This window comes from Humulus lupulus, chromosome 8 (assembly GCF_963169125.1).
Source record: "Humulus lupulus chromosome 8, drHumLupu1.1, whole genome shotgun sequence".
Lineage (NCBI taxonomy): Eukaryota > Viridiplantae > Streptophyta > Magnoliopsida > Rosales > Cannabaceae > Humulus > Humulus lupulus.
The window spans coordinates 42,618,742-42,690,830 of NC_084800.1; the positions used below are offsets into that span (position 1 = coordinate 42,618,742).

General features: G+C 34.4%; 3 protein-coding genes across 3 annotated transcripts; 2 read left to right on the forward strand and 1 right to left on the reverse strand.

Moving 5' to 3' along the window:
* The first annotated feature begins 5,594 nt into the window (after positions 1–5,594).
* Positions 5,595–7,613, forward strand: LOC133796973 (DELLA protein SLR1-like). Its single transcript, XM_062234694.1, has 2 exons — positions 5,595–7,412; positions 7,512–7,613. Exon 1 carries the CDS (start codon positions 5,781–5,783, stop codon positions 7,386–7,388), a length of 1,608 nt encoding a protein of 535 aa, XP_062090678.1. The 5' UTR covers positions 5,595–5,780; the 3' UTR covers positions 7,389–7,412; positions 7,512–7,613.
* A 22,162-nt stretch (positions 7,614–29,775) lies between these two features.
* Positions 29,776–33,745, forward strand: LOC133796974 (uncharacterized). Its single transcript, XM_062234695.1, has 9 exons — positions 29,776–29,993; positions 30,380–30,478; positions 30,576–31,024; positions 31,862–31,919; positions 32,026–32,079; positions 32,410–32,478; positions 32,609–32,674; positions 32,772–32,840; positions 33,343–33,745. Exons 1-9 carry the CDS (start codon positions 29,883–29,885, stop codon positions 33,406–33,408), a joined length of 1,041 nt encoding a protein of 346 aa, XP_062090679.1. The 5' UTR covers positions 29,776–29,882; the 3' UTR covers positions 33,409–33,745.
* Positions 33,746–37,574: 3,829 nt separating this feature from the next.
* LOC133796975 (myb family transcription factor EFM) lies at positions 37,575–40,639 on the reverse strand. Its single transcript, XM_062234696.1, has 4 exons — positions 39,962–40,639; positions 38,804–39,559; positions 38,581–38,657; positions 37,575–38,367 (listed from the first exon to the last, which is right to left on the reverse strand). The coding sequence occupies exons 1-4, from the start codon at positions 40,212–40,214 to the stop codon at positions 37,882–37,884; spliced, it is 1,572 nt and encodes a 523-aa protein (XP_062090680.1). The 5' UTR covers positions 40,215–40,639; the 3' UTR covers positions 37,575–37,881.
* Between the last annotated feature and the right edge of the window lie 31,450 nt (positions 40,640–72,089).

The window sequence follows — 72,089 nt, forward strand, 5'->3', positions numbered from 1 at the left end:
TTTTGACGAATTTCAATTCTCATACAAATTTTGTCAAAATTAAGAAAATTTTTTTCTTTTCTAAATGAGTATTTTGTGAGAATTTTTTTTTAAAATATCAGTACTTTTGCTAAATAATAATAAAAAAAAATTATTTACAAAATAATATTTTTGATAACACCAAACTCTTATCAAGCAAATGTTAAATAGGTATATATGTTGTAATAAATCTTAAAACTACATATTTTGCGAAAAAAAATGAAATTAAGGAAATTTTCAAAAATAATACTAAAAATTGAAAAATATCTTTTATACGAACAAAATTAACTTTTAAAAATTTATGTATATATTATTACAAATTTAAAATGAGAATAATTTGTCTTTTTGTATGGAAATTCGATCAAATTAAACAACCTGGTTAATTATGTTTTCGTTTACAAATCCAACAAGATATTTTTGTTATTGTATGGAAATTACATGGAGAGGGTAAATTAATCATCTTACTTATAAACCTCATGAGATCGATCATATTATTATAGGTGCATTTTCACATATACATTGGGAAAGGAAAATGAATTTTTGAAGCATTCCTTGTCCGTGTAGACTGTAGAGTAAGTAGAGAAATAGTATTATTATTTATACTTTATTATCTCGTTGGTTACTTCAATTGATGTTGATATAAACATAATATATTAATTTTCTAAAAAACTAAACATAATATATTAAAAAATGACACATGTTGATGCCTTTATAGGACATCTGTTCCCTATAGAATATTGATGTTTTACAGTGACACAAATATTCTTTATTAAGAGAAAACTGTTTATTCATGTATATTGTATTGGTGACTCACCATTATTAAATTTAATTTGCATCGTTTATAATACGTGACTTGGACAATTTAATATATACTATACTTTAATTCTTTTTTTTAAAATTACGATTAATTAAAGACTGCTTGATCGTGCTTTTGTACTAACTTCTAAGACTAGTAAAATTTCATGCTAATTAACAAATAGACTGGAATTAGATAATCATTAATCAGTTTGCAAAGTTTGAAGAGTTAAAATTAAGATCGTAGCTAGTGAGCTAATAGCTCTCTAGCTAGTCTGTATATATTATAAATAAATGTATGTACACATAATAAGTCAATTAATAGCTTAGTAATAACCCACCATGGAAGAACATGCATGCCTAAATTCTTAAAAAATAAATTAATTAGATATCAACTTATTATTGGGCCATTCAAATATATAATTAGAAATAGAGATCGCAATCAAATAACTTAAATATATAAAAAAAAATATCAAAGGGTATATTCCTTGTAATAATTAACATTAAGTAATAAGTAGTGTCTTTCTAATTTGAAGTGTATTCCATATTATTTAAATAGTTTCCCATATATTTGCTTCGTATTACGCCAAAACCCATATGCAGTTTATTAATGTGCAAATAAATCGTTCGGCTTTTAGTCACCCATTTTTTTTAGTCTATAGTCTTAGTTTATATAGTCACGCACTTTATTTTATTATTTTTTACAAAAAGTCACGCAGTTTATTAATGTGCAAATAAATTGTAAATTCATTTTAAAAAAATTGTAAATTCATAGTATTTTTTAAGTTTTTATTAGATCTCTGTTAGATATAATTTGTCTGTCGCATAATCTTAAATTTGTGATTTGTGTGAGTTCTTTTATTTTTATTTATTATTATTTTTATTTTTTAATTTGCAGCTTAACTTTGAGTAGTTTGCTATTTTTTAACATTTTTATAAAATATAAGGTTCACAAGTTAATTTTAAAAAATAATAAAGAGTCTAAATGAATGATCGGCTAAAATATAAAGTTCAAAATGGTATGAACCCTTATATAAAACATAAATTATATAAATATATATTATTTTACTTTTTACAATGATTTTTTAACACTTTTAATAAATACATGGTCTAAATATTAATTTTTAAAAATAAATGATCAAAACGGGTAATCGACCAAAATAAATTGTCTAAATATCGATTTATCTATTCATGTTTTTAACATTTTGACAATAGACGATGTCTACAAGTTAATTTTTAAAAACAAAAGGGTTCAAACAAGTAATTAGTCAAAATAATTCTCTTACATAAAACATAAATTTTCTTATACATAATTTAGACTTTTTATAAAGAAACATCACGCAAAGCATATCAAAATAATAATATTATTATTATTAAATAAAAGCACACTTACAACAAGTTTTTTCAACATTGTTTTCGACACTTTAATTTTTCTGAATTTTTCGAAAAACTACAAAAGGTTCGCTATACAATGAACATCATCATGAAGAAAAAAAAATGTGGTCAAGATGCTTTTACATATTCATATAAATAACATGTTGTACAAGTAGGATGAAAAATAATCTCTACCACACAATCTCCCAAAAAATATTTAAATATATATATATATATTAATAATTACTAAAAACTCAATCTCACCCAATTCATATATCACCCAATCTCACTATTACCATCTCAGTTTCCTACCCTCACAATCTCACCCACTTTTTTTTTGTTTCAAATTTTGATTGATTTGTTAATTAAATTAAAATTTAGGCTTATTTAAAGTTATTTAATAATATTTTAATTATTTTTTTAACTTTTTATTCCATTTTTTGATCAATTAATTTTATTTTTAAAGCAATTTTGTTTATTAAAACTATTTTAAAGTTTTAATTAAATATTTATTTTATTTTATAAATTCTAAAAATATATTTAAATCATTTAAAAATAATACAACAATTGAAAATCAAATAAATTATTAAATGAGGGATATTTTGGGAATATTAAAAATTTAAATGCATGAAGTATACTAAATTATGTAGTTTTTGCAAACAGAGAGTATTGATTGATAATTATCAGAAATAAAGAGTACCAAATAAGTATTTACTCTAAATTTAATTTTACTATGTCTATAAATAGTATTATATTGTTGTTCTTTCTACCATTGAATTATTTTTTAGCTGGTTGATCAAAATATATTTAAGAAAGATTACCATTGTATGTACTCAAGTTTTGTTACTTTAACCATATTTAAAAATAAATAAATAAAAAAGCTTATATATTGTTATTATTATTCTTTCCTAATATTTAGAGAAACCATGATCATTTAATTTTGGTTAATAATATAATTTATCATTACAAGAAAGGAAAAACAAATCAATTGATTTGGTGGTGTGATTACGTCTCATCTGATATTTTTCATTATTAGAATTAATCATGTTAAATCACGACGTTATTTGTAATCACCGTTGTAATAATGTACATTCAAGTTCAACTGCTGCCACATCTCTCTATCTTTTATGATTATTTAAAATTGTTTATTAATTGTTGGTAGTATTAATTAATTATTAGTATTTATATCAGCAGCTTCTATCATCAATCATTCATCTTAATTTTTTTTTCGATGCCATTACTTTAAAGAATTTACAATGTATTTTATAAGGGTAATGCTATTATCATATGCTATTAAATTGTTTTAGTAGATTAATTAAACACCTTATTCAATTACGTATTATTTACTTTTATAGGCAACCTGGTCCTTTTCAGTGCCGACTTAATGGCAACGTTATGGATTCCACTACGCAATTAATTAAATAACACTAATGATAATTACATGTACATTGGCTTACTTAATTGTTTTAATTATTTATATAATACTTATTGTCATCATCATTTTTCAAATTTTTGCAAGTAGCAGTTACAAATTTACAATTGAAACGAAAAAAAAAGGCATTTGTAGATGTAGTCTCAAGTCTACTATATGACCATTGATAACAACACCTATATAAATATATATATATATATTATATATATTTATATATCTAGCTCCAATATTGAGGTTAATTAATTATATATTCTTTCTAGTATGAAATGTTAGTGGTAAAATATAAAACAAATAACCCACTCACAATGGACCTTTCCAACACACCATATTTTTTTTTAACATAAATCCCTTTGCTAAATTATAAATGTTGTTTATTTTATATGTTAATTACTATTTAAATATATAATTTATACCAAAAAATAATAATAATGATATATGTGAACTAATATTATGCACCAAAACATTACACCAACTGACGTGACATTATTTTTTAAAACAGTAGGTTCTACTTAAAATAAATTTAATTGGTTAAATAAAACTCTCAAATTAGTTGGTGTAATATTTTAATGGATATGCCGTTACTCCAAAAATAATTATATATAGTGATTAAATTTTAAATATTTCTTCATAATAATTTTTTTTCAATCAAAATATTTAACAACAGTTACAAAAATGCAATAATAAAGAAAAACTCCTAAGTGGATAATTTTTTTTACTTAATTTTCTAGTTAAATTATAAAGATCACATATAAATGAACTCTAAAATTTCACATGATAAAAGATGGTCAAGGTTTAGAACCAATATTTGAGTGCTAGTCTCAATCTAGCACATAAGATATCCATATCAAATTCTAAACTAGGCAAAGAACCTACCATTCAAACATTTTATGCAAGTTTCAACTACATAATCATCATGTTTCTCACAACCGAAACTACACTCGTCCAAGCCCAATCCTCCACTACATATACGCGTCTTATTAAGCTTGAAATTATAATGGTATATACACGTCAATTTATCTAGTTACAACCATATAATTAAATAATAATAAATATAATATAAATCTATATATATTATGATCGTAAATAGAAAATATGTAATAATATAGAGATACTTATAAGAACACAAATCACTATTTTTATCATTAATTGATTTTACAATGTAATCTCATAGTTGTTAAGATGGTTCAAGAACTTTATAGCCCTAACAAATATTATGCGATACATCCAAATAGAAGATACTTGAAATCTAAAAGTAAGGTGTGTGAGGTGAAAAATATGTGAAATATTAAATTATTTATGAGAACATAAATCACCAATTAAATTTTCTTTACATAATCATGTTAGTCACTCTAAACTTAAAATCCAATTATTTCCTTGATATCTTTATATGTTTTCATAATATAGTAATTTATATATATTTATTATATTTTAAAAATAAATTAACTTTTATGAATTATTAAAAGTAAAAAAATTGGATTTTTTAATATATAAAATTTGGTGTAATAAGTTAGGAATGTTAAAGTTATATGGAAAATGGTGTTAAAATTGCTTCATAGAGTAACGAGTTGAAGATGACAACAGAATTTCCAACTTCCTTTCGCAATCGTTTTTTCTATTATTTATCACATAAATTTTATTAAATATTTATATAAATTTTAAAATACTAAATATGTAATATTATTATTTATCAAGCATTGAAAAATACATAAGCAAAAGAGAATTTGGTTAGTAATCCACTTAATTAAAACTTGAGCCGTATAATATTCAAATATTAACAACTTTGATTGTATAAAGGGATTAAATTCTGGAGTTGTCTAGGCCCGCTGCAAATTCCTCTCTAATTTTTCCCCTTTAACACGGCCGAAGCTAATACCCTCAGTGTACGTCTACGGTCCCAACCCCACCAAGGCTAACCCACTGACCCTCACTCAACCTATATCTCTCATTTAACTAGAAACCCTTCTTTCCTTCTCTCCTTATTTTCCACTCACTTATTTACTCTACTCTGCCAAATAGTCCCTCGACAATAGGCAAACCCATCAAAGTTTTTGATTGGGAACAAACATCAAAACCATATCAATTACCACACTCTTTTCAAATCTCACAGTCAGAACCTAATTTATAACATTCTCATCTCCATAGCAAAACCTCAACTACTATCATGGGGCCGTACGACTCTGCCAACTCGGCCGGCAGCAGCAGCGGAAGCTCTTCCTCTTCCACCTCCTTCAAAAAACCCAACGACATAGATGGCCTCCTCGCTGGCGCCGGCTATAAGATCCGATCCTCCGACCTACAACACGTCGCTCAGCGCCTCGAGCAGCTCGAAACCGTCATGGTCAACTCGCCTGCTTCGCAAATCACCCACATCGCCTCAGACGCCGTTCACTACAACCCTTCGGATATTGCCTCCTGGGTCGACTCGCTCCTCTCTGAGTTGAACCACCCATTCCCTCTTTCCGCCGATCTACCAGATTTCCCTGATCTCATGATCAATAATACGACGGCAAGGAACGATGTATGGGCGGCGGACCACGGAATGCCTCAGCCGCAGCAAAATATACCTCCTCCTCCTCAGTTGAATCAGCATCCACTCACGGTCGTTACGGCGATGGAAGAGGATTCCGGGATAAGGCTGGTTCACATGCTCCTCACGTGCGCGGAATCCGTCCAACGTGGCGACCTCCCATTAGCTCGCTCTTTAATCGAGACTATGCAGCCCTTGCTGACACGTGTCAACGTCAACTGCGGAATCGGAAAAGTCGCCGGATACTTCATCGACGCGCTTAGTCGCCGTATTTTTTCGACGAGGGGAAGGATTGGTGCCGGGCCTTTTGAGGACGAGGTTCTGTACTATCACTTCTACGAGGCTTGTCCGTATTTAAAGTTTGCGCATTTCACGGCTAATCAAGCCATACTAGAAGCGTTTAACGGTCATGATTGCGTCCACGTCATTGATTTCAACCTAATGCACGGTTTACAATGGCCGGCGTTAATACAAGCACTAGCTCTCCGCCCCGGAGGACCGCCGTTGCTCCGACTGACGGGCATTGGCCCTCCATCGCCTGACGGCCGCGACTCATTAAGAGAAATTGGGTTGAAGCTGGCCGATTTGGCCAAGTCCGTTAATGTTCGGTTTGCCTTTCGTGGCGTGGCGGCTGAGCGTCTGGAGGACGTGAAGCCGTGGATGCTTCAGGTAAGCTTAAAAGAAGCCGTGGCTGTAAATTCCATCATGCAGCTCCATCGACTGCTCGGGTCGGATCATAGCTGGAATTCTGGCATTGATACGGTTCTGGGGTGGATCCGGAGCTTGAACCCGAAAATCATTACGGTGGTAGAGCAAGAGGCGGACCACAACCAAGTCGGGTTCTTGGATCGGTTCACGGAGGCTCTATATTACTACTCCACCATGTTCGACTCGCTCGAGGCTTGCTCGCTCCAGCCGGATAAGGCTTTAGCCGAGATGTACATACAGAGAGAGATTTGTAACGTGTTATGCTGCGAAGGTTCGGCTCGAGTCGAGCGCCACGAGCCTCTTGCTAAGTGGACGAATCGACTTATTCAAGCTGGATTCCAGCCTCTTCATCTCGGCTCCAACGCGTTCAAGCAAGCCAGCATGCTTCTCACTCTTTTTTCGGCTGAGGGTTACTGTGTGGAGGAGAAGGAAGGGTGCTTGACTCTCGGCTGGCATAGCCGGCCTCTCATCGCGGCTTCAGCTTGGCGAGCCGTACCCGATCCAAATAACCCACTCGGGATTATAAAACCGTGATAGTGAAAACAATAGCCCAGCATTGTAAATTTTTTTTCCCCCTCCCTCCTTTTTTTTCACAATTATATATTGTTTTTTAACAAGTTTATAATTATGTTGTCTTTTGAAAATTTACTTTGCCAGGAAGAAAAATTCTAATTTGGTAGGCCGCGGTGCACCCTTAGTCATGGAGCTATCATTTTTTAGTCAATATATGCTGTCGCTTTCCAATTTATCATCAAATAAGTTTTCTTACATAACAAATTGGACCCGGGATATTAAATTATGGTTAAATTTCAAGACGAACTCAAGAGTGTTTTTTCACAAATAAGTTTCACTTTGGAAACAAATAAAAAAAAAACGATAGTCACTTCTCCGTTTAGATAAGTTTTAGCCAGTATGGAGTGTTGTTCATAAACAGTCAACGCATAGAGTTTTGTGTAGTGTGTTATATTTTATTTATTATGTGTATATGAAGGGCACATGAGGTGGTGGGTGGTGTCCTTCAAGTAGTTGAAGTTTACTATTTACGGAATTGATTGAAATGTCTCACGTAGGAAACATCTTGGGCTCTCTTCAATTTTTGGCTATAGACGGCTACGGACTACCCAACACTAATAATTTTGAAGCATAACGTGTTTCATTTGGGTGGCATATATGATTGATTCTAGCTTCACATGACCTATAAAAATGTGTTTACTTAACAAACGATCGTGTTCTAAATTATTAAACTAATGCTATATTTATATATTATAAAGACGATGAGATATAACATCTTTGAATTTTTTAATCCTTATTAAAAAATTTTAAGTTAAAGATTCACTATTGGTATGTTACGTTTAAACTTTGTGATGGTCAGGCACCAATATTATATTACATAATAATAATATTACACAATATAAAATAATTGTGATAATATTAGAGAAAAGAAAGGAGAGGGATGAGTGCAGAGTTGGGTCACATGACATGAGAGTGCTCTACATCAATCCTGTTACGGATCTGGCTGTCACCTCTTCCTGTCTTGAAAGGAGCCTCATCCTGACTCACTATCAGATCAGCAGAGCAGCCAGTTTTTCTGGAAAATTTCAGCCCCAAAATAATTTCTAAAACGTAAACAAGAACACGATGCTACTTTCATTTATAAACAATTAAGCTTACAAAAGGCAAGGCCATATTCTTCTTAATTTTAAAAGTAACCGATTTTACAGTACTTTGTTTGTTTTTTTTTTATATATAAATAAAAAGAAAGTATTTAAAGTAAGTAATAATAAGGAGGAAACAGAAGAGTGGGCCATCCGACAAAACGTCGAGGCTTTTGTTTCTTATCCATATTTCACGTGATCCCGTTACGGTGCTGGGTGGGATGGGCAAGTTGGAGAGGGCGTGGTGGCCCACATTTGAAATTGCATAAATAAGTAGGGACCGCCCGAACCTAAGTTAAGCTATGACTAGAGAGAGCAGCAGTATATTCACGTGTCAGTTTTTCTCCCACGTGTCGACTGTACCTGTCTCATCTCATCCCCTCTCTATTTCTTTCTCTGCCTTCTTTTCTGGGTCAATTTTTGTATGAGAGAGACTTAAAGAGCTACGTAAAATCACCCAGCCACCTAATGGGTCCCCCTTCTGACTAGGAAAGATGTGGACCGTTGTGCTTACGTATGATCATAAAATCATTGCAAACCTCTCTATCAATATTTTCACTTACTCTGTTTTCAAAGTAAAAAAATTACAGCTTTTTTTTTTTTGGTCTATTTTTGCTCGTAAATAATATCACAGTAAGAGATCTTTTTATTGAGGTGAATAAATATATTTTTTTGAGGAAGATGTGAATATATATTTTGCATCAAGTCAATAGGTTATAATATTTTTTAAAAAAAATAATGTAATAAGCTAGAAAAAAGAAAAGACATGAGTTGAAAAATAAATAAAATGATGAAAGCTAACACATAAAGGAAGGACCCCAGAGAAGTACCGATCGATAAGGGACTCATTTAATCAAAACCGTTAATTCGTTAACTACTCACCTTGTTCAAGGGTCAATTGGTAGTTGAAGTTTGACTCATTGTCTAGTTGACCCGGGCAGCTTTTCCAATGATTCGTGTGAGACACGGTGTAGCCGTAAAGGCAATGAGGACCATATTTTACCCTCTAGTCTAGTCCTGGTTAATAAGGACATTTGATTGAGTTATTTCGTTGTAAACAGTAAATAGATTTTAAAAACAATAAAATAGAAAAATACGTGTGACTTTTGTGAATATTAGACATGTGATGTACAAAAGCTTGAACCACCTTCCTAGCTCCTTCTACACTCCTTCCACACTTCCAAGTTTCCACACATCAAATCAACTTCGGGATTAAGCATAGGAACTAAACTTACTACTCTGTTACTCTTCATCATCACTATGCCTATGTCAAAACCAAGCAAGAATCAATTAGGAAGTTTCCTAATACAAAATTGGCTTCCAAGATCATCAATGCACATTAACAAAAAGCAATGCAACTAGGCTAAAACTCCAAAGCAAAGATTTCTTTAACAAAAAAATATCAATACTAATGTCAAAACAAAACTAAATAATAAAATAGCTACATGTTATATTTGTTGAAAAATCAGTCCTAAATAAAACCAATTTGATTTTAATGACATGGCAAATAAGACCAATGGGGCAAGAACACTTCAGCAATGACTTGATCAAGTTAGTTTATTAACTATATATATATATTTTTTTATTATTTGTAAAAGGCTTATCGATTTGTGGTAGCCCATATATATATATGTATATATAAAGTCTATATATATATAAGATACAGATATAGAAAAAAACAGAGATAGAGAGAGAGGAGAGATTATCGTATGGTGAGGGTATATCACTTGGTTGAGGGAGAAAAATTCTGGAAACTTTGAAGAACTAAATCAAGAAGAGGAAGAAAGAAGAGGATCTGTCTTGAAGGTGCTTCTTCAGTTCAAGACTCATCCAAGGGAAGTTTGACACCATTTTTAATCTCTGTAATTCTGTAATTGTCTACAATTTGTAATACATTGCCATTGATATAGTGAAAGAGAATTCCTAAGGGAGTTCAAAGAGGATTAGGCTCTCCACTATTGTGGAGGAAGTTCGAACCTCTATAAATTTGTGTGTGTTCTTTAATTTCTGTTTTTATTTCCAATCTGAATTATGATCATTTGATTTCTGGTTTGTTAATTGTATTTTATGCTAGCTGAGATTGTTGGTTAATCCCAACAAATTGGTACCAGAGCCAGGTTGAAATTGAGACATCAGCTAGCAACAATCAAGAAATCACCAAGACTTGACAGAGTAGATAAGGTGTTCGGTTAAAGTTCTGAATCACAGCTTCAAGTGCTTCAAGATTCAGATTGAAAGTGATCAAGAAAGATGTCAACAACAAAAATGGATATTGAGAAGTTTAATGGCAAGAATGACTTCTATCTATGGAGGGAAAAGATGAAAGCTCATCTTGGAAATATGGGGCTGGATGAAGCTCTAAAAGGAGAAGACAAAATGTCTGCAACATTGGAGAAATCCAAGAAGGAAGAGATTCTGAAAAAGGCAAGAAACACCATAGTGTTGAGCCTTGAAGATGAGATCTTGAGGAAAGTGGTTCGAGAAGAGACAGCAGCAGCCATGTGGGAGAAGCTTGAACATACCTTCATGACAAAGACATTGCCTAGCAGGGTTTATTTGAAATAAAAATTCTATGGTTTTAGAATGGATGAAGGTAAATCAATTGATGATAATCTAAATGAATTTACTAAACTTCTCTCTGATCTTTGCAGTTTAAATGTGAAAATTGAGGAGGAGGATCAAGCAATTTATCTTCTCAACTCTTTGCCTCAACAATATGAACAATTCAGAGACACTATATTGTATGCTAAGGACACCCTGGTGTTGGATGAAATCATTGGTGCAATATATTCAAAAGAGTTATCTCTGAAGAACAGTGGAAAACTATCAAGATTAAATGGTGAAGTTAATTTCACAAGAGGAAGACAGCCACAAAGATCAAATAATCAGACCAGAAACAACAGCAATTCAAGGAACCATGGAAGATCTAACACAAGAGACTCCAACAAAGACTCTAACAAGGATGGAAAAGGATGTTACACATGTGGAAAGTTGGGACATTACAAGAGAGATTGTTATTTTAACAAAAACAGAAATCAGAACCAAAAGTATAAGAAGAATTATCAGCCTCACTCTAACAAGTTTGAATCTCAAGATTCAGCAAACTATAGTGATGGATATGATTCTGGAGAGGTCTTACTAGCTGCTTCTCACATTCCAAATGAGAATTGGATATTGGATTCTGGATGCACATTTCACATGACATACAACAAGCAATTACTTAAAAATTTCAGGGCAACAAGTGGAGGAAGAGTAGTTCTTGGTGACAGCAATACATGTGATGTGGCAGGAATAGGAAATGCTCATTTCAAGATGTTTGATGGGGCAATTCGAATTCTCAAAGATGTGAGGTATGTACCTAGTTTAACTAAAAACTTAACTTCTGTTGGTACTCTTGATGATGCAGGTTATACAAACAAGATTGAATCTGGTATAATGAAGATTAGCAAGGGATCCATGGTTGTTATTAAAGGAGAAAAGAAACATGGACTGTATTATTTGATTGGAAATACAGTGACAGGAGATGTATCTATAGCAGCCAGTAATGAAGATTCAAATGCCATATTGTGGCATAGGAGGCTAGGACACATCAGTGAAAAAGGGCTCAAGGTAATACATGATCAAGGTCTGCTTGGAAAGGACAAAATCAGCAAAGTAGATTTCTGTGGAAGCTGCATTTTGGGAAAACAACACAGGCTGAGTTTTAGTGTTGGCAAGCATTGTTCCAAGGGAATCTTGGACTACATTCATGCAGATCTATGGGGCCCAGAAAGAATACCAACACATGGAGGTAATTCTTATTTCCTTTCAATAGTTGATGATTTTTCAAGAAAAGTTTGAGTGTTTCTTTTGAAAACTAAAGATCAAGCTTTTGAAAAATTTAAACAATGGAAATTATTAATTGAAAATGTAACAGAAAGGAAAATAAAAACACTAAGAACTGACAATGGACTTGAGTTTTGTTGTGGAGTATTTGATGAGTTTTGCAGGAATAATGGTCTCCAAAGACATAGAACAGTAAGGATCACTCCCCAACAAAATGGGGTAGCAGAGAGGATGAATAGAACTCTGCTGAACAAGGTGAGGTGCATGATGTTCAACTCAGGTCTTGCAAAGCCATTTTGGGGTGAAGCTTTGATGACAGCAACCTATTTGATAAATAGGAGCCCATCAACTGCCATAAATCTCATGACACCTGAGCATAAATGGACAGGTAATCCTCCTGACTTGTCAAACTTGAGAGTGTTTGGTTGCATTGCATATGCACACCAAAATGAGGGTAAACTAGAACCAAGGTCAATTAAAGGTGTTTTTCTAGGATATCCTCAAGGTGTTAAAGGATACAGAATTTGGCTTAACAATGAAAAGGGGTTTAAAACCATTAATAGTAGGGATGTAATATTCAAAGAAGATGTATTTCCTTGTTTAAAACCTACTAACAATAACAATGCAGGAAATGAGACTAACCCTGCAGGTAACATTGAAAGTCACATTCAAACAGATGCAAATCAGATGGAAAGAATAGAAACTGATCAAGATATAGATCAGGTGGAAGCATCAAGAAATCAGGATCATGTTGATGACACAGATCACGAGACCATCACAAATGTCCAAGACTATCAACTAGTCAGAGATAGAGACAAGAGAACTCCAAAACCAACTCAGAGATATGGATTCTCAGCTTTTACAGATATGCTGGCATATGCATTCATTACTGCAACAGAACTTGTCAAAGTTGAACCAAAAACATACTCTGAAGCTGTTTCAAATAAAGAAGCAAAGTATTGGAATAGGGCAATGGATGATGAAATGGAGTCACTGGAAAAGAATAAGACCTGGATACTAGTTCCAAGACCAAAAGGGAAAAGAATAATCAACTGCAAGTGGATCTATAAGCACAAACCAGGTCTAACAACTGAGGATATGCCAAGATATAAGGCAAGACTTGTGGCAAAAGGTTTTAGCCAACAAGAAGGAATTGATTTCAATGAAATTTTTGCACCTGTTGTGAAATATAAGACAATAAGAATTATGTTGTCTTTGGTTGCTCAATTTGACGTAGAATTGGAGCAAATGGATGTTACAACTGCTTTCTTGCATGGAGACCTAGAAGAAACTATATTTATGGAACAACCTGAAGGTTACAAGAAAGGAAAAGACCAAGATCTAGTTTGTCACTTGAAGAAATCCTTATATGGGTTAAAGCAGGCCCCAAGACAGTGGAACAAAAGGTTCAATGCTTTTATTACTCAACACGGGTTTAAGAGAAGCATGTATGACACATGCTTATACTACAAAGGCACTAAAATGTCAGAAGCTGAATATCTTCTACTTTATGTTGATGATATGCTTTTGATCAGCAAGAAAAATTCATATGTTGAGGGAATGAAGAAAATTCTAAAATCTGAATTCGACATGAAAGATCTAGGGGCTGCAAGTAAAATTCTGGGAATAAACATCCAAAGAAATAAGAGTAAGAATCAGCTATTCCTTGGTCAGAAAGATTATTTGAAAAAGGTGATTGATAAGTTTCAAATGAATGGCTCTAAACCAGCAACAATGCCTTTATCAAGTCAATTCCAGTTGTCAAACACACAGTGTCCCAAAACTGATAAAGATAAGAAAGAAATGAAGGAAGTACCCTACTCGAATGCCATGGGATCTGTGATGTATGCTATGGTCTGTACTAGACCAGACCTAGCATATGCAGCAAGTGTGCTGAGCAAATACATGGGAAATCCTGGAAAGCTGCATTGGGCTGCAATGAAGTGGTTACTCAGATACATAAATGTCACAACAAAGCTTGGATTATGCTTTAAGAAGAACCAGGAGACAATTCAGGTGGAAGGATATGTAGATGCAGATTTTGCAGGAGATAAAGACTCAAGAAAATCTACTACAGCTTACTCATTTCTCATATCAGGTAATTGTGTAAGCTGGAAATCACAAATACAACCTGTGGTTGCTCTATCCTCCACTGAGTCTGAGTATATAGCTGCAACTGAAGCAATAAAAGAAGGGTTATGGATACAAGGCTTGCTGGAAGAACTGAATTTTTCCAAGGGAAAGGCTACTGTCTACACAGATAGTCAAAGTGCACTATATTTGTGCAGGAATCCTATGTTTCATGATAGAACGAAACACATAGAAGTGAGGTATCATTTCATAAGAGAAAAGATAACACTGGGTCAAATTAACATTGAAAAAGTACCAAGTGAAGAAAATCCAGCCGACATGGGAACTAAGACTATACCACTTAGCAAATTTCAACACTGTTTGGAATTGCTAAGTATTGAGGAAGGTTAAAGCAGCTGGAGGTTGGAACAATGATCTTAGGAAGAATCTTTCACATGGTTTTATTTAGTACTGAGGTGGAATTTGTTGAAAAATCAGTCCTAAATAAAACCAATTTGATTTTAATGACATGGCAAATAAGACCAATGGGGCAAGAACACTTCAGCAATGACTTGATCAAGTTAGTTTATTAACTATATATATATATTTATTATTTGTAAAAGGCTTACCGATTTGTGGTAGCCCGTATATATATGTATATATAAAGTCTATATATATATAAGATACAGATATGGAAAAAAACAGAGATAGAGAGAGAGGAGAGATTATCGTATGGTGAGGGTATATCACTTGGTTGAGGGAGAAAAATTCTGGGAACTTTGAAGAACTAAATCAAGAAGAGGAAGAAAGAAGAGGATCTGTCTTGAAGGTGCTTCTTCAGTTCAAGACTCATCCAAGGGAAGTTTGACACCATTTTTAATCTCTGTAATTCTGTAATTGTCTACAATTTGTAATACATTGCCATTGATATAGTGAAAGAGAATTCCTAAGGGAGTTCAAAGAGGATTAGGCTCTCCACTATTGTGGAGGAAGTTCGAACCTCTATAAATTTGTGTGTGTTCTTTAATTTCTGTTTTTATTTCCAATCTGAATTATGATCATTTGATTTCTGGTTTGTTAATTGTATTTTATGCTAGCTCAGATTGTTGGTTAATCCCAACAATATTTAATATTATGCTTTTATCAACAGAACTGTTTTGGGACAAGTATATAGAATATTATTTTGAATATTTTTACCGAAGATAAATATTCCCATATATATTTCATATGGTAAATTAATATATAAATCAACTTAGAAATATATTTCCAATTAATTTCATAAAGTAAATCAAATAAATTTAAGAATCTTACTTTTACCTAACGATATATTGAGACTTCTTTCTTCACTCTCTTTAACTTTTTTTCTTTTCTATTGTAGGGTAATAAAAAGAGAGTAAACTAGATTTTCAAACTACAGAGTCTTCCACAATTTTTTTTAATCACCTAAACTAGGGTAGACAATTCTCAACATATTAGATTGAGAAAATTATGGAGAAGAAGAGAGTAGTGATGAGCGGTCACAATAAATCTCTTTTGAGTCTAGGTTTTTACTTTTTCACACTTACCCGATAACCCTAGATTTAAATTCCTATTTATAACAATATTTTATGGTTAATTTAATTTAATTAAATAATTTAAATAATAGCTTAAAAATTCATATATGGCTAAATATTATATATTTTTCCAAGTTTTGAGATTTTGTCATTTTTAAATAGAAAATATAAAAGCATTTAAATTCAAATACTATTATTTTCTATAATTATATAATAAAACAAAACATTTATTATTTAAATAAATAAATATAATATAATATATATTATAAACAGATTTGTTATATACGAAATCTCTTTTATTCAAACTTTATATATAATTATATTTATATAATAATTAATTAATTAAATAAATTATTTATTCAAATTAACTAATTATAATTTGAACATTTATTTAATACAATTTATCATAATTAATAAATTTTTCCAAAATTCTTTTTTCTTCTCTAAATTCTACATCTTAATAAAATTGTCGAAAATTGACACAAAATAATTTTGACAATCCTAATTATTATCGAATAATTTCACTACCTTATTAATTCCTCGTGACTCCACTAAAGACTCGCAATTGGACTCTTGAACTCATAGAACACTTTACACTTAAAGTAAATACGTTATCCATCGTTACAACCATAATTTGTCATTCAATCCTCTGTAGATGATCTACAACTAAGTCGAGTACAAATTACCATTTTACCAGTTATTGTATTGATTAACGCCCAAACGTGACTTCCATTAGTGGTAGTCGTAGTACAGATCATGCGGTCAATTCCACAAGGAGATAAAGAAACAAAGTTAACAATAAATAGAGTTTATGGATAAATAATGTGAGAAAATTACAACAAGTGATATTTTTGTGTTTTTGAGATTTAAATATTAGAAATAAAGAGATGATAAAAGTGTGATGTAACAAGTATGAAGGAGCAAGAGTCACATAGATGCATACTTATTTATTTGGATCTTTGATTCACAAAATTTACACAAATAAATAGTTCACATTCCAACTATTTATTTGTAAGATTTAACATAAAAACACAAATATATTTCACAAAATGTATTTTAGTGATTAATATTCTTTACCATGGAATGATGAGATAAATTTTATGAGAAATCTAAAAATGATACTATACCATTGAAAATAATGCAATAAAAGATTGGATATAAAACCTAACACAAATATTACTTTTACTATTTATAAAATACATAGAAAGAACATATGACTAATTCTATATAGATTTAGCAAAAGTAAATATATATGAATGAGATGAAGAAAATGATATATTATCTATATTAGTTTTACTAATTTGATAATATATAGAAAGTGCTTGACAAAATCTTTATAGTAAACATAAATAAAGATAACAAGATGAAGAAATAGAGTTGAAAGAAAATAAATCACTCAAATATATAAACTTTAAACATATGGTGTATAAAAAATACAAAATAAAGGCATAGTGCATATAGGATTATCATAACCTTCCTAAGAAGGTTAGCTTATCATGCTACACATTCTCATAAAATTCTAGAGATAAATATGAGAAATGAGACTAAAATTTGATAGAATTTTGCTACTTAAAAATTACATATGAAATAGATAAAATGAGCTCTTATATATAGAACCTAAAAAGGACTAAAATTAAAGAAATAAAAGTTTGGGGTTACAAAATAAATATTAATAATAAATCTGATATTAAAATTATTTCTGTTATTAATATTATTTTTATTGTTGTTAAAATTATCGTTATTTTGATTTATGTTGTGCATAAAGGTAGAATGTGACAAAATTTGGGGAAAATGAGTGTTAATGGAGAAGAGATGGCTGAAATGAGCAGAGTTTGACTCTTTGACTGATGCGACAAATAGAAGCGTGACAAGTGGCACGCGTAGGGACTGGCAGGCACCTGGACTGGTAGGCGGGCTGGAGCTGTGGCGTGGATCTAGATCGGGCAAGCGGGTCGGACTGGTGGGACGAGTGGGTTGCGGAGTTCCGGCCGGGGCTGCTAGGGGTAGGTGAACGCGTGGCGAGCACTGGCTGTGCCATCTGGCGCGCTGAAGAGAGAGGCTGGGGAGGCATGCTAGATCCTTTGGGCTTTACTCTTGGACTTCAATAATACCATTTTTCAATTGTTTTTTCAGATTTAACTCTTTATTTTTTTTTCTTTATGCCAAAATGCAACTTTAATTCCTACAAAATAATAATAAATTAGATCATAATAAAATATTTTCATTTATAAAATAAATCATATTAATTCCATGAAAATATTAATTAAACTTAATTTATTTTGAACATTAAAATCAATAAATATGCATTTTTCACTACTAATCATGTATTCTATCGTTAAATGTCACTAAGTTTTTTGTAAATGATATTTATGTGAACTTTAATAACATAAATGAGTACTCAATCATTTAACTAGTTGAACCAAGCTATAAAGCGATCATCATTTCACTTCTTCCTAGAAGTCATAGATGTTCATATCTATGATTAACGCTCTCACTCAATTATACTACCAAGTCCCCAAGATGTAAGTATGGACTAGTGGTAACGAACAAATCAAATGACTTGAATAATACAATCAGTTAGAATACTAACCACTCGAAATTGAGATTAAATTGATAGACGTTCAACTTTATTATATAACTATATTAGATAATAACAGTACATTTACTTATCTATATAAAGTCAATATCAACCTAGTCCGATGTAACAAATACATCTGATCTTATCTACTTTGCTAATGTTCTGGAAATAACATAATACTACAATGTGTAAGTAGATCATATCGTAGAATGGCAAGTCTGTGTAAATCATGTACACTGAATAATTTTAAGACTAACTTATTTTGAATAGATAATCATATTTATATTGCAGTGTGATTACGCCACTATAAATATAATTAGCTATATGTTCGGGATTTAATCGAAGTTTATATTAAAAAAATAATCATTAAAATAAAATATGTGAGCAAAGTAATTGACCAAGTCAAAAATGATTTTAATTCTTTTATTGATAATAAAATGAGACTATAAAGAAAGTGAGTTTTTATTAGGGCATAAAACTCCAACAAATAAATATATATATATATATATATTAGAATTGTTATATAAAATTTAAAGGGAAAAAAAGAGTTAGCAAGCTGGGTCATAACCACCTCTAGTCTCCTAGCTAAATGACTAGCTATTATGCAATGAGTTTACACCTTTTCAGACCATGTGTTTTGTCTCATTACTTGGTTAGACCCTGTGTTTTAACAAATCACTTTTTGGACCCTATGTTTTGTAAAATAGTTAAAATAGAACCCTAAACCCGATTTGGATCAATGATTTCTCAACTAAAATCACAAATAATTTACCAAACTAACAATTCAGAACAAAAATAAAATCATTCTGCTTAAAAACTGTATTGTTATATTCAATTTTTTCTTCATCAAAATTGAGTTTAGGGTTCTATTTTAATAATTTTACAAAATATAGGGTCCAGAAAGTAATTTATTAAAATACAGAGTCTAAACAGATAATGAGACAAAACATAGGGTCCAAAAAAGTATAAACTCTTATGCAAATGATACATGCAATACTAATGAGAAGCAAAAAAAATATATTGAATAAATAAATATAAAAATTAATCTGGTTAGTTAATTTTAATGAGTCCATTAAAAAAATAACTTTAATGAGATTTTTATTAAAAGTTGTATTAAATTTGGCACTAGGCTATAATTTATGTTAAATTTGACCTAATTTTTAATATAGGTTAAATTTGGTAATTTATTATAATGAGACCTATTTTCCTTATTATACTAAATATAGCATCACTACAAAGATTTAAGGATGCATTAAAGTTACTCTAATGATGTGTTAGATTTCATTCTAGTGCTATAAAAAAAAGTGAGTAAAACTAAAAACGCCAAAACACCAATCATTTTGCTATGCTTAAACTTTAGATTCCCTCATCGGTTAAGCGTTAAGGTTTGTAAGAATTGAATGCTAGACAGTACATTTCGTAATATGCGTGGTGAGGCATGACCAAGCCGATGATGCCAAATTTGAGCTTCAGTAAAGACACCTTCTTTATTCTTTGTACAATTGAAAGCAGCTGGGTGGGGATATGTGTAACGCCCTGGTTGCCCCAGAACAGTTACGGTGAACGGTGGACCGGAAATTTGACTCACTACTCGAGTCCTTTGGTCAAAAACGTGCTCTAAGTGTAATTAATGGGTTAAGGTATGAAACCTGATGGACCCAAAACGGGTATGTTTAAAAATTTATATATCGCAAGCGCACGAATCGTCCATATAGAATAGTGATCGTAAGCAAGGATGTCGAACCCAAAGGAGTTGTCTAAAATCGAAAATGAAACTATTTTAAATCAAAAGTAATAAATTCTAACCTAGTTCCAAAGATTGATAAGTTTTAATATTATGAACATAAAATAAAAGATTGAAAAATAAATCTATTTAAGATAATGAAAATAAACCAATAATGAGTTGAAAATAAGTGTTAAAAGAAAAGATTATTAAGATACTAGAATCCACAAAATGTAAGTTTAATAATATTTATTAGTATATTGATTCCCAAGTGCTAGTGATAGTTAAAATAATTTAAACTATCATTTTTCAAAAAGATTTATAATTTCAAACACAAATTTCTTATAAAAATGTAGGATTTTTCTTCACTTTTCAAAATTATAATTTCAAAGCATTTAGTGTAAATCAATCTAATGAAATAACAAATAAATCAATGAACATTATTTATAAGGCAAAACATAATATTTTTGTTCTAAGCATGGATGTGTACAATTTAATGACACATCTTACACAAAGAATATTATGTTTATGCACTAATGAAGAACAAAGTGTAAATATGTTCTAACAATCTAAAATACAAGATATTTAAGATGAAAGAAATATATGTAGAAGAAAAATCCATAAACTTTGTTGTATTACAAGGGAAATCAACATACAACATAAATATTACCTAGTTACAAGTTGCTTCATCATGATCTTAATAATCTTATGAAAAAGATTAGAAGCACATAACTAGAGTATAAATTACAAAATAAAAGACATACATACTTGCAAAATGCTCTTGAAAAACCCAAATGGAAGAGAGAATGGTAGAGAGAAAATGAGAGAAAAAGATGGTAACCAAAAACATTAAGCACCCCAAAAATGGTCTTGAAAGTCCATATTTATAGCCAAAGTGAGTTTATTAAAATAATCAATTTAAATTAATTAAATTGATTAGATTAATTAAATAAAATAAATATGGTATGTAGAGGTAAATTATAGGGTGTAATGATGATGTTGTGGTGAAAATGTGTAGGAAAAATGGTAAAAAGTTGGCATTTTTGTCATAGGGGACAAATGGTACACTTGAGTAATTTATGGGCTCAAGAAGGGAAATGGCAGCAATGTGGTGGCTGGGTGTTGGAGGGGAGTCACGGGTTGGGCCTAGAGTGGGCCTTGGGGCAGGCGGACTGGGCTTCACGTGGTTGGGCTTGGGCCAAATTGCTGATGGAAGATGTTAGTCTAATTTCTTCAAGATGATGAGCCATGAGCCATGAGCCACGTTTTGGCTGGAGGTAAGTGCTGAAAGAGACTTGCATGGTGGCTGAAATGGGTGCATGGCATTGGGCCTGGGCCATGGCTAGTGCATTTGGGCTTTTAAGCATAAAAAATGTTGATTTCTTTGAAATTTGCCACTTTTTTCTTTTTTTTCTCTTCTTTTTTCAAGCATACAACATAATTCCTACAAGATGAAAATAAATTAAATAACCATCAAATATTTTCAATTATAAATAAATCATATTAATTATTTGAAAATATTGATTATAACTTAATTTAATATAGCATTTAAGTTCAAAAGAATTACACTTTTAACTTCTAACTTGACAATACAAATTTCATATAATTAAATTACAACATAATATAATAAAATATCTATAAAAACATATAAAAATATATAAAATCAAAATAAACCTAATAAATTCAAAATTACTTAAAAACTTAATAAATCAATTAAAAACTCAAGAATTAAGCAACAATTAGCACATAAAAAGTGGTAAAATAACTCTGATTTGTAGAGTTATCAAAACCAGAAGAAAGGAAATTGAGATTTTCATTACAAACTGCTCTGCAGAGCTAAACAAAACGTTTACAAATTGTTCTCAGTACAAAATGGTCACTACTATTTAAAATTTACAATCCCGCCGACCTAAGCGGCAAAACAGGGTAAACCCCCTAGTTCCTCTGAGAACTCCTTGGCCGTGGTGGTCAAGCGGCCGCATATGTACACAATACCACATCAACTCTCCACTCAAGGCTAGGTGAGCCTTTCTTTCCCTTTACCTGCACCACATAGCACCCATGAGCCAAAGCCCAGCAAGAAAACATAACACTTTTCAATAACATTATCAAATGATTATCATTATAATCACACTGAGCATAAAGCTTTCAAACAAGTGAGAACACAACACATGAGGTCCTAATAAACCATACTGAGTGACTGACAGGCAAGTCACTAATTCAAGTAGAAGAGTGGCTGCTAGGTAAGCCACTAGCCTTCAACAGGTTCTGGTAAACCATACTGAGTGACTGTCAAGCAAGTCACTGTTTCAAGTGGGAGAGTGGCTGCTAGGTAAGCCACTAGCCTCCAAGCACTTAATTCATTCATCGACCCTCGGGGTCGGTCTAGCATTAACGCTCTTTGAGCCATTCAATGCTGATAGTTGATTAGACCCAATCTTGTTGGCTAGCGTTAACACGCTAAGGCCGCCCTGACTAATGAGTCAGCTCAATGTGACCAGTGCCCAGTACCACTGCCGAACCTGACTTATAAGTCACAACTTCACAGTTGATACTAGCACCTTTGCCAGATATGACTAATGAGTCAGTACCACGCACAAGTGAGCAACATATGCTAAGCATTCTATATTTAATCCATGTCCATATTTATACAACCAACATGCCTCATGAATATCCATGCATGTCACACATGGGGTGCAGTTTTCCTACCTCAAGTTCGAGCGAGAAGAATGATAAGGACGACCCCTGAGAACGATCGATCTTTTAGCTCCTTAGCGGTTACCTAATCACAACCAATTATAACCTCCATTATTGAGAATCCATAATAATAGGGTCTTAACCTAAGCACCACTCTCAGGACCTCGAAACATGCCCACACGGTGAGTAGATTCGATCCCGGGCCTTAAGGATTGAAACCCCAAGTCAAAAACCCTTGAAAACACTCAAAACGGGACTTAGAAGGAACAGGGTAACGCTACATCGCTCAACCCCTAGCGCCACAACGCTAGACTCCGAACCACCCAAGTGCCAGGAAGCCTCCTGAGGAGCGCTATAGCGCCCTAAGGTGGGCGCTGTAGCGCAACCTCCAGACCCAATCTCCCCTGAACCGACCTTCTTCAACTCCTTCGATTCTAACTCGATTTCCAAGCTTCCTAATCCTATTCTTGATGCCAAATGAACCCAAAAACCATTCTAACACACCCCAAACATCACAAGCATGGGAACCCTAGCCAAAACTCCCAACAAAACCATGAATTCACCCTATAAATCTCAGCTGCAAATTAAAACCAGAACAAGGCAAACCAGAGAAAACTATTGTTAGAAACTTACCCAAAGCTCGGCTTATGATGGTCTTCAATGGTGGAACACACTTCCAAACTCCCAAGGCTTGCTTTCCAAGCTTGAATCCTCAAAATTGGTTCAAAAATCACAAAGAAAGGTGAAGAGAAGAAGGTACGGGAGAACTCTTTTGCATACTCTGTTTTTCCACTTCTTTCTTCAGCTATCAAAGGTTATAGGGGTGAAATGTCCATTTTACCCCTAGGTCAATTAATAGTTTCTAAAGAATCCCAAGGGCATATTTGGTACTTTCCTTCTATCTCGTTAATCATAATTAATGCTTCCCAATTCCCGCTATTCTCAAAATTCCCAAACACCAATAATTCATGTCCCGTTACCCTTTTTACTCCCGACAACGTTCTAAACATTAAAACATCCTGAGACTCACCCCGAGTCTCAAACTTAATCCCGTTATGACTAAACTGCTACTTTAACACTTAAAGATCGTCTTATGCCGAATAGCTCGAACGAATCCACATTATAATGTGGCCTTAAAACATATCACCAACATACGAACAAATAAACAATTTACCCTCAACGGGCCAAATTACCATCACACCCCTGTAATTAAAAATATGGACTCACATGCATGCATTTCACATCATATCATAATATAATCAACATATACATGCATTTTATCAATTAATAACACAATTAAGCAAGTATGGCCCTCCCGACCTACTATTCACGCCGTTAAACCACATTAGGGAATTCAGGGCATTACAATATGAGCCTTTGTTGTGGTTGGGGAGTTGAGGTGCTCTAGCTTGTGAGAGATCTAGATGGTACAATCCATGCTTAAGAGAGCCCCGAAGAAGTACTTGGCCCGTAATCTTGTCCTTAATGAGACATGCATGAGAGTCAAAGAGTAAAATGATGTTATTGTCTGTGGTGAATTTAGAGATGCTCAATAAATTTTTAGCAATAGCAGAGGCAAGTAACACATCATTTAACATTAACTGTTTTTGAGGATTAGTAGTAGAAATTATATTGGATCCAATATGAGAAATTGGTATAGTAGATCCATTACCGACTGTGATCTTGGCTTTGCCTTTGTAGTCGGTTGTGTTGTTAAGAGTTTGAGCATCAGAGGTCATGTGATGGGTGGCTCCACTGTCCACATACCATCCATTATCTTCTAAATTGGTTGTGGAGTCAAACAGAAGAGCTTGAGGACTAGGGCCACTATTATGAGATGAAGATGAGTGTCTGTATCGTAACGATGATAGCATTTGTAAGCAAGATGGCCTATCTTGCCACAAATTTGACAAACGGGTCAGGAGCCGTGACCACGTCCATTGTAGAAGCCTCGACCTCCAGAGTGGGAACCTCTGTTGGGGTTTTATGCCCTAATTAAAACCCAAATTCTTTGTAATATCATTTTATTATCAATAAAAGAATAGAAATCATTTTTTGACTTGGTCAATCACTTTGCTCACATGTTTTATTTTTATGATTATTTGTTTAATATATACTTCTAGTAAATCCCGAGCATATAACTAATCTTATTTATAGTGACGTAATCACAATGGAATATAAATATGATTATATGTTCAAAAATAAGTTAGTCCTAAGATTAGTCAGTGCACCGGATTTACACTGACTTGCCAATCTACGATATGATCTACTTACACATTACAGTGTTATGTTCTTTCCAGAACATTAGCAAAGTAGATAAGATCGGATGTATTTGTTACATCGAACAGGACCGATGTTGACAGTTGATAAGATAAGTAAACATACCGTTATTATCTATTCTAGTCATATCATATAGTTGACCATAGGTCAATTCAATCTCAATTCTGAGTGGTTAGTATTCTAACTGATTGTATTATTTGAGTTCTTTGACTTGTTCGTTACCAACTTACCCTACGGACTAGCCCATACTTACATCTTGGGAACTCGGTAGTATAATTGAGTGGGAGTGTTAATCATAGATATGAACATCTATAGCTTTCTGATGAAGAAGTGAAACGATGGTTTCCTTTTAGTTTGGTTCAAGGTGATAAATGATAGAGATCTCATTTCAGTAATTAAATTAGTTTACTGAAATATCATTTACAAGGAACTAAGTGTTTTAAGGATAAAATACAATGAGGGGTAAAACGGTATTTTAGTCCTATCTCATTGTAGACTGTCTATAGAGGATTGAATGACAATTATGGTTGTAACAATGGATAATTAATAGCGTATCTATATTTGTTATAGAGCGTTCTATGAATTCAAGAGTGCAATTCCAAGTCTATAGTGGAGTCACGAGGAATTATTAAGTTAGTAAATTTATTTGTTAGATTTATGATAACTTATTGGAGCTTGATTTCATAGGCCCATGGTCCCCATTGTACCTTGGATAAAATCATCTAGATAGTCTCAATTAATTGATTTAATCATCAATTATAATTATCAAAGTTGACCAGGTCAATTTTGAATAGTTTCACAGAGTTGTGTAATTTTGAGAAGAAAAGAGAAATTATGGCAGATTTATTAATTAAGATAAATTGGTATCTAAATTAATAAATAAGTTTAAATCAAGGTTCAAATTATAAATAATTAATTTGATAAATGAATTAAATAATTATTTAATTAATTAAATTAATAGAAAATAATACAAGCCTTCATTTTAAGTTCAATAGGCTTATAATCAAATGAGAAATTTCACGGGCCTATAGCCCATGATAATTTCGACCCAGGGCTTCAAAATGGCTATTATTTTATTGATTTTTTATTTAAATTAAATGACATAATTGAGTCTATAAAAGGAGTGCTTAGAGAGAAGTCAAAAACAGAAGTTTGAGAAGTCACAAGTCAGATTTTCTGATAGTTTTAGATTCTCTCTAAACACAAGTCCTTTTCTAAGCCACTTTGTTATTTTCTCTTCTTCTCTCTATATCTATCTCATGTGTTGAGAATTGCTCACACTAGTCTAGGTGGTTCTAAGGATACATTGGAAGATTGTGAAGAAAATAGAAGATCGGTTCAGTTTCTTGATAATACTCTGCGACAGAAAGGATACAAGAGTTAGAGAAATTGAAGGAATGACTCTTAATTCCGCTGCGTATACTGTAAGTATTATATTATTTGTTTCTCTTTGAATTCAATTTTAGAAACATGTTTTAGGCTATCTTGTATTAATTTGTTTAATATTAGATATACATGAAAATAAATAAAAGATCTTGTATAAGCTTTTTCCAACAACCTCGACCTTGAGAATTTCCACGACCATTGTATTGTCCTCTGCCCGTGGAGTTGTTTCGATTCGGAGCCGAGGAAGGTTTGTTGAACTGAGCATAATTGGCTTGAATCTGATCCAGAATTTGTGGTGTGGATTGTTCAATGCGCATTTCTTGATTTTGAAGCATGTATTGAACTTCTTGAAGAGTTAAAGCATCAGCTCTTGCAGTGAGCAAGACAACCACTGTTTCGTACTCATGGTCAACTCCTCCAAGAATATACATGGCCAGTTCTTGATTTGAGAGTTTGTGACCTGCAGCTGCTAAAGAATCAGCAAGATTCTTCATCTTCAAGATGTACTCATCTATGCTCATGGAGCCTTTCTTTGTGTTTTGGATTGCAAGTCGAAGTTGAAGCTGTCGGGCCTTGGATTGAGTAGCGAAGAGGCTAGCGAAGACAGTCCAGATGTCGGCGGCCGATTCACAATGAAGAACATGTCCAAGCATTGCCTCAGAAAGAGAATTCATGAGCCAACTCATAAGTAAAGCATCACAACGAGACCAATGTTCAAAGGCAGGGTTGATCGTGTTGGTACCTGGGAGAAGAGGATCTGGTCTTGGAGTGGTACCAAGAAGAATGCCATCGAGTCCATGCGCACGAACAGAGGGAAGTATCAATGATCGCAAGTATGTGTAATTATGGCGATCCAGTCGAATATTCAGCGGAAGAAGATTGTTTTGGATCTGAAATTGAGGAGCGGTAGCCGGTTGATCGATCAGAGCTTGAGGTGGGCGATTGGGAGCATTGGGACGAGGATCATCAGGATCGGCCATGGGTATGATACCATGTAAGAACAGAGTGTTTAGAGAAAAAAAATGAGAAATTAGAGTGAAATTGAATGAATGAGCTCATCAATAAAAGAAAGCTTTGGATCCTTTATTTATACTATTTGATGATTACAATAGCAAGAATTAATCATATCAGAATTGTAACAGAAAGGATCCTAACAGAATACTAACTAAAAGATAACCACTAAACTAACTCTAACAAGGTTAAACCCAAAGGCTTATAATCGTTAAGTGTGTTAAGTAACGGGAGGGGGTGGGAAGCGTACCTAGGAAGGCACTTTGGCTACTGAGACGGGTCAAGACGAAGAGGGATTTCTCACACGGTTAGTCCTCAAGTTGAATGGTCTCCTTGGGATAGAGTAGAAAAATTGAAAGAGTCTACTTCTCAAACACAGACTTGTGTATTGCGTCTTTGTTTTGTGTAGAGGTAGGCAGTAAAGTGAGTTCTTGGACCATTGGATCAAAAGGAACCCTCATAGTTGGATCAAGTTGTAGGAGGAAGAAAACCTCGTAGGCCTACGTTTAAAGGGTCACTCATCACTCCTTGAAAGGCAAAAGGGTTATTGCCTATTATCAATGTGACAGATGGGGGACAACTCCCTTCAATAGATTGACTAGTCTAGGAGGAGTGTGACACATCTTCTCAACTTGCATGCATGTTGAGCATCCTTCTCGGCCGATTAAATTCAAGTGCTTAATCATTTTGACTAGGTGTTCGACACTTGTTGCAAGTGATGGAGGAAGAGTTTGAAGCTGATTGGGACAAGTTGAAGCTCACCTTAGTTCAGCATGAGAGTGCTGCCCTGAAAGGGAAGAGCCCGAACGTTAGGAAGAAACCAATCTTGCACATTTATATGGGTTGTGCCAGCCACAACATCATTACCAAAGTTATTGTAGCAATACAAACTCCTCAAAGATTCTAGTGAGAATAAAGCTTTGCTTATACTTTCTTGCTGAGTTTGGCCTTCTCAGCCACAAGTTTTGTCAATTTAGTTCATATAAAGGTAACTAGTTCCACTTCAAGTTTTCTTCTTCAAATTACTTTCCCTGTGATTCACATACCAAACTCACAATCTCGTATTATTTTTCTCATAGTAGAAAAAGACTGATTTTTAAAAACAGAGAATATGTGTAACATCATCAAATTGACAAGAAATTTGATGCTTGAATATGTGAATTTAGCAAGACTACATATATCACACTACTCACGGAGTCAGGCTCATATCCAAATAATGCAAACTACTCCACTCCAGGATGAAGTTGGTCTTAACAAATACAAAAATAAGAGGATTTTAATGCTGAATTAAAGAAACACCACTTCAAAATAATCTCATTTACACAAAAAAAGAATGGAATAATTTATTTCACATCCAAAAATTATAGATTCTCTTAAACTTTTTAGTTGAGTAGATTTCACATTTATTTATCTGTTTATTAAATTAATTGAAAAGTAAGTTTAAATATTAATTAATTGAATATAATATTGGTACTTCTTGGGTGCATCCCTATTTTTGAGTGTATCGGTGTATTTTTTTGTGTTTGGTATCAGGATGATTTTTGGTGTACATTTTATGATTTTGCATATTTTAGCTATTTAGAGTATTTGAGAAAATAGAGTTCAAACTTAATGGTGCTATTTGGTAACAATTAATTTTTTTTAATTAATTAAAAATTTTAAAATTAAACATAAAATATTGTTTGATAACTTTATTTTTATTTATTATTTTTTTAAATTTAAAACAAAATTTATTAAATTTTGAAAATAGAAAATTTCACTCTTAATTTTTTTTAAAAATAATTTTTGACTTTTTAATTGCGTTTTTTTTATTCTCTTATTCAAATCAGTAACTCATTTTATATTATTAAGCAAAAAATAAAAATAAAAATTATTAAAAGCATTTATTATTTTTTGTTTTTAAAAACAAAAAAAAAATTATCAAACATATTTTTATTTTTTAAAAATAAAAAAACAAAACAAAAATAATATTTTTATTTTTGTATTTAAAAAATTCAAAAACAAAAATTTTACTAATCACACCCATTAACAAAAGACAATCACGTCTACAACAAAATAAACCATATTTTTAATATGATAAATTATTAATTTTTTTTTAAAATTTATATAATTTTTTAAAGAACTGCAATATACAATAACTTACACAATAACCAAACGGCCTTAAAGGTCCTACGTTGGAAGAAAAGGATATGACAAAAGACTCGAAAAAAAGACATTTCTGATGAAAATTGGAGTAATTCTTGATTAGAGATGACCGTAGACGACGAAAGATCGATTTACGTTGGAGGGATCCCTTACGACGCTTCCGAGGAGTCCATTCGCCGAGTTTTCGATGTCTATGGCGCAGTCGATGCCGTTAAGGTAAGCAGACAACACAAGGATTTCGTTTTATTTCTGTCTAGGGTTTAAGCATTTGGGGTTTTTCTTTGGCTCTTTACTGCACTATTTTGTTTGTTTTAAATTGTCTCAGGGTAACGAATTACTGGAACTATGACCAAAGAATTTGGGATTTTTTTTTGTATGAAAGTAGTTTTTTATAGGTGAAGAACAAAGAAATGAAAATTGTAATAGAAATAGAGAAACTAGTCTACGTTTGTTAATGGGTAGCAGGGTTTTTTTTGTTTAGATTTAACTTTATTATCTATGTTATGTGTATGTGTTCCAGAAGTGTATTTTATTTGTGTGAGAGTACATGGTCATGGTATTGTAATGAGACTTTGATTTATGCGTTTTTCTTCGGTCTGCAGATTGTTAATGATCGTGGCACTAGAGGAAAATGCTATGGTTTTGTTACTTTCACAAATCCTAGGTCGGTCATTGATGCCATCGAATGCATGGATGGCAAGGTCTGTATTTTATTTTATTTTTTTGAATTTCAATATACTTTTAGTGCAAAGAGGAACAGTTTCTTGGGTGTTTATTATGTTTAAACATTTGAAACAGACTATTGATGGACGAGTTGTCAGAGTAAATGAAGCAAGAACCAGAGTTGGAAGATCAGCTTTTGGTAGAGAAAATTTTCGACAGGATATTGAGAGTGGCAGGGAATGGGATCGAGGTCGGGTAAGAGATCGAAATAGAGGTAAAGAAAGGGATTATGATTGCGATAGGGAGCGATACTATGATCAAAGGTCGAGAGAGCGTGATCGATCTCGAGACTATGATTTGGAAAGAGAAAGAGATTATGATCATGAACGAGCAAAGGGTAGTTTCTCGGACCAAGATCGATTTCAAGATAGAGACCTGGAAGATAATGACAGAGAACAGAGCAGGAGCCTTGATCGGGATTGGGAGAAAGATCGTGGTTTCAACTTTGACAGGGAAAGGGATATTGATAGAGCCAATGGCCATGATAAATTTGTGGAACAAGATATGTCTAGGAAATTGAATGGGTAAGGCATCTTCGTTGATTTTACAGTCCCAAATTTTGCTCTGTAACATGCTATTAGTTAGTGCATATTTTTTCAGTAGCATATGCCAGTATTTTGTAATTAGGTTTAAGCAGAAAATGTCCTTTGGCGTTAATATGGAAGGAGATTTTTTCTTTATGCGCTTGTGAAGCAATTTTTTTCTTTCTTATTGACTTGTTTTCCATAAAGTTCTTAGAGAATCTTGTGAAGCTATCTACTTTTACTACAGTTTTTATTTTCAACTCCCTTGTAGTTTGTGCTACTTTCTAGTCTCGGAGATACTCTAAGAAAACGTTTGAGGATTTCTTTTTTTTACCCACTCTTTTATAACATACTCTGGAAGATATTTGAGGGCCCAGAATATATAGCTTTCAGTTTTACATGTGGAGATCATTTGGATAGCACTGTTCAATGTTCATGAGCGGATTAAAATATTCATGTCTTTTCTCAATGTTCAATATATTTGAGTGTAACTATAAAATAGTGGTATATGTGGCTGTCTTGTTTTTTAGATAAAAAACCACTGTGATATGTAGATACCTGAATCCTGAATCCTGAATCCTCTTTGAGTTCAAATATGTGCTTCATCATGTAAAAGTCCTTTGTACTTTTTGGCAGTATGTTATCTTGCTGTATAATGCCACCCTGCAGATCTTCTCTTGTTTTGTCATTGGTTAAGTAGCAATGTTTATTTTTTTAGAAAAAAAAAAAATTTCATTATCTTTCTGTGGAGCGAGAGGATAGAAAATCATATACTTTAACATATTGGCATTAGGATTTACATTTGTTTCACTATGCTATCATTTTTGTTTTCTCCAGGTCAACTAAAGCTGATCGACACAGTAGAGAATTTTTAAGCGATCTAAATGATGACCAAGTAAGTTCACATTCTGGTTTTCCTGTTAAGTAAGTAATATCATCCATGTATTTGTTTGGGATTCTCTCTCTTTTTCCTTTTTAAATCTTTTTTTTTACCCTATCAGCTAGAAGAACAACTGATTAGATCGAGCCAAAGGCTTGAAGAACTCAACAAAGAGGTTTGTCTTTCATTTTGATTTGAAGAAGAATCTTATGCTTGTACATTGTTTGCTTACAATTTCAAGAGGTTCCAATTATTTTCAGAAGTTTACTGATGACCATCGGAAGATATGTGGTAGTTTCCTTAGTTTCTTTATTTGAGGGAGCTACCGTTCATTAAGGGTTATGGATATAGACAAAAGGAAAGCACATGAGCCTGGCCACTTTCTTGGTGGAGTAAATGCACAGTCAAAACTTCGCTGCTAAGAATTCAGTGGAAACACCTGCACATTGTTATCTTTATCTCAGCTTTTTGTGTGGAGGAGAATCTAAGATTCATTACTTTTCAGATTCTGCAGATGGAAGATAAGTTAGAAGAGAAAGGAAAATCTGTTTTGCACTTGCAGCAGAAGTCCAAGGTAAATTGTATTCTTCTTGCTTGAGTTATATAATTTTACTTTTTCGATTATTATTCTTTTCACCACTTCCGTTTTCACATTATCAGCAAGTGGCTTTCATTTCCCCGTAATATTTTGATGATTGATGCAGAAATTGGAAGACTCTTTGATTAATGCAAAGAAAACCTCTTCATACAATAAGACACACTTGACCAAGGTATTTTCAAATATTTATTAATATAAAGCTGGAGAAAATTCTACTCAGACAATGATTGGACTGGATTCAATGCTGATGTTTCTTTAATCATCTGCAGCTTCACAAATGTTTTCTGCAAGTAAAAGATTATACGGAAAGACTTAAAAGCAGTGAAAAACAACTTCAGGTTGGTCATCTCTGAGAATCCTTATATATATAGGAAACAATAAAAATACCATATCTGACTTTTTTTTTTTCAGAGATAGTGCACATAAATCTTTTTACTCATCTTTATCATTATGCCGTTTTGCATATAAATTGAGTTTCATTTTCTGGTGGATTTTTTATGTTTCTGTAGCATTAACCTAAATCAAGGTTCACAGATGTCCTCTTTAATCGGTCTCTATGAATTTTCTTTTCTAAGTTTCAACTCTTTTCCCACCATGTTACTTACTTTTCTCTAACTGTGGATTCTGAAGTGATGAATTGATTTGAGTGTCTTTTTTAAAGCATTGAAACATTAATATATTGACATGACTAGACAAGCTGATATGATAACGTGTTACTTAATATTGCCGTTCCTGCAACATGACATTGGCTTATAATCATGTTCTCCTTGCTTGAACATATGCTTGATCTTCACCCTCATATTGCTCGAATCATAAATGCTGCAACTTTTTTACTTGCAGTCTCTTGTTGATGAGGCGAAGACCAGAGACTTATATGTTGGAATCACAGCAAATGGCAATGCGTGAGTCATGCTCAGTTTAGAAGGCTAGTAATCTGGAACAAGTTTTTTGGTTTTCTTGGGGCCTCGATCACACTTGTCGTGCTTTAGTGGTATATCTTCTGATGTAGTAGACCACCATATGTGTACTTAAATATGAGTATATAGGTGTTAGATATATTAATTAAAGTGCAGGATAGAAAAGATTCAACGTTTGAAATGTACATGCAAGTTACTTTTTTTGCCGGTTCTGGAGACGAAACTTTTTTGGATCTCAAGGTCAAGGATATAATTGTTATTTTCATGTCACTTTTTCCGTTCTGAGACTCAGAATCAAGTTATAATTTTGCTTGTTACTAATAAAATGTCTTCATTATTATTATTATTAAAAAAATTTACCATTCCCGCTCAAGTTATAAATTTAACTTTTTATTTTTATTTTTAGGAGGTTTTAATGTATTCTTTCAACTTTCTGGGGGTAATATTGCAAAAAAAATTGAGTCACTTCGATATAAGTTCGTCCAGGCCTGCTCCTAACCCCCATGACACCCACTGGACTGCCTGTGAAAACATCTCTATCCCCCATGACACCACCACAATTTCGGTGGTTATTCTTGTATTTTTTTCTTCAAATTATACCTTATTTATTAAGATTGTTATGAGGGGTTTCAATTTCGCACATCTAATATTAACCAAAAAAATAAAAAGAGTAGTACTAAAGATTTATATTAATTTATAATTTAGATGTTAATGGTAACAGGACTGAAAGTGCAGTGACTTATTAACTAATTTTGTATTTCATAAAATTAATTGTAGTTACAGTGAATGAAGCATTGAAAAATCAACACAGAAATGAAGTAGACTCTCTATTCTAAGATGGAGGTCTCAAATAAGTCGTAAATTGTAAGCTCCTTTCATCATTTATTTTAAATAATATACATCTGTAATTGAGGATAGTATTATACATATTTGTGATTTTGAATTAATATTAAACTTTTTAGGTGAAAAGAAGAGAAATGTAGTTAAGAGAAAGATGATATGGAATTACAGAGTCAAGTGGGCATGTAAACAAAGTGAAAGGAAAAAGCAAGTAAAAAAAAGTGGGCATGAGATGTTAGTAACGAGAGAAAGAGATTCATTCAGGTCAGGCTCATCACTTTCGGTGCCCCTTTCTCCCAGTTTTTATTCAGTTCTTCCAATAAATTATTAATTAGGACCTCTAATCTCTATATATATCAAGTCACCCCATATCACTAACTTTCTTTTCTATATATAATTAATATATAGCTTTATATTGTAATCGTGTCGGTGGATCGATCTTAGTCACGTAAACGATTCATACTTACCATGTGGCCATATGGGATATACATATACACGTACGATTCATACATACCATGTGGCCATCCTATATGAGATATGCATACACATATATATTCATCCCACATACTGTCATGCATAGAAGCACAGATACAGTGTGATGTGATTTATGTATTATGTGCTAATTGACAACATACTCTTTCTTTAAAAGTGTTTTCTTTGTCTTGTGGGTAAACACATATGCTTCCTTTTCAGGCATATATATATATAAATGGAAATTTGAGTTTTTATGGTGTCCTAAATAGAAAAAATGTAATCATTTAAAAAAAATGTCAAATCTTTTACCAATACTCAAAATAATCCTCCCATAATTTTTCTCATCCACTTCTTTTTCTCTCCTCCTTCTCTCTCACTTAACTCATTCCTCTCAACTCTCTCTAGAAAAAAAATTCATGGATAAGTTAAAATATAAGAGAACTCAATATAATGACAAGTATTCCTCATTTAGAACACTAAAATACTGCATTTCGAACAGATTTAAAACTTTTGAAATTTGCAAAAAATTTACGTGGTTCGATGGTGCTCGATGGGGCCTTCAAAAATAAAATTTTCATGAAAAAATCGATGTTGCTCGATGGTGGTTCGATGATGTTCGATGCGATTCTTGAAAAATACGTAATTTTTCACTCGGGTGTCCGTTTAGGGTGAATATATATATTTTTTGTATTTCTTTCAAGATCTAAACATTTGACATGTGTATAAAATGTAAATATTGAAAAAAAAAAAAAAATACCTGATGTTCAAAATATGTGTTGGTATGTTTTCAAGTTCTAAAATTTGAAAATATGTATGTGAACATCTAAAACATGTAGGTTTCAAAAAAATACCCAAAATAAAAAAAATCAACTCAAACAGATACCCGAGTGAAAAATTATGTCTCTTACAAGAATTGCATCAAACCACTATCAAGCACCTATTAAACCACCATCGAACAACGTCGATTTTTTCATGAAAATCTTGATTTTGAAGACCCCATCGAGTACCATCGAGCAACAATCAAGCAAAGTCAATTTTCTACAGATTTCAAAGTTTCAGATCTGAAAAATAACTCAAAAATCAAGTCCAACTCGATGGTGCTCAATACCAGCTCGATGGGCCTTCAAAATCAAGATTTTTATGAAAAAATCTATGTTTCTCGATGGTGGTACGTACGATAGTGGTTCGATGCAATTATTGTAAGAGACATAATTTTTCACTTGAGTGTCCGTTTGAAGTGATTTTTTTTTTATTTTTAGTATTTTTTTGAGACTTACATGTTTTAGATGTTCACATATACATTTTCAAAGTTTAGTACTTGAAAACATATCTTGAATATGAGGTATTTTTGCATTTTGCATTTTTTTTTTCAATATTTATATTTCCCAAATGTGTATATACACATCTCAAACATGTAGATCTTGAAAAAATACTCAAAATAAAAAAAAAATCACCCCAAACGGATACTCGAGTGAAAAATTACGTATCTTGTAAGAATCACATCGAATACAATCAAACCACCACCGAACCACCATCGAGCAATATCGATTTTTTCATAAAAATCTTGATTTTGAAGGCCCCATCGAGCTGGCATCGATCACCATCGAACCACATCAATTTTCTACATATTTCAAAGTTTCAGATCCGAAAAAAATTTGCAAAATACACCAAAAAATCATGCCTAAATCTGTTAGGAATGTAGTATTTTAGTGTCCTAAGTGAGGAATATTTGCCATTACATTAAGTTCTCTTATATTTTATCTTACCCATGGATTTTTTTTCTAGAGAGAGAGTTGAGGGAGTGGGTTGAGGGAGAGAGAGGGAAGATAGAAGATAAAGTGAATCAGAAAAATTATGAGAGAGGTATTTTGGCTATTGTCAAAAGAATTATCATTTTTTAAAATGTTTTAAATGCCTAGCATTTTTTTTTACTTAGAACCCAAATTTCCATATATATATATACTAGATACAAACAAGGTGCAATATGTACGTGTGCTTAGTTTTATTTATAGAATTTATTAATTATTTTTATTAAATTTATATCAATGTCATATAAATTTCAAATAAATATCATATTTTAATTAAATAATTTATTTATTTTTGTTTAAGTTTATGTTTGTTCTAGTTTTTGAATTTGGGAGGGACAAGAAAAGATCATATATTATCTGTTTACTGTAATATTAAATATTATGTGTAGAATTTAAATTTAAGTTACTTGCTACTTTAAAAAAAAAAAAAACAATTTGTTACTAATTCACAGTAGATTATTTTATATATGTAATATGATATTATTCTAATGAGTGAGTTTAAGTTTAATTAAATTATATTTAAGTTATAAAACATATGATCTTATTATTTTTAAATAATTATCACGGTAAAATATATCAAAAATATCATATTTTAATTTGTTTAATTATATATTATTTTTAAATAATTATTATTGTATAATATCTTAAAAATATATTTTTTTAATTTTTTAATTATTTATTTTATTTTATTTAAGTTTAAGTATTTTCAAACTATCTTTAAATATAAGAATATTATGTTAAATATAAAAATATTCCATTAAAATTAACCTTTAAAAAATAAAAAATCATTAAAACAATGAATTTCCGTTACCTGCGCAGTCAAAATATAAAAGCAATTTTATGTGATATGTTGATATTTAGCCATTTAATAGTGAGTTATAGAGATAAGAGGCACATATTATGTAGGCGTGTCCATTGCTCTTCACTTTCGTGGCTATGTTTCCTTGGCACAGATGATTTTACACTGGTCAGGCCGTTATCACCCTTTTAAAAAAGGCAAATATTTGTCTTGCAAATCAAAAGGCAAAAGTACTAGAGAAAATTCCAAAAATAATATTAATAATATTCCAATCTTCAGCAATTTTTCCTCAAATAAGGATATCATCTTATGAGACATAAAAAGATGAATTTATAACAAAACAAATAGACATTTTTAGTTCCCGTTATGCTCTTTGGTACGTACCATCGATCTCTACTGACTAACTAAATAATAATAATAATGGTAATAATATTACTATATAACAAGAATAAAATTAGAACTAAAGGGCAACATGAGAAATTAACACACAAGAGACCCTATTATCATCCTAACCCTAGTTATATACTTTATACCTTAGATATCAGAACTTGAGAGTAATCTCACTTCCATTGCTCTCTTCCCCATCTTCCCTGAGCGCCGCCAACCCTTTTCGCTCTGCCCCATTGTCGCCGCTCTCGCCTTTCCAGCTGCTGCTCTCTGACTTGCCATCTTCGATGCTCTCCGACCGATCACCGCCAGCCCCCCGGACGTCCGACTCCGGCGAGCTGTGCGTCTGTGACGTTGCCTTGTACATTTGAAGCTGATGGTGGAGTGCGTGGTGGTGGGGCATACCCTGAGCCTGAGCCTGAGCCTGCGAGGCGTAGAAGTCTTGTGGCACGGGCGGAGCGCAGTAGTGAGGCGGCGGCGCGTGGGAAGCCGCGTGAGAACTGTAGAGGGCTGTTTGGGCCCCATTATGGGCTGCGGCGGCGGAGTACTCCGAGACCCAGATGCCTCCTAGTACCACCAGCTGAGGTGCTGGAGTCCCTGGTGCTTGTGGACTTGGTCTTCTGGTGTGGAGCCTATATTTCTGTATATATATATATAAAAAAAGATAATATATTAAAGAAACGAAACAAGATCACTGATATGATTTTGTAATGTCAGAATGGGACGTTGTCCCTGAGTTTATTTATTTTTTTTCGGACACAGTACAAACGCTTTTCTTTTTCCTTTTTCTTTTTGTTTTTTCATGCATATATTGTTGCATGAGAGAGAGAGAGTGAGAGAAACCATATAGTACCTGCAAATGGCTTTTAACTTCATCATTGGTCAAACCGTCAACCTTCATGAGCTCCCTGATCTGTTTTGGAGTGGCAACTGTTTCCATCACAGTAAAAAAAAAATAAGCAACTTTATAAAATGTTTTTAACTATAATAAACTTTGTTTATAATGTTTGATAATTTATATATATATATATTAAAAAAGAATATCAATGATAAATTAACAAGATTTAATCAATTACCTTGAGACCCACCAAGCATCTGAAGGGCATTAACAAATCTTCGGTGCAAATCTGGAGACCAACACCTCCTTGCCTTCCGGTGAGTTTGATTATTATTTGTAGTAGAGCTGGAATTATTATTGTTGTTATTATTATTATTTGTTTGTACACCTTGATGATGATCTGACCCGTTAATATTACTACTGTTATTATTTCCAGCCACTCCTCCTTTTCCCGTCTCAACAACCACTCCACCATTTCCATTATTGCCGGAGTTTTCTCTCCTCTCGGCCTCGGAACTGCACTTGTGATTCTCTTCCCCCATAATGTCTTTCTCCGCCGTGGCAGCCGAAAGCGCCAACTCCGGCAGCGGCCTAAAACTTTGGTTGGGGATGGAATTATTGTTATTACGGTTGCTGTCTTTGGAGAATGGAAGAAAAGCACCCGCTGGCCCATTAAGCCTTTGAGATAACTTGTTGTCTAGAGCCAGCTTGGGACTCACTACGTTGAAGCTAATATCAGCTTCTTTTGGAGTAACAATGTTGCTGTTGCTGTTGTTTGTGGGTTGTGGTTTGGTTCCATCGTTACTACTACTTTGGCTCCATAGTTGGGCTGACGTCATCCAATTCGCCTTATTATCAGGTGCGTTTGTGATTTTTTGATCTGCTGAGCCTTCAGAGCTTGAAGTCTTTAAGGGTATGAATTCCTCTAGAACTGGCCTTATTGGCCCTTGGTTTGTTCTATAGTCTTGTAGTTGTTGCCTTGAAGCCTCCACAGCTATAATAATAACAGCAATAGAAGCAAATTTATCATGAGAAGATTAGAAATTATATATCAATATCAATATCCAGATCCAAATCTTACATTTTTATTACTTAATTACTGAATCTTCTTAGATTTGGACTATATATATATGTCTTTCTCTCTATTAGAAAAATATCAGTTATCTCACTTGTATAAATGAATTTTAAAAGAGTGATGACAAGGCTAGATCTATATATAACTAATTGTAACGCTAAAACATATTGACATATCCAATAAATTTAATGGTGCCAAAATGAAAAATAAAAATAAAAACATTTCTTCAATGATCTTTATAGGTTTCTATTCAATAATAAGGATTATCATAATTTATAATGCATATATGTATGTATGTATAGATGAAAAAATTAAATATACCACTGGTGAGAAGTTGCATGCAAAGGGGGAGCTCGCGCTTGAAGGCTTCGATTTTGAGACGTTCTTCCTCGAGACGATTAAGATAGTCTTCAAGTTTGTGGGTGTGATCATGCTGAGCTACCTGCGGTTGCTGTTGCTGAAGATGATGATGCTGTTGGTGGCTGTGTTGATGCTCTCCGAACGATTTCAGAAGCATTGAATAGCCGTGAGCTGGCTTGCATTCCAACGAGAGCTCCGAAGGCGACGCCATCATGATTATTGCAAAATCTCTCTTATAAACACTAATTAATAGACTCCCACAATTAATAAATATATATGTAGATATATGGATAAAGATAATTATCAAAACACTGTTATTTCAGAAATTATTGATGATGATGATGATGGTGGTGGTGGTAGTATTAATGTTTGTGTGAAAGAAAAAACTAAAACCCAAAATAATGATATAACAACAACAGGGAGATGCGGGAACAAACAAGGTCACCTAAAAGACAGTGTTTGGCCTCTTTCCAAAGTATATAGAGAGAGAGAGAGAGAGAGAGAGAAAGGAAGAGTCTGTTGTTTGTGAACACAATGAGGATCGAGGGGGGATCGTCTTCTTTTTAGGGGTGAGTTCAAAGGGAATAAAGGAGAGAGAGAGAGAAGAAAAGATAAAGCAAGAGAGAGAGAGTGAGAGAGGTGATAAAGAAGGATGGTAACTTCTTGCAAACAATAAAGCCAAATATGAGAGAGAGAGAGAGAGAGAGAGAGCGAATCAGGAGGAGTCTGACACCAGAGGGTCATGTGCTTAGGACCTGCTTGTTTTTATAATTACAATTTTTATTTTATGGGGCTTTAGGGTGATCTTCGTACAAGTTCAAATTTCACAAAAATAAAAGATGATTCTTCTTCTTACTGTTGTGGTACTTTTCTTTATTTATTTTTTCTTCTTTACTTTTCTTTTTTGGGGTCACTGGAATCATTACCAGCTATGAAACCTATGTAGATTCTTTAATCATCTTATTTCAATTTGCTTCTGTTACATATAACCATTGTAATTCTATGTCTACCATACATTATATTACATAATAATTCCTTTATTTGGTTATATAGTTATAGAAATACATGGTTCAGAAAAATTCCACCTCCAAATTAAATATGCCATACACACGCGCCAAAAATGGATATGATGATTTTTATATATGAAAATCTATGCATATAGCATATATATATATTTGCATATATGTACATATACATGCTTTTAAACATTAAAGGGTGAAAATTATTGGCAGCCCACACAAGGCTCAAAAAGAGATCAGTTGGATTCTATGGTTGTGATTAACACAAAAGTGTAAATGCAAAACCTCCATATCACCGGCATAGGTCCTAGATGTTGGACACGTTTACAGCCAATTAGAGTAGTAATTGATGTTTTCATGTAATAACAAAGTACTCTATGTCTATACCATTAATTTGATACTAATTATTATATTATGTAATATTAATGATTCTACTATGATTATATATATTTATGTATATACACCAAAAAGCTTTATTTGGGAGAGAAAGAAGCATATACCATAATCCAAAATTAATTTATTTTTTTACCACGAAATAGGAGAGAGAGAGGACATATTCAAATGGGGTTTAGTATCAATCCACCATGCAACTCTCTTTTCGGTTTCAAAAGTTGAATAATTGCTCTCAAATTTAGTGCATTCAGAGAGAAGAGGGGAATATCTAATCTTAAAATATGAAACATTCATCTTAAAGAATATAATATTTGCCCCTAAGGAAGGAATATCTTAGTTCCAATTCTACGACTCTAAATTAAGGGAGCACAACTCACAAAGCTTAAAGGGCCAAAAAATAAATAAACAAGAACTATCTTCCCTTTAAAAGAATAATAAAGGAGCCTAAGAATAGGGAATCTTCTTCTGCTACTAACTTTAATGAAGTGGGTAGGAAGGTAAGAAGATTCTTTCTAAATTTTAGAGGAATTTTTATGGGGTTCTGAACCTCCATCACAATTCGGATCCGGGTCAGACAAAATAATATATTATTATCATTATAAGGACTACTAGGGTTCAATCAACTTCAATATCAGATCTAACATAATATCTGCTTTTCTATTCTTGACCCTGTGGAACAGTCCTTGCTTCTTGGTGTACCATATCCTTTTTTCTTCCTTGATTTTTTTTTTTTAAAAAATAAAAATTATCGACATTAAACTTTAATTCATGATACAACTAAAGATAATTCATTTTATTAATTAATGTTAAAAAACACGTTGTACTTTTAATGTTAAAAACATTCTTAACTTTGTCTTCAATAGAGATTACATATAACCTATGTATCAAGTGATCTTAGTTCTTTATAAAATATACGCAAGGAGCAATAACCACACGCATATCCATGTATGTATTAATTAAGTTAATAATGTTCATTCAATTTGTTGACGTTCGGTGTTTAATTAATTAAAGCCATTTTTCTCGTTCCAACACACACACAGATATTCACTATGTACACTTTAAATTAATAGTTCAATATATTTTTTTTGTGGGGAATTAATAGTTCAATATTATTAATGTTATTCAAAATATATTTTGAATCGTAAAGGCTAAATCATTGGAGCAGAATTGACTTTCCATAGTAAAAATAATTAGGACTGTAAGAGAGGACTCTTAAGTAATTTCACAGTCCATACCACGGTTTACATGCAAAGTTGGCCCTTGCTGTTTTAGCTATATATATGTGTGTGTGTGGGGTTTGTGCTAGCAGTACTTTTGTCTATCAATCACCATCACCCCAAGAAATAAAAACTGGGATTTGTTACAAAGATCATTTAATTATATTGGCTAGTTTTAGGTTTTTCCTTTTGAAAAATTATTTGAATTAATTTTTTTTATAACTTAAGTAATATTAATAAAAAAACTATAATAATAATAACAATAATAAGTCACTCTTCAAAGCTTAAAATTGAACCAATTATTTTTTTCTTTGAAAATCTTTAAGTATATATGAATCAACTATATAGGTAAGTTTGTATCTAATTGGATGGTTTTATTTTCAATTTGGCATTCTATTTTTTTTCTAATGATATGTCAGATTTCCATTTCCCTTATCTTATAAAAAATTGGTACAAAATTACTCATAAATAAAAGAAAAGGTAGTTAATTTCTCATTAAAAATATAGAATTATGGACCAATATACAAAAGTAAGAAAACAAAAATTATATATTTTAATTTTTTATGTTTGTCAAATTGGGTATATGTTTGGAGGAGGATATAAATAACTAGTTAAATAGAAAGATTGAAGAGAGGAAAATAAGACAATTATTACATATAGAATGATTGTGTTTTTTTTTGGCTCGTTATAGAGCTTAACAAACCCACCGACCAAAAATTTTCATGGTTTCCATATCCTTTTTATATGCTATATATATATATATAAATGGGTAGCCTTAATTAATAAAGTCTTCCCACTTTTGTTCTCCATTGATATGTCATATAAATAGACCATGTGTACTCTATCTTTCTAGTTTGGACTACTGCTATATCTCAGACTAAGAAAATCATATTTTCTTATCATGCATGACTTTTCTTTGATTTGTCTATGGAAGAATTTTGACTCCACTTATTAAATATATGAGTTGATTGTTAGATTTTTGTAATTTTCTTAAATAAATTATAATAAAATATCTACATTGTTTATAAAAATAGACCATGAGCACTTCCATATACATTAATTTATATATATATATATCAATTTTAATTTTATACTTTGTTTTAAAATCCATATAACTAATAATTTGGTGCTTTGCATGACATACATGTGAATGAATTTGTAGTAAACTAAGTTTATTTACAATATTGATGACGTGATAATTTATATACTAAATTGTTCATGCAAAAAAGTGTAAGTAAGAACAAACTACTTGATAATGGTAGTTGATAGACAGAGCTTAGCACACCTCAATAATAAATTCCTAAATTAACATTTCTTAGTAGAAGAGAAGGAAACCTATATTCAAGAATAGAAGAAAGAAAATAAAAATGAAAGTGAGAAAGAAGATAAGCTCTTTCTTTATAATGTGTAACATAAAATCCAAAGTAGGAGAGAGAGAGAGAGAGGGGTGTAGTAGTGCATCGAATTCCCCTAGAAAAGAGGGAGAGAGAGAGAGAGAGAGAGAGAAAGAATGGTAAGAAAAGGAAAGGAGTGGTGTGGCTATGATAGTAATAATAATAATAATGATGGTTGGTCGCTTTCTAAAATCAGTCTTCTAGTACAATACTCCAACCCTTCCCTTTTTCCCTTTCCTCCCAAGATTCTCTCTTTCTTTCTTTTGTAATTTTCGAGAGAAAGAAAAACAGATTCTCCTCGTGACACGTGTCGTAATATTCCTCTCTATCGTCCTTCTGAATATCCCTTTTGTCTGGTCCAAATACACCCGAATATTCCCCCATTTTCCCCCATTTTCTATTTTCTTTTTCTTTTGCTCAAAACCGAAGCCGAGGCCACTGTATGTTTCTCTCTTTGTCTTGCGTGCCTTGAAAAATTAAAAATTTTAAAAATATTACTTAGTTCCTGAAAATTGAGCCGTTGTTGCATGCGGCTCTAATTGGTTTTTTTAGTCTGAAGAGTTCAGGTTGAAGGAATTTTGAATAATTTGTTGTTTTAATTTCTCGCAAGAAAAGGTAAATTATTAAAATTCTCTGTGTCATTTGGAAGTGAAGTGAAAGTAGTTCACTGTTTTGGACCCATTACAGTACTTTCTGTTTCCAAAATAACTTTTTTCCCTTCTTATCTGGAGAGTCAGAGTTTCTTTTTCTACCCTCAAAAATCAAAGTTTCTCTATAACCATTTTCAGTGCCACTTTTGAAATTAATACCAAAAAAAGAAAAAGGAGAAAAGGAAATATAATCAATGCAACTTTACCATCCTCACCAATGTTAATAATTTTTTTGAAAAAAATGAAAATCACATTTAACTATTTCGCACACACCCTCTGACAAAAATAAAACTATTTCACACACCCAAATCTTGTTAATGCTTTTTGTGGGTTCTTATAGCATTGGCGTTTCCAATGGGATTTTAGATGGGCCAAAACCAAAAGTGACCCCAGACCCAGAAACAGCCTATCTCATACTTTTTTTAATTTTTTTTTTAGGGATTATTATTTTTATTTTTAACAAGAAGGCTACCTCTAGTACTTTATTGTGAAAAGCCCAGTTTAAGGACCACTATTTGCTTTCCTTTCTGACAGAAATTTCCCTCCAAGCTCTTAACTTTTCCCATGCTATGCCCATGCATACTTTTTCTTTCTTCAAATTTTTTTCGTCTTTTTTGGAAAAAGGGTTCAAAGGGAAATAAACGATAATTCCAAAGAAAAGTTATAAAACGATGTAATGGCTCTTTCTTGGTTAATGTTCGACAGTGAGCCCTAGTTTCTATATCATGAACATATGGTATGTATGTATGTTTTATTTTTATTTATATATAAAAATATATATAGGTATGCCTAGAAGAAAGGCACAATTAAACCATGCGGTCACGTCCGTACTATATAGCTTCTTTAATAATAAGATGCTATACTCCAATTACTGATAAGATACCCCCTTTAGGGCTAGTGACAAGAACCTTATTCTTTTACCTTATACTACAATAAATTATAATTCATTTAAAAGGGTACCTAACCACAGCATTTTTCATAGTACATAAGTTCATGGTATATATGTAAAAACAAACATTTCAGGGTATTATTTTGGTATATGTTTCATTTGGGTTTTCTTACTATTTCTTTTTCTAATGCTATTAAAGAAAGAAAAAAAGAAAGATAGTTTGAATGAGTGGTTTTTGGAAATAAATAGCAACTTTATCATGGATCCATCCTCAACTTGGATATATATATATATATATAAATATATATAATCATAGTAGTGATCATTGCTAATATATTTGTTGAAAAGTTCCTACTTAATTTATAGGCGTACAAGAACTATACATATTTATGTGTGTGTGTGTAAAAACAAAGGCATTATGTGTGTACCTAGCTACTGCATCTAACAAGAACTTTAACATTTTAAACGAGGGTTATAAAAGTAAGATTCTCATCTTCTATATCGTTTTGCTTTGATGATGCTTACCGAATATATGGAAAAAGAAAAATGCATGGCTAATGCAAAGTTATCCCTTCAAATTATTTTTAATTGGTGTAGATAGTGAGAAGAAAATAATATTTATTATTTGTGATTAAGAAAGAGAAATGAGCTTAATTTTATATATGTTGCATTATATGACATATTCTTAAGCTTTGCGGAAAGCCAATGATGGATACATTTACGGGCTGTAAGGTTTGTCAATGAGAGAATCATGAACTGGAAAAAATATAAAATAAAACTTTTTGTGTAGAGAAAACGGATTGTTCTACTAAATTCCCTAATTCACTTAGGATAGATTCGTTTACTTTGGCATCCGAACTTGATTATTTGTAGATGATTGCAGCTTATTATTTGAATAATATATATATGTACATATATAAATATTCTTCATGCTTATCTTAATATAAAGTTCTCTTTCATGCTAAGCTTTTCTAGCATAGTTGATCTCTCCTTTTGAACGATAAGAGGAATATAATCCAAAAGACAGAATTCAAACATGGCCAAGAAGAAGTACATAACAGAGCAAGTGAAAGAAAATCATGCATTAATATTAATATACGATATCGAATAATAATGTTAGTTGACTGACATATATATATTTATATATATGTGCATGAGAGGTTAACATGAAATATTCTAGCTAGAAGCCTATAGCTAAGGTAAAGTTAAAATAATTTGTATATGCATGTAGTACTATATAAGAATATATATTATTGATTTTTGTAAATGAAACATTGCCCTAAGAAATAATAAATCCAAATTATAATTTGTGAAATACGTACCCCTTTCAAAGAATATTGTTTTGTATTATTTTGAATATTTTGGTTGGGGATAGGTCTAGAAATATCACGATTATACCCTTTAGCCTTCAAAAATGCATAATTAAAGAGATAGAGAGAGAGAGTTTGACCGTAGATAAGAATTAATATAGTAGTGCAGATGGCATCTGAATTAGCAGGAAAGAGTGGAGAATGGAATTAGAATCACTTTGGTCGGCCTCTCAGAAAAAGATTAATTTTTGAGAAAGTAGAGTAAAAAAGAAAGAAATTTTAAAAGGCACATTTTAGAGTGTCAATGAAGACACGAACTCGAAAATAAAAAAATTGTTAAATTTTTTTGTGGTTGACCTATTGTTGTCAAGAAATTAGGTTCAATAGAAACCACTTTTCACATCATTTTAATCAAACATACATATATATATAAATATATTTTTATAAAATTCTGATCTTCATGTTGATGCGTCACGGCAAAGTCAGATATGGGAATTCAATTTTTAAGCATAAATTAAGTGTACTCTATGGTTACGGCAGTGGTCGACGTTTTATATGCTGCCATTGGTATATTATTATATATGTATAAATATCTATTAAAAATATTTTTTTCAAAAAATAAAAAGAGATTATCTCATGAAAGTTGCAGGATATACATGTCCAGCTTCATGATAATCGATCCACCAGCTGGATTGATTCTTTCTCAGCTAAATATATATAAGTATATATGTGATTAAAAAGTTTGGTCATGGTCACTTCGATTTCGATCTCTTAAGTAGTAGTGTGATGTTTTGCTTTAGTATAATATTCGCATTTTATAATTGCTTCCATATATACGATTTTCATTCCAAGAGAGATATTCTACTGTAACTTTAATAAAGCTAGCTGTATTGCTGAAATTAAAGTTGAGTATTTAAGTATTAGCTAGCTCTTGTAGATCAATATCAAGAACATAATAAGAGAATGGATGAGAAATATATAAGCCAGGGATACTATATATAGGGTGAAAATTGTTAATTAATTACCAACGACTAAGCTATTATATATTTTTACAATAATATGATTATCGATTTATGTATTAATTAGTGTGATTGCAGAAAAGGTATAATATATATACTTTGCTTTCTTATATTGTTTATTTTTCTCTCAGAATAAAACCCTTTTTAATAAAGTCAAATTGAGGAAAGCCTTGTAGCTAGCCTAGACACCTTTGATAAATATAACTACTAAAGATTTTTACATATAAGTTGGGGGTGAATTCATCTCTAAGGAAAGTACGGATCTGCATTGATGATTTTGTATACAGTTTGATTGAGTCTCTCGACTTCGAGTCCGCCGATACGTAGCTTTTTATGTTATACTACCTTTCCGTAATACTCTAAATAAAAGTTCATTGGAAAGAGAGAAAGGAGAATCAAAAGAAAAATAGAGCTAGCGGAGAAGAAACAAAAACGAAGAGAATTTGACTGCTTCGGTCCAAAATTAAATAGATGAAAAAAAGAAAAAGAAATAATATAAACTAATATATCAGGTTTGATATGCCTAAAATAGTACTATTAACTGTAAAACAAAAGTTTTCGTTTTTTTTTCTCACGGAAAGAAAAAACTAATCCAATTCGTGGATTTTGGTCAAATTAATATGTGAAATGTCTTAATTCAGTAAGTAAGATTACATATATAAAATAGAGGGTATGATAAGACTTGTTTTATGCCATTACTGAGTAACTATACTATTAGGAGTGGGTTGCATATATGTCATCATATTTATTCAATGTATAGAATACTGTGAAGTTTGTATCTTGATTTCATCTTAGCCTTTGTTTATTTAGGTGTCTAGTTAAATATTAGTTGTTATATAGTTGGCTTTTTCTTATTAGTCATGTACTTGCCTATATAAACTCTTTCATTGATAGGCAACAAATGTTGAAAAAGCAAGGAAAAGACATCGAGTGAGATGTGGGAGAAGCTTGAATAACTTTACATGATAAAAGGCTCTTCCCAACAGGATTAACTTGAAGCGAAAAGTTTGTGGCTTCAAGATGGATGAATTGAAATCGATTGACGAAAATTTTGATAAGTTTGCTATGAAAGTTTTAGATCTTGAAATGATGAAGATCACAATTGATGAGGATCAAGCAATTTATTTGCTTAATTCTCTACCAAAAGCGTAATGATCAATTGAAGGATACCATAAAATTCAGCAAATAATTTCTCACAGTAGATGAAGTAATTAGTGTTGGATACTCCAAAGAGATTGACTTAAAATCAAGTGATAAAGCTCAAAATAGTTCAGGAGAAGGATTGCTTGCATGTAGTAGACCTGAAAACACTAGAAGAAAAATCAGTTTTAGTGGCCACTTTATTAGGGGCGACTCTTATCGTCCCTAATACAGCAATATCAGGGACAACACGTTGTGAGTCACCACTAATATTTTGGAAAATTATTAGGGGCGACAAACCCCAATACATGTTGCCCCTGATAATGAGATATTTTATCAAAAATTTAGAGGGAAAATTGGACGGTATTTTAAAGTTAATGAAAATTATTAGCGGCGACGAGTTGCCCCTAATATTGGGCCCTGTCGTCCCTAATACTCTTATATAGCAAAAAAAAAAATTCCTCTCAGTCTCTCCACCCGATCCCTCTCTCTCTCTCTCTCCCTCTGTCGCCTGCTACGCTGCTTGCACCACCGCCCGAGCCCACTCCGCCCAACCCCTTTCTCTCTGCCACCGCCTGTACCACACCGCCCAGCCCCTTTGCCTCTGCCGTCGCTTGCACAACATCACCCAGCCCACTCCCTCTGCCGCCGCCTGCTCCCCGCCGTCTAGGTCACCGCCTCCCTGCACCAAATCTAGGTAAGTATATATATATATAAGTTTTTATTTATTTGTTTGTTTTATATATATATTATTATATTGTGTGTATAGGTTGAAGGAGAAAGGCAGCAACAAAAGGAGGAAAGATATTTTTTTTAATTAGGATTTTAATTAAATTATTTTAGTTAAAATGTTTGAAATATTATAATTATTAGTGTTATTAGTTATTTATGTAGAAAAATAAATTTTGAATGTTTACTAATATGTGTTTACAAAATTTTATTGTTAATGCATTTAGAAAATAATATGTGTTTAGTGTAATTAATATACTTGTATAAAAATATATTGTTAATATGCGTAGAAAAATGTATAATATAATGTCATTGTTCTGGGAATTTTCTGAATGATATTTGCAGGTTTTTAAATTTTTAGGATAGCTTAGACTATAATCGTTATGCTACAGAAATTTTCTTAGAGTTAAGGAACTAAATAAATAATACATAAAACTTTGAATAATTTGAATTAACAAAATCAATTAAAGAATAAATTAAAAAATTAGATAAATAGTTTAAAAATATATTAAAATATTATAATTATAATTTAATTTAATAGTAACAAATTTAATAATTTAAAAAGTTTGATAAATAATTTTAAAATAAATTAACAAATTTAATGATTAAAAAATAATTTGAAAAATTAGATAAATAGTTTAATTTAATATTAACAAGTTTAATAGTTTAAAATAAATTAAAAAATTAGATCAATAATCTAATTTAATATTACCAAGTTTAATAAAATAAAATAAAATAAAATTTAAAAATTAGATAAATAATTTGAAAAAAAAATAAAAAAAATCATAATTGCATTTAATTTTAACAAATTTAATAATTTGAAAATTATTTCAAAAATTAGATAAATAATTTAAAAAAAATTATAATTTCATTTAATATTAACAAATTTAATAATCTAAAAAAAAGCATTCATATAATGTCAATGTCAATGTCAATGTCCAAGAAGTGAATCGACGGCACGTCTAGGACTTTCTGTCTCCTGCAGAGATGATTACTGGTATTAATGTTGTACATGACACCAACTCATCAAATTTTGTTTTGACTATGGATCTCGGAGAGTTGGTTGTTCAACAATCTGATGCACCAATGACACAAGTCAACACTGCCCATCGACCCTCTTCAGTTGATCAGGATGATGATTGATTTATTAATGATGATGAATATGATACGATGGACAACGTAGAAGAGGGAGAAGATGAGGATGAATTGTTTTTCGACCTTATTGATGATAATAATGATGATGTGTGCCTGATAGATGTTGATGTAATTAGTGATGATAGCGACTATTCTACTTAGTTTTGTATCCCTGTAAAAATTTTGTATATATTGAGAAATAAAAATTTTGTTTCGAAAGATTCATGTGTCCAAGTTCCTAATCAATTAAAATAATGCTCACTATAACATTAATTATAAATAAAGATGTTAAATCACTGTCGTGTTAGCAGATGTCAGCAAATGTGGCTAGAGCCCACGGTGGAGACGCTAGCGGTGATCCTCCACCAGAACCTACTAGGATTCCGACTTCATGCGAGAATGATAATTTATTTTTATTTATTTAATCCCATTAAACTTCTTTTATCACATATATACTAATATTCTCTGTATTGTTATTACAAAATAAATACAGCACCCCCAACTAAGAGAAAGGGTTGTGGTGTTGCTACTCGAAAAGGTCTATATGATAGGGGAAATAAAAATAGAATACCACTGGAAGTAATATTTTGCTTACGAACGTACAAGGTTGTCAGGATCGAGCACGCTGCTTTTGTCCACCTCGTGGGCACCCAAATTAAAATGAAGGCTCCTGAGTATTTCGATTCATGGAATTCAGTGCCTAAACAATACAAGGATGGAGTCTTTGGCATGATCAAGGTAAAAATCTATTAAATGATTTCTTTAAAATGTGTCTTCAATACACTTTCTATATTATTAATATGTTTATTTTTCAATTTAGTGGTCTTATCAAATAGACAGCTGAACCGAGTACCAACAATGTAAAGACGATATCGAGTGAGAGATGAAAGATCGATATCATCATAGGAAAACATTATGACGCAAGCACTTTGACGAATACTATAGAGGACCAGAGAATTTGGACAAGGTTCTAGACAACATTTCCAATGATGTTTCCAAGGGGGATTGGAAGCATATTTGTGAGTTATTTACAAATCCTAAATTTGTTGCACACTCCCTAACAAATAAGGAAAATCGACAGAAACAAAAGTATTATACAACACAGGGTACAAAATCGTTGGATGCCATCCCTTTCGAAAGAGTAAGTTAAAGTTAAAATGTTTTCAAAATTAGTTTTTTTTAAATATATGTTCTCCAACATTTAGATTATATTTTTTAGTCAAACCCAGACTTTATTGAGTCATGGAAGGACTACCACTGGAAGAAGGCAACAAATGATTTTGTGAACGATGATGCTCGCCAAGATTATGTAAGTTAAATTTTTTTTTTAATATTCATAGAGTTATATTTATTGTTATTTTCTCTTACGTTCTTTTAAAACAGGAAAAACTAAAGGCTGATTATGAGTTACAAACTCAGCAAGCATCCGTTGCTACTTCGAATGAAGATGGTTCTACAATAGTTGATTAGGTGGAAGTGTTACAAAAAGTATTGGGTCAGAGGCGTGGACACGAGTGAGGAGTGGTCCGAAAATTGAAGGGGTTGAGGTCATCATCTACCCAACGCTCTCACTTTAGCAAGTCTCAAACCCTTCCTCAGCATTCTGATGCACAATACGATAATTTGGTGAATACGATCAAGAATTTGATTGACCAAGTCAATTTCTTGACCAAATTTTTTCCACATACATTTCGTCCACCGAACGTTCAGATGCCTGATAGCGACAACATTTCTGGAGGTTCTTCTTTTCACCCTCTAGCTCCAGCTCCAGCTCCAGCTCAAGCTCTAGCATATCCTTCCATGTATGGGGCAGCGCTGTCTCAACCTATGGCACCTCCATACATGTATGGAGCACCACCATCACCTTATCCGTGGCCGATTCCACCATCGTTGCAGTCGTCGTATCCTTACATGTATGCAGCAGATCGTCCACATTACCTCCTCAATACCTATGGTCGATGCCACTGCAGCCACCACAGCCGCCACAGCCACCACAATCACAACAAGTACACAATATGGAGGACGAGGCAACTAACTTAGGAGAATAGCTAGGTTTTTATTATTGTTAGTTAATGTTTAATTATATTAACAATATGGATATTTTGTTACTTTCATGAACTCATTTGAATATTTAATATAACATTTTCATATTTAATATATATGTTTTTAACTATTTTAATTTAATTAATAATTTTTTAATTTTAATTAATAATTTTATTATTTTTTATAAATAAAATATTATTAGGGGCGACAGAGTCGCCGTTAATAGTCTATTATTATGGGCGGCTTTTAAAATATTAGAGGCGACACATTGGCAAAAAAGTATGCCACATGTGAAAACATTAGAGGCGACATATCAACTTTTAGAGACGACGACGTCGTCCCTGATATTTTAATATTAGAGGCGACACATATGCCATCCCTAATGTACCCATTAGATGCAATTTATTAGGGGCGACTTTGTTAACCTTTATGTCGCCCCTAAAAGTGTTTTTTCTTGTAGTGAAGAAATGAGTATCACCATTTTAACAATCATCATTCAAGAAATGGAAGTTTTAGGCGTGGAAAATCTTGATAAAAATCAAGGGAGAAAAGAGTGTGATGGACTTTTTAACAAAAATGGTCATTTAAGGAGAAATTTTCCTCAAAATTTCAATACAAACAAAGGCTATAAATCAAAAAGTTACAACAACAAATTTGAAAGTTTTGACAACTCAGACTTGAATTATTCAGATGTATATGATTGTGCATATGTACTTAATGTAAGTACTGAAAATCTAGAAATGGAGTGGATTATGGATTCAGGATGCACATTCCATATGACTCCAAGAAAACAATTTTTTATTGATTACAGACCTCTAACTAACAGTAAAGTTTTCATGGGAGATAATCATTCATGTGATGTTGCAGGTATTGGAAGAATAAAACTCAGATTAAATGACGGCTCAACTTAGATTCTTGATGATGTGAGGCACATTCCAAGCCTCAAAAGAAATCTATTTTTTTTTGGGGACCAATGGACTGTTTGGGATGTACATATAAGGCTCAAGGTTGAGTCTAGAAAGTCTTTAAAGGATCTATGGTCATAATGAAGGGAGGCTTACAACAAAGATTGTACATTCTACAAGGGACAACTGATGAAGGAACAATTGATGTATCTATCTCCAAATAAGATCAAACCAAGCTATGGCATAGTAGACTAGCCCATATGAGCACCAAAGGCATATTGGAGCTTGGACAAAAGGTCTCATTGACAAAAACAAGTTGTCATGAATTGAGTTTTGTGAGCATTGTATACTTGGAAAAGCTCACAAACTTAAGTTCACCTGAGTTGTGCACAAGACAAAAGGTACACTTGATTATATACACTTAAATTTATGGGGTTCACCAAATATACCATTTTCTCTTTCTAAATGACAATATTTGTTTCTTTTATTGACAACTTCTCTAGAAAAGTGTGGTTATATTTTCTTAAAACAAAAAATGAGGCTTTTCAAAAATTTATAGAATGGAAAACTCTAATGGAAAGACAAACTAGTAAGCAAATTAAGAGACTTAGGACTGATAATGGTCTTGAATTCTGTAATCAGTTGTTTGATAAATATTGCTCTGAAAATGGCATAGATAGACATATAACATGGCTAAATACCACTCAATAAAATGGCTTGGCTAAAAGAATGAATAGGAGTATAATGGATAAAGTTTGATGCATGCTAGGAGAATCTAGACTTTCTAAAATGTTTTGGGTAGAAGATGCAAATACAGTTGGTTATATAATTAATAGGTCTCCAAATGCTCCTTTAAATCTTGAAGTTCTAAATGAAATATGGTCTGGACAAAAAACCTAGTTATAGTCATCTTAGGGTATTTGGTTGTGTTGCTTATGTGCATGCTAATAAAGGAAAATTAAATAACAGAGAGAAAAAAAAAAAAAAGGTTATTCCATTGGTTATCCATATGGAGTTAAGGGTTATAAAGTATGGATTCCTAGTGCACATAAATGTGTTGTTAGCAGGGATGCATTTTTCAATGAAGCTATATTGTTTAATACTAACATTTAGGGAAAAACTATTGATCCTAACATTAACACCAAGACTCAAAACTAGTCTTAGGAAAGATTAAAAGATATGCAAGTTGCAATACACAAGATGAGCCAAAGTATGATACTGATCCTTAAAATGACCATGAGGAAGTAATCGGTGATCAACATAGCCTTGATGATTATCTCTTAGCAAGAGACCGAGAAAGAAGACAAATAAAGCTACCATCAAAACATGCTTAGGCAGATCTACTTGCTTTTGCAATTACAATTGCTGATGTTATTAATGAAGATGAGCCAAAAACTTATGAAGATTCTAAGAACATCCCCAACTAGAAACAATGGGAAGTAACTATGAAAGAAGAGATGAGTTCTTTAAATAAGAATCAAACTTGGAGATTGGTTCCAAAGGAGGAAAGTCAGAGAGTTATAGGCTGCAGGTGGATTTCTAAAGAAAACCACGTATTCTCGGAGTGGAAAAGCCAAGATACAAGGCTAGGCTTGTGGAAAAAGGGTATTCACAACTAGAAGACATCAATGATCATGATGTGTTTTGCACCAGTGGTAAAGATGACATCCATCAGAATTATCTTAGCCTTAGTTGCAAAATAAGACATGGAGTTAGAACAACTTGATGTGAAAACAACTTTCTTACATGGAACTCTTGAAGAAAAGATTTTTATGGAACAACCAGAGGGATTTAAGAATCAAAAGCGTGATGAAATGGTGTGTTTGCTACAAAAGTCATTATACGGTTTGAAACAGTCTCCCCGCCAATGGAACAAAGATTTAATAACTTCATGCTCAAAATGAGGTTCAATAGAAGTCAATATGATCAATGTGTGTATTTTCAGAAAATAAAATCATGGGATTATATTTACCTACTGATTTATGTTGATGATATGCTTATAGCATGTAGAGATTCAACTTAAATTGAGAAATTGAAGTCTGCACTTGCTGTTGAATTCAAAATGAAGGATCTTAGTCCAGCTAGAAGCATACTAAGAGTTGAAATAGCAAGGAACATAACTGAAGGTACTTTTACTTTATCTCAGTTGTTACATATAAAAAAGATTGTAAGGAAGTTTAAACTTTAAGATGCAAAGTAAATTTTAACTCCCATTGGAGCCCATTTTAAATTGTCATCTTTGAGTAAAGATGAAGCTGAGATTGAACAAGCTTTTATGAAGAACATACCTTATTCAAATGTAGTATGGAATGTCATGTAGCTTATGGAGTTGGTTTGGTTAGCAAGTTTATGAGTAATCCCAGCTGAGATCACTGGAATGCAGCTGTAACGCCCTACTTCCATAGAGTCGTTACCATGTGATTTTAAAAGGTGTCATTAGCTCGCTAATCGAGGTATTAGACTGAAAAGTGTGATTAAATCAAAAGAAAGACTTGTTTAATGAAAATTAAGTATAAAAGGTTTGGACATTCATTAAAATTATAAAACTGCTACATTTGGATCCCAAAACATTGTTTCAAAATGTATTTACAACTCAAAAGTTAGGGTACAGCCGACCTAAGTGACAAATCAAATGTTTATAACATGTCCCTCAAAACAACCCCAGCCGTGGCGGGCAGGTAGGCCCAACATGTACAACTGCTTCATGCCCTCCAACTCATGGTTGATCGACCCATTCCTTGCCCTCACCTGCACCATAGAGCATCCGTGAGTCAAGGCCCAACAAGAAAACTTCACAACACAACTTATAATAATATACTTTAACAAATGCATAATTAGTCAAACACAGTAGAAAATTACAAAATTTTATCAGAATTCACAACATCACAACAGCACATCACCACAACAAAACAGCAGCACAATAGCACAATAGCACAATAGCGACCTCTGCCGATCGGGGTGCGTTACCAGGCACCAAGTCCACGGTCTGAATCGAGCAGGTGAGTACAACACCCTTTAAGGGTCTCGCCTTGGCGGCCTGCATTCAACATGCTTAATGCAGATCTCAGCCTTTGTCGTTCCCAGCCTTTGTCGTTCCTGACCTTTGCCGATCCCGATCTTCACTGCTCCTGGCCTTTTTCGATCCTGGCCTTCGCCGCTCTCGACCTTTGCCGTTCTCGGCCTTTGCCAATCCTGGCCGTCGCCGATCCCGGATTTCGCCGTTCTCGGCCTTTGCCGTTTCTGACCTTTATCGATTTCGGCCTTTGTCATTTTGTCACAAACACACGTATGGCGTAATAGTTGCAAACCATACACACAATACTAAGCACAATATTGCTCTACGGGCACAAACAATTTTCTTACCTTGTATCCTGAGCTGACAGCCCAAAGCGATCCCGGGCACGATCCCTAATCCCAAGCCTGAGCGGTAAAACCTAGTCACAACGTAATGATAAATAGCCATCACGATCTAAATCAATTAAAAGCCTTCGGAATAACATACTAGCCTCCAGGACCTCGAATTCTACTAAACTGGGAAGTAGAATCCTTCCCAAGCCTTAATATTTGAGTTCCCGAGCTTAACACCCTTAATTGGCCAATATCCCTATTTGAGCCATGACTCGCCACCTAGGGCCGCGGCGCGCCTCATCCCACGCTACAGCGCCTGGACGGTTTCAGAGGCTCCCATGCCTCCTAGTTCATACGAGCCGTGATGCCTGAAGAATAGGGCCGCGACTCGGGCCTGCGAACCCAGAAATCCCCTACATCTTCTCAAGCTAACTCCACAAAAATCCACCCAATTCAAAGCTAAGATGCATAATTCAGTCTACAGTTCATATCCAAGCAACTTAACTGGTATAAGCATCCCAAAAGCTAACCCTTAGTCCCACCAATATCCAAAATCAAACTTAAGGTTTGAAACTGGAGAAAGCTTAAATCATAGCAGAAACTTAATAATTCAACACCAAAAATTCTTACTTCCATTAGAGAATTCGACCCTGAGCTAAACCCAATCACTCCAAATTTCAATCCCCTATAAATTCCAAGCCTTCTCCCTTGATTTCCAGCAGAAACTCCCTTGGCCCAAAGAGAGAAAATGAGAGCATCGAGAGAGAGAAAGTGGAAGGCTGAGAGTTGTCCATAATGCCCCTAAGTAAATCCTTAGTCCTTTAATGCCACCAGGGGTATCCCGTCATTTGCAACAACCCGCTAATTCCTCGAGTGTTCCAATAAATCCCCAATTAGCCCTGACATACTTAAACAACTGCTAAATAACTACACGTTACCCGATAAATCCTGAACACGTGCTACATTCTCAAAATACCCCCAAGCTCACCCCGAGTCAGGTATTCGACCCTGTTGTGACTATTCTGCTCCCTAGAACCGCCTCAGACCACATGTTTCAAATATATCCCCATAACACTGGGGTCTCACTCATAGCACATACATAATTACATTTATGCTCTCAGCGGGCCAAAATTACAAACATGCCCCAATTTACAGAAATTGGCCCGGATGCATATTTAATACACATAAACATGCATGTCTAATCACATTACCACACAAATCATTTATATCACATAATCACATGTATAATCCATTACTCGCTCATATAATCCCAATTAGGCCCTCCAGGCATGGGGAAAATGAACAAAATAACAACTCAAATAGAACCCAGATTTATTCATAGGAAACACAATGAAGCATTAAGCACTTAAAAATTCAAAATCTTCTTCATTCCAAGCTTGTACAACCTTGGCATGGGAAAATGAAAGTAAAGTTGGGTGCGGACCCAAACCCAAACCCAAATTGGTTCATCTTCAGCCATGGCCATTTGCGAGCTAGTTCGCCAGATCAGAGATCCAAACCCAAACTCAAACCAGCTTGTCTTCTGTCATGATCATTTGCTCGCGAGTTTTCCAGATCTGAGTTGCACAATCATTCCAAACATAAATATGGTGCTCATTCAAGCCGCAACACAAATCATTCATGAGTTTCTTGGGTTTCAAACTGTTTTTGAGAAAAATATAGGGAGAAAGAGACGTCAAAGATGAAAAAGATAAAGAAAAGATGTCAAAGATGAAGAGATCTTGAGTTGAGGAAGATGAAATTAAGATCTTGAGCTTCAAGTAGGCTATGGTTGGGGATTGTAACAGACGAAACCGAGGGAGAGAGAATCTGGGGGGAAAAGTGGTAAAATGAGAGAGATGCCTATTTAATTTACAAATCTATAATTTTCAATTATTTGATTTATTTTCTATTTAAAAATATATTTTTAGTTATTTCATTAATTTATCAAATAATCAAATCTAGGGGCATTTTGGTCATATTTAAAAAAATATTGACCAAAATTGGGCTCACAGTACTATTATGTTGCACTTTGCAAAACGTAGGGTCCAAATTGTCATTTAAGCGGACAGAGGGTCTGATCGATAACTTTCGCAAAACACAGGGTCCAAATTGGTATTTACCCTATTTTGAAAGGCAAATTTCACTTTCTATGCTTAATGAGTATTTCTATTTAAAAATGATGCTAGACATTTTGAAAATAAAAAAATGATGCTAAACATTCCCAACGTCCCCAAAATACCCTTCCTATTTCCTCTTCTCTTTCTATGTCCCTCTCTCTGAGTTCGCTCTCACAATAGCCACCATCACACCATTCTTCTCCCACAACAGCCACCACGTCGCCGCCCCAAAGGTTCCCTCCTCCAACCTAACAGTGATGTTTCTTTCACTTAAGACACTAAATACTACATTTTGAAACTCTGAAATCTGCATAAAATCGACCTTGCTCGATGGGGTATTCAAAATCAAGATTTTCATGAAAAAATCGACTTTGCTCGATGGTGCTCGATGTGATTCTTGCAAAAGACGTAATTTTTCACTCAAGTGTCTGTTTTGAGTGAATTTTGTTAATTTGGGTATTTTTTGAGAACTACACGCTTGAAATATATATATATATATTTGGGAAGTGTAAAGCTTGAAAAGAAATACAAAATGCAAAACATACCTCGTGTTAAAAACATGTTTTGATAAGTTTTCAAGTTTTCAACTTTGCAATTGTGTATATGCACATCTCAAACGTGTAGATCTCGAATAAAATACCCAAATTAAAAAAAAATCACCCGAAACAAACACTCAAGTGAAAAATTACAAATCTTGCGAGCACCATTGAGCCTCATCAAGCCAACATCGAGCAAAGTCAATTTTTTCATAAAAATATTGATTTTGAAGGCCCCATCGAGCTGGCATCGAGCCCCATCAAACTCGGATCGACCCCTAGCAACCATTGACCTAGGAATGATTTTTAGGTTTTTTTTTTCAAATCTTAAACTCTGAAATATGCAGAAAATCAACACTGTTCAATGGTTGCTCGATGGGGCCTTCAAAATCAAGATTTTCATGAAAAAAAAATTGACTTTGTTCGATGGTGCTCGATGCGATTCTTGCAAGAGGCGTAATTTTTCACTCGGGTGTGCGTTTGGGGTGATTTTTTTTTTTTTTGAATTTGGGTATTTTTTTCAAGATCTACACGTTTGAGATGTGAATATATACATTTGAAAAGTTTAATTGCAAGAATCTCATCGAGCACCATCGAGCAAAGTTAATTTTTTCATGAAAATCTTGATTTCAAAGGCCCCATCGAGCTATTATCGATCCCTGTCAAGCAAGGTTGATTTTCTGCAAATTTGAGAGTTTCAGATTTGAAAAAATTACAAACAAAAAAACCCAAAAACATGCCCAGATCAGTTCGAAACGCAGTATTTAGTGTCTTACATGAGGAATACTTGTCATTACATTTAGTTCTTTTATATTTTTCTTACCCATGGATTTTTTAAAAAAATCTTAAAATTTAGAGGTGTGTGGGTGTAATGACCAAAATTTCGTAATAAGGCTTAGGGCCTTGATTAGGGGGCCAGGATGGCAAATTTTAGAATTATATAACTATGTGATATTTATGTGTATCATTATGTTATTATGTGAATAATATTATAATGTGAATTGATATGCATGTTTAGGTGTATTAAACATGCATGTGAACCCATTTCTGATTAATTGGGTGATTTTCATAATTTGGCCATTTCGGGTATATTTGGCATATATGTGGCATGTGTGTGGTGCTTCATTATTATTTGGTTATGCTAGGGTTACTTAGCATGAGAGGATCCTAGGAGGTAAGCTAGTGGGAAAGTCACAAAGGGATTTATACTTGACTCGGAGTGAGTCAAGTGATATTTAGCGCATTACCGGGATATTGGGTAATGGGAATAATTATTTGATGATAAATTGGAAGTTAGTGAGATCAGGGGAAATTCTGGGAATTTTGACTATTTTACCCCTGGGGGCGTTTTCGGGACCCTGAGCATTAGGATTTGCTTGAAGCTACTTAAGCTTGAAGTAACCTGTTAGAATCAATAAAAGAACGTTCAGAACGTTCTCTCTTCCTCCCATTCCCTTTTCGACACCCGATCACATTTTTCGAAGGAAACTTGAGTTCTAGACTCGGATTCAAGCGAGGTCGAGGCATAGCGATTCTAGGGAAGATTAGAAGCTTATTAGCTGGAGGATTTAGATGGGAAACAACTTAATCGGAGGTAATTCAAGTTTTAAGTTCTTAATTTTTAAAGCTTTTTAGCTTGGATTGGATTTTGTGTTTTTATGAGTTTTTAGATGAATTGAAGCTTGGGTTTTATTGGTTTTAGGAGATTAGGATGTTTGGGAACTTTAATTTTGAGATTTGGATAGGTTGGGGTTGGATTTGGAGCTTTGAAGCTCGAAGAACACGAGGAACGCTGTAGCGCTAGATTTCTGGGTTGGGCGCTGTAGCGCTAGGGTAGTAGCGCTACAACGCTAGGTGCCCTGTTTGGGGGAGTTGGGTCTGTTTGTAGCGCTGTAGCGCCCAAAGGTAGCGTTGTAGCGCTACAAAACCTTCAAAATATGTTTTTTTGGTACTTTTTGGGGTTTTGACCTGGGGGCTCGGGGGATGATTCCACCAACTTGTTTGGTGGAATTGGAGGTCCCGAGAGCGCGGGATTGGTCGCGAGATTGGGTTTTGGAACTTGAACTCATTGAAACACCGTTTATGGTTGTGACTAGGTTATCGCTAGGGCTTGGAATCAAGATCGTGCTTGTGGCTCGTTTATTAGTAACCTGTGCTTGGACCAAAGGTAAGAAAACTGCACCCAGTATGTGATGCATGAGATACATATGATTAGGGCATGACATGAATATTGAATATGAGATTGATCAGAGCTTGAGTCTCTGTAAATGTCCATGATCATAATTATGATAGTGATTGTTAAGTAAGCATGTTGAATTCCCTACATTTGGATATTTTACATATGATATATGCCTAGTTGCATTGCTTACTTGTGTATGGCACTGACGTATGAGTCAGAAATCGGCACGAGTCATATGGTATTGGCTTAAGAGTCAAGAACGACATTGATGTGCTCAACACAAACCGAAATGATTAAATCTAATCAACATAAGCATTGAATGAATCATCATGAGTATTAATGCTTGACCGACCTCAAGTTCAATGAAAACTAAAAGCGTTTGTCTAGTCTAAAGGCTAGTTACTTAGAGCCGGAGCCAAAAGGCTCAGGTGACTGCAACGTCACATGGCTATGGGTATTGAGCTCAAGTTCGTGACTCACTCATTAGTCACTTATCTGATTAGGGTGCGGAGCCCAAAGTGTGACTCACTCATTTGATTAGGGCTACAACCCCCAGCATGATTACCAGAATCTCAAAATGTTAATCACTCATCTGATTTGGGCTACAAGCCCCAGTATGATTACCAAAGTCATAAAGTGATATTCACTCATCTGATTAGGGTACGGACCCCCAGTGCGTGACTTAATTGTCACTTATTTGAGTCATTTATTTTAGATGGACACATTGACCATCTATTTTCATTATGACTTGATAGTCATCAATACAAAGGGCAGGGCCCATAAATCATCTATACAAAGGGTAGGGCCCTTAAGTCATCTACAGAAAGGGCAGGGCCCATAAGTCAGCTATACAAAGAGCAGGGCCCATAATCATTATTTGGACTTATTTGCATGCATGAATAAGAGTATTAATTCTAGGCATGCCTATTATGATTTAGTAACATTTTATTACTTGTTCATGAGCATATTAAGTTTTCTTGCTGAGCTTCGGCACACGGGTGCTATGTGGTGCAGGTAAGGGCAAAAGAAAGAAGGATCATCCTTGAGTTGGAGAGCTTAGGTGACGGTGTGTACATATGCGGCTGCTCAACCGCCACGGCCTAAGGTTTAAAGAGGAACTAGGGTTAAACCCTATTTTGCCGCTTAGGTCAGCTGGTTGTAAATATTTTATTGTAATTAACCTTCAAATTATATTTTTAGGATCCTAATGTTAACAGATTCGATGGGTTGGCCAAGTTTGCTTTCGATATGGTACCCACAGATGTAGCTCGGAAGGAAAGGTTTATCCAGGGATTGAATTCCAGAATAGCTCAGGGCGTTGGAGCCACCCCTGTGCATGAACTTTCTACCTATGCACAGGTGGTAGGGAAGGATCTTGCTGTTGAAAGCACAGGAAATTAGATTGAGAAGAAGAGTGCCAGAGAGCACGGAGCTCAAATAGTGACACCTCCATTTATTGGAGCGAGCAAGAATAAGAACTGGAGAACTTATCCAGTGTAAGAGACGTCATCTGGGAGAATGCCGAGCAAAGGCATGTTTCTTATGTGGAATAGTTAGGCATTTCATGAGGGATTGCCCAAGGCGAGGGACAGATGAGCAAAAAGGGATGGACAGCTCAACTCCAGCTCGCGTGTTCATTCCGATGCAGTCAGGATCAGAGACTGTAGCGTCCCAAATTTGCTAATAAGGCTTAAGGCCTTGATTAGCGTGCATGGAGGGCAATAAGTGGTCTATTATGTTAATGTGTGAATTTGATGAGTATAAATTAGAAATGCATGTTTAGGTGAATTAAATATGCATGTGGGCCTCGTTTGGTTATTAGGGGCATGTTTGTAATTTTAGCCCATCGATGGCATAAATGTAATAATTGTGAATATTGTGATATATTTGTGTTGCACGATCCGAGACAGTCCTAGGGAGCGGTTTAGCTAGAACGTTTAGGAGGGAATATCGGGGAAATTTACCATTTTGCCCTCGGGGACATTTTTGGTACCCCGAGCCTTTGAGGTAACCTTAGAGACTTAAGTTAAGTAAAATAAAACCAAGGGAAGCATTTAGAAACTAAGGGAAACCGACCCAAACCTCTTCTCTCTCTCTCTTTTCTCTAAGCCATACCAAAGGCAACTTTGAAGATCAAGTTAGGAATTGGATCTCTAAACTTGGGGATTAGCTCAGTTTCAATTTGTGGATTCAATCAGAGGCTAAGGTAAGCTTTAAACTGTGATTTTAGCTATTTAATTATGTGGTTACTAGCTGGGTTTCTAGTTTTCTTGAAGTTTTGAAGTGGGAGATTGGAATTGGGATATGATGAGGTTTAAAGCTAGCTTTTTGTTAGGTTTTGTTGCTGAAACTATAGTTGTAACGCCCCAACTCCAGGGACCGTTACAGTGTGCCTTATAAATAGTGCTAAACTCGCTAATCGAGTCATTTGGCCAAAATCGTGTAACTAAGTATGATTAGCGGTTTAGGGATTAAATTTTTTTGTTAAGATCTAACGTTTCATTAGAACATTTACTCTATACATTGGGATCCCAAAAATATAATTTAAAGGTCTATTACAAGAAAATATTTACAACCAACCGATCTAAGCGGAAAAACAGGGTTTAACCCTAGTTCCTCTTTCAACCCTCGGCCGTGGCGGTCGAGCAGCCGCATATGTACACATCGTCACCTAAGCTCTCCAACTCAAGAATGGTCCAGCTTTCTTTTGCCTTTACCTACACCACATAGCACCCGTGAGCCGAAGCCCAGCAAGAAAACCCAATATGCTCATAAACAGTCATATCATGATATCAAATCATATCTGGCATGCCTAGCAAACATAGCTCTATTCAAGCATGCAAATAATCTCATATAATGTTGGGGAATCAAGGATAAGAAATCCTGCCCTCCTGATTGGATGACTATCAAGTCAATCCTAATCCGATGAGTGATTTAACACTAGAGGTCCTAGTAAACCATACTGAGTGACCGTCAAGCAAGTCACTACGGGGCTCAGCACCCAAAGCCATGCAAATGATGATCATAATGATCATACAGAGCTTATAGCCCTGAGCAGATGGGTGAATATCACTTTGAGGTTCTGTTAACCATAATGAGTGACTGATAAGCAAGTCACTATGGGGCTTGGTGCCCATAGCAGTGTAACGAAACCGTTACTTGGGCTTTCCTGCAATGGCTCTTAAACAGATGAGTGACTGATGAGTAAGTCACTAGATTAATTAGACGAGTGACTAATGAGTAAGTCACTAGCTTAATCAGATGAGTGACTAATGAGTAAGTCACTAGCTGTAACGCCCTACTACCTTAGAGCCGTTACTAAGTGAGTTTTAAACGTGCATTTAACTCGCTAATCAAGGTTTTTAGGTCAAAAGTGCATTTGACACTTGGGATCCCAAGATACCGTTTAGAAATATTTACAACATATAATTTACAAACCTAAATCGACTAGACGACAAAATCTAGGTTTTAATACAATCATCTCCCAAAACCACTGGCCGTGGCAGCCAGGCAGGCCAAACATGTACGCGCCGCTTCACGCTCTCTGTACTCATGGTTGGTTGACTTTCCCCTTGCCCTTACCTGCACCACAGAGCACCCGTGAGCTGAAGCCCAGCAAGAAAACCCTCACAAGCAAATAACATATGCATAACAAACACTTATCAGATAAACAGGCCACCAATAGGCTAAACACATACGGCCATGCCGTCCCAGGCACTTTACCATGCCCTGGGTTCGCGGTCCACACCGTGAGGATATCCCAGGTATCCTTTAGGGTCCCACCCTGGCAGCTCACACTCCACGTGCTCAATGCTGCTCCCGGCCCCTTTACCGCTCTTGGCCTTGCACTCCACGTGCCTAACGCCGTTTCCGGTCCTTTACTATTTCCGGCCTTGTCGAACACGGCCTGCACCATTCTCGGCTCTGGCCGAACATTTACACATATGCACACATAGCATAATAAAGCAAATACTAATTATGAACAAACCAATCAAATGGCTACGCCCTGCAACACAGCCATATAGGGCTCAGCCCTGCATACAAGCTCTGTGGAAGACAGTGGTTTTCTTACCTGTGTCCCGAGCTCCTTAAGCACTGAACCCTCGAGCATGATCCTTTAATCCGAGCCTCTCCGAGAACCTAGTCACAACACATAAATAGTATCCCCATTACTAACCGATTTAAAAACACCTCCCGGAACCAATCCCGAGCTCTCGGGACCTCTCGGACCCCCACACAAGGTGGCGGAAGTGTCCCCCGAGCCCCCTGTGCAAAAGCCTAAAAATTGAGTTTTCCCCTGCCCAGAAATGGCCTAGGGCCGCGGCGCCCAGTGTGGCCTCCTTCCCTGATGCAATCTAGCGCCGCGGCGCCCCTTCGCGAACCCAGAATTCTGGGTTTTCCCCTTCATTTTCCCCGAGCCAAAACACTCCCAAATCAACCCCAAAGCATACCTAAGTCCCAAACTCAATCCAAAACCCCATATAAACTATCTAACAACTCAGAAACATCAACAACCAACCTAAACACACAATCAAATCCCCAATTCACAAATTGGCTTACAACTTTATAAAACCTAAACCAATAAACCAGAAACTTGAACCATAGCAGCTAATACATAACAGAGATGCATAAAACCCTTACCTCAAGTAGAAATTCGCCCCTGAGCCTTCTCCAAGTCCAACTCCAAGCTAGTCCCTCTTATTCCCAAACTAAACCTAGGCAAGCTTCATCCTCAAGAATCCACTAAACAACCACACAAATCAGCTGTTATCCTTATTATTTTTCTACAAAATTCAATCAAGATACTGAATAAAACTTACCTTTGAGCCTGGGTCAATCCCCCAATTCCCAGCCTTGAATCCCTTGAACTCTAGCCTAGAATCCTTCAAAACTCAGCAAGTCTCCAATCACCAAAGAGATGAAGAGGAAATCGCATGGAAGGAAGAGAGAGCTGAGAAGTTCTGTTTTTCTTTCTTTCCTTTGTTTTCTAAACCGTTCTAAAATTCCCTCAGCCTTATCCCATCACAACCAGCTACCAAATGACCCAATTACCCTTCCATCTAACCCATACTCTAACTAATCCTCAAGGACAACTTAGACCTTTCCTAACTTCTTACAAATATGCCATTTCCTCACTTAGAGTAACCATCCTCAATGGTTACCTATGGTTACCCAAACCACTAAAATACCATTAGCCAATACTTACAAATCCCCAATCTCAAGTTATAATATTCCCAAATTACCCCTAGGCTCCTCCCGAGCCAGGTATTTAATCCCGTTGTGACTTTTAAACTAGTTAGCTCCCTAGGACCGTCTCGGAACGTGCATCACAAATAAATCACCGTTATATCAGCAACATCACATATATTTCATTTATGCCCTCAACGGGCTAAGATTACCAATTTGCCCCTAACAATCAAATGGGGCCCACACGCATATTTATTTCACCTAAACATGCATTCTAACCACATATTCATTAAATTCACATAAATTAATTCAGTTTAACAATTATTTCCCTCCAGTCACACTAATCAAGGCTCCAAGCCTTATTAGCAAATTTGGGTCGTTACACTAGCTTAAACAGATGAGTGACTGATGGGTAAGCCATACAAGCGCTTTTAGTTTTCATAAAACTTGAGGTTGGTCCGGCATTAACGCTATTCTGAGTCATTTAATGCAGATGTCAATTAGATCTAATCTTTATTGGCTTACGTTTAACACGCAAAGGTCGTCCTGACTTATGAGTCAGCACTGCGTGACCAGTGCCCAGTACCACTGCCGAACCTGACTAATGAGTCACAGCTTCATAGTTGGTACTGACACCTTTGCCAATTCTGACTAATGAGTCAGTGCCATGCACAAGTAAGCAATGCTACCAAACATGTATCGTATGTCAAATATCCAAATACAGGGCATTCAACATGCTTACTTAACAATTGCTAGCATAATTGGAATCATGCATAAACACAGAGACTCAAGCTCTGAACAGTCTCATAATCAATATTCATGGCATGCCCTAATCACGTGTTTCTCGTGCATCACACTTAAACATCAAACATGCATCAAGAATAACCATGCATGTCACATATGGGGTGCAGTTTTCTTACCTCAGGTTCGAGCGAGAAATAATAAAAGAATGACCCTTGAGAATGATCAACCTTTTAGATCCTTAGCGGTCACCTAGTCATAACCAATTGGAATCCCATCAATAAAACAAATCAATAAATGGTTCATAATCTAAAACCACGCTTCCGGGATCAATCCCGCACTCTCGGGAATCTTAATATACTCAAACGGGGTAAATGAACCCATCCCTGAGCCTTAAAAGTCATCTCGAGCCCTAAAATAGGCTTGCTGGAAAATGGACCAGCGCTGCAGCCCTATTAAATGGCACTGAGGCGCTATTTCCAAGTCAGAGAGGCCCAGCTCTCTGCCCTGCCTAGCGCTGCTGCGCCAATTACAGACCAGAAACTTTCTGGTTTTCCCTCCTTGCGATTTCCCTTGAAACCAACCCTCCAAACATCACCCAAACATCCAATTCAACCCCTAAACTTCATACATATCACAACATCTTCAAAACCCAATCAATCTTACTAAAAAACTCCCATTAATTCCAACTATCCACATCAAAATCTCCTTGACTGAAAACTAAAAGAAAAACAGTGTAAAGCTTAAAGTTCATGGATGATTTCTTACCTCAAGCTGGTTTTGGGTCCTCTTCAATGGATGAATTAAGATTATAGACTCCAAACATTGATTTCCTAGCTTGATTCTTCAATTTGAGGTCAAAAATTCCAAAGGATAAAGAGGAGAGATGATGATCATATGAAGAAGGAGAACACTCTATTTTCTCTAACATTCTACATCATTAAGGATTGATGTATATCTTAGGGGTGAAAAGACCATTTTGCCCCTAGGTCAAATAAATCCCTCTAAAGACTTCCAAGGGTAAAACTGCCCTTTCCCTCTGATCTCGTTAATTATAATTAACACCCTCCAATTCCCGCTATCCTCAATATTCTCAAATACCAATAATTCATATCCTGCTACCCTCTAATTCCCGGCAACGTTCTAATTACCATATTACCCCGAGACTCACCCCGAGCCTCGAAACTAACCCCGTTATGACTAAACCGAAAACTTGCATTCCATGATCGTCTCATGCCGAATGGCTCGGACCAATCCACATATAATGTGGTATTATTTATAATTCACCCACATGCATGAAAATACACAATCACGCCATCAACGAGCCAAATTACCAAAATGCCCTTATAATAAAATATGAACCCATATGCATGCGTTTTTCATCATATAATAATATAATTCACATAAACATGCATATAATCATTAAATAGCATAATAAATCAACTATAGCCCTCCTGGCCTCCTAATCAAGGTCCTAAACCTTATTAGGAAATTTGGGGAATTACAATAGTAGAGCTTCTGTGGTAATTGAATTGGATTGTTAGGTTGATTTAGGGGTAAATTGGCTTGGATTTGGTGGAGAAAATGGAGGATTTTTCTGGGTTCGAAGGGTCGGGCCGCGACATTGTTCTTGCTGAGTCGTGGTCCTCTAGAACACTAGGGAGGCCAAGAAGAAGGGTGGGTCGCAGCACACCCTAGCTTGGGCCGCGGCGCGCATGGGGTGTTTTTGGGGGTTGGCTTCTGGTTGAGGCGGGCCGCGGCATAGGATCATGGGGCTGCGACGCTTAGTGTGTTTTTGGACTCCAAGGAGGTTTTAGGCTCAAGAATTCAAAAGATAAGGCTTGGGATGGATTTTATCACCCGGGTTGATAGAATTCAAGGTCTCAGAGACTAGAATTATGACCCAAAGTTATTTAATGGATTAGAACTTGATGGATGGATTTTTTTGATGCGTTGTTACTAGGTTTTCAGTGAGACTCGGACTAGGGGACTGTGCTCGGGATATCAGTGCTCGAAAAGCTCGAGACACAGGTAAGAAAATTGTTGTACCCGTAGAGCAGGGCGAGGCCATATAGTTTGTGTTGCAGGGCACGACCCTATATGATTGTGTTGCAGGGCGTATCTCCCCCAATGATTATGTTATTATGTGTTTAAGTATTTGTTTAATTATGCTATGTGTTCATATATGAAAATGAATGGCAAGAGCCAGGAACGGCGAAGGCCGAGAATGGAGAGGGTGGGGGACGGCAAAGGTCGAGAACGGTGAGGGCTGGGAACGGCGAAGGTTGAGTACATCAAGGGGTCGGGAGCAGTGTTAAGCACACGGAGTGTGAGTTGCAAGGGTGAGACCCCTATAGGATACCTGGGATATCCTCACGGTGTAGACTGCGAACCCAGGGCCTGGTAAAGCGCCTAGGACAACATGGTCGTTATGTGTTTAGCCTGTTGGCGGTTTTGTTATGTGTTAATTGATGGATATGCATATGTTATTTGCTTGTGTGGAGTTTTCTTGCTGGGCTTCAGCTCACGGGTGCTCTATGGTGCAGATAAGGGCAAGGGGAAAGTCAACCAACCATGTGTACGGAGAGCGTGAAGCGACGTGTACATGTTTGGCCTGTCTGGCTGCCACAGCCAGGGGTATTTTTGGGAGATGTTTGTATAAAACCTAGTTTTGTCGTTTAGTCAACTTTAATCATAATTTTGAGTTGAAAACATTTCTGAACTTTATTTTGGGATCCCAAATGTATATCGCTTTATAATTTTCAATGTATGATTATATTTTCAAATTGTATGACTTTTGTTTATGGGTTAGCTACACTTTTGTCTTAAAACCTCGATTAGCGAGTTATTTGCACATTCTAAACTCACTTAGTAACGGTTCTAAGGCAGTAGGGCGTTATAACTTGGTATCAGAGCTAGCCAATGTTTATGGTTCCTGGAGATTGACCAAACATGTACGCTCGCTGTTAGTGACAAGCTCGACTCGGGGTTGGTTGGTAATGATTGACTTATATGCTTGAATATGTGCTTAGCTGCCATGTTTGCCTGCTTATTCTATATAGAGCATGATGAATGAGTTAACATATGCATGATGCCAGGGCATGGTCCGTTGAGTGTTATATGTTATTTGTATGTTATGTGGATTGTTGTTATGGTTGGCTGATGTGAATTGGGATGTGGTTTGGATGATGTTATCATGCCTAATAAGCGGCGTCATTGATTGCAGACATATTGTTGAGATGCCTCGACAATCATCGAGACTCCGTGGTAGTAGGGCCGAGGATGACAACCAGGGTCAGGACCCTCCACCTGCCCCACAGAATCGACAACAGATGTTTGTCGAAATGGAAGTGAGACTGCAACGAACTGAGGAAGAACTTCGATAGTTGAGGCAGCAGGCCCCTCCTTAGGAAATTAGGTTGTCAGTTCAGCAGGTTGTCAGTTATGGAGAACAGGTGGGAACCTTTGTATGAGAGGTTCATGAAGCAGCATCCTCCCACCTTCAAGGGTGGACTAGACCCACTATGGGCAGAGCAGTGCATGAATATGATTTCCTCCATCCTGGATTTTATGAGGGTGGTAGGGAACGAGAAGGTAGCTTATGCCAGCTACATGTTCAGAGAAGATGCCCGCATCTGGTAGGACGTAGGGACTTAGAGGAGGAATGTGGCAGTTATGACTTGGGGAGAGCTCAGAAACATCTTCAATGAGAAATATTACAGTGTTGCAGTCTGAGTTGTGAAGGTTGACGAGTTCATCAACCTGACTCAGAACCGATTGACAGTTACTGAGTATGCCTTGAGATTTGACCTGTAACGCCCTGGTTACCCCAGAATAGTTACGGTGAACCGGAAATTTGACCCGCTACCCGAGTCATTTGGTTAAAAACGTGATCTAAGTGTTAATATCAGGTTAAGGTAGAAAAACCAGCAAAAAGGAAAGGGAACATTTCATTAAGTAAACAAACTGCTCATGAGCCTTTCAAAACGTTTACAAGTAGTTCGTAATACAAAAGAGAGTCGCTACAGTTCCAAATTTACAATCCTCGCCAGCCTAAGCGGCAAAAATAGGGTAAACCCCTAGTCCCTCTGAGAATTCCTTGACCGTGGCGGTCAAGCGGCCCTGTATGTACACAA

Bases quoted from the DNA above. Each gene is read 5' to 3' on its own strand.
- LOC133796974 (XM_062234695.1), top strand. From the start codon at position 29,883: ATGACCGTAGACGACGAAAGATCGATTTACGTTGGAGGGATCCCTTAC. The intron at 31,025-31,861 runs GTAAGGCATCTT...TGTTTTCTCCAG, and splicing joins ATGTCTAGGAAATTGAATGG to GTCAACTAAAGCTGATCGAC. The intron at 32,675-32,771 runs GTATTTTCAAAT...AATCATCTGCAG, and splicing joins ATAAGACACACTTGACCAAG to CTTCACAAATGTTTTCTGCA.
- LOC133796975 (XM_062234696.1), bottom strand. From the start codon at position 40,214: ATGATGGCGTCGCCTTCGGAGCTCTCGTTGGAATGCAAGCCAGCTCAC. The intron at 39,560-39,961 runs GTATATTTAATT...TTATTATTATAG, and splicing joins CATGCAACTTCTCACCAGTG to CTGTGGAGGCTTCAAGGCAA. The intron at 38,658-38,803 runs GTAATTGATTAA...TGATGGAAACAG, and splicing joins GATGCTTGGTGGGTCTCAAG to TTGCCACTCCAAAACAGATC.
- LOC133796973 (XM_062234694.1), top strand. From the start codon at position 5,781: ATGGGGCCGTACGACTCTGCCAACTCGGCCGGCAGCAGCAGCGGAAGC.